Source organism: Camelina sativa, chromosome 9 (genome assembly GCF_030686135.1).
Source record: "Camelina sativa cultivar CO46 ecotype springtype chromosome 9, ASM3068613v1".
NCBI classification, from domain to species: Eukaryota; Viridiplantae; Streptophyta; class Magnoliopsida; order Brassicales; family Brassicaceae; genus Camelina; species Camelina sativa.
Window position 1 is genome coordinate 20,887,630 of NC_141888.1, and position 58,831 is coordinate 20,946,460.

The 58,831-nt window shown below is 38.9% G+C and overlaps 4 protein-coding genes, 1 long non-coding RNA gene and 2 pseudogenes across 6 annotated transcripts in view; 3 read left to right on the top strand and 4 right to left on the bottom strand.

Annotated features, from left to right (window-relative positions):
* Positions 1 to 11,156: 11,156 nt before the first annotated feature.
* Positions 11,157 to 13,425, bottom strand: LOC147938406 (uncharacterized). The gene is made up of 3 exons (XM_087465621.1): positions 12,904 to 13,425; positions 12,464 to 12,674; positions 11,157 to 11,860 (listed from the first exon to the last, which is right to left on the bottom strand). Exons 1-3 carry the CDS (start codon positions 13,423 to 13,425, stop codon positions 11,157 to 11,159), a joined length of 1,437 nt encoding a protein of 478 aa, XP_087321747.1.
* Positions 13,426 to 16,624: 3,199 nt separating this feature from the next.
* Positions 16,625 to 17,528, top strand: LOC147938407 (uncharacterized). The gene is made up of 3 exons (XM_087465622.1): positions 16,625 to 16,793; positions 16,860 to 16,999; positions 17,097 to 17,528. The coding sequence occupies exons 1-3, from the start codon at positions 16,625 to 16,627 to the stop codon at positions 17,526 to 17,528; spliced, it is 741 nt and encodes a 246-aa protein (XP_087321748.1).
* Positions 17,529 to 17,929: 401 nt separating this feature from the next.
* On the top strand, positions 17,930 to 19,012 carry LOC147938408 (uncharacterized). The gene is made up of 2 exons (XR_015567224.1): positions 17,930 to 18,156; positions 18,658 to 19,012. It is a non-coding gene; the product is annotated as an uncharacterized LOC147938408 (long non-coding RNA).
* A 2,906-nt stretch (positions 19,013 to 21,918) lies between these two features.
* LOC147938409 (uncharacterized) lies at positions 21,919 to 24,611 on the top strand (annotated as a pseudogene).
* Positions 24,612 to 40,807: 16,196 nt separating this feature from the next.
* On the bottom strand, positions 40,808 to 42,457 carry LOC104711119 (UDP-glycosyltransferase 76E6-like; annotated as a pseudogene). The gene is made up of 2 exons (XR_015565707.1): positions 41,896 to 42,457; positions 40,808 to 41,818 (listed from the first exon to the last, which is right to left on the bottom strand). The product of XR_015565707.1 is annotated as a UDP-glycosyltransferase 76E6-like (transcript).
* A 7,189-nt stretch (positions 42,458 to 49,646) lies between these two features.
* On the bottom strand, positions 49,647 to 51,320 carry LOC104711121 (flavonol 3-O-glucosyltransferase UGT76E12-like). The gene is made up of 2 exons (XM_010427804.3): positions 50,746 to 51,320; positions 49,647 to 50,667 (listed from the first exon to the last, which is right to left on the bottom strand). Exons 1-2 carry the CDS (start codon positions 51,203 to 51,205, stop codon positions 49,781 to 49,783), a joined length of 1,347 nt encoding a protein of 448 aa, XP_010426106.1. The 5' UTR covers positions 51,206 to 51,320; the 3' UTR covers positions 49,647 to 49,780.
* Positions 51,321 to 57,440: 6,120 nt separating this feature from the next.
* Positions 57,441 to 58,831, bottom strand: part of LOC104715338 (UDP-glycosyltransferase 76E6-like) — an 8,171-nt gene continuing 6,780 nt past the window's right edge. Inside the window, exons 4-5 of the mRNA XM_087465623.1 lie at positions 58,512 to 58,828; positions 57,441 to 58,440 (exon numbers count right to left, since the gene is read on the bottom strand). Coding sequence (XP_087321749.1) covers positions 57,581 to 58,440; positions 58,512 to 58,828 — 1,177 coding nt within the window. The 3' untranslated portion in view covers positions 57,441 to 57,580. The remainder of the gene's footprint in view (positions 58,441 to 58,511; positions 58,829 to 58,831) is intronic.

The following is a 58,831-nucleotide window of genomic DNA, read 5'->3' on the forward strand; positions in this document are numbered from 1 at the left end:
GAATCTAGTGTTTTCTCCTTCAAAAGAAGGTACAAGATCTAAGAAAATAAAAGTGCAAAAGGAATAATTCCCATGTAACACCCGCAAACCAATTTTTGGGTATTTTTGGTAGGGGTGTCGATCGACACCTTCTCGTGAGGCATCGATCGACACCAGTTGTGGCCGGTTTGGTCGGTTCAATTTTAATTGTCCGGTTTGCGTGGTTGGTTTAGGGAATCCCTAAATCGAGTGTAAAAGAGGGAAAACGACCCAAGGTCGTGTTTTTGTCAGTATTCGCCGTTTTTGAGAGAAAAACAAAAGAGAGAGTGTTCTTGAGCTTTTGAGAGAGATTGGTGAGATTCCTTGCTGTTCTTGGGAGATCTAAGGCTGGAAAGGAGCAAGAAGCTTGCTAGGAGTGAGGGAATTCGTTCTTGTTGGTCAGAATCTTCTTGTAAGAGGTGAGTGCATGACCATGTCTTATCTAAGCTAAGATCTCTAGATTTCATGTGATTTGGTGCTTATGTGGTTGTTTCTTTGAGTTCTCTATGGTATTTCGTCGCTGTTTTGGCTGGATTTGGCTTCTGGGAATGCATGGAGCGGATTGGAGAAGATTGGAGGCGAGATTCTGAGTTTTTGATCGAAGGAAATCGCTGCTCGGCATTGGTGTCGGTCGACACCAGTTGGGGTGTCGGTCGATACCAACGCGAGGACGGCTCGAGACTTTGGCGAGTGTCGATCGATGTCATGTGGAGGTGTCGGTCGACACAAACTAGGGTTTTCGGGAGTGTCGGGCAGGGTGTCGATCGACACCAGTATGGTGTCGGTCGACACTAGATTGTCAGTGTCGATCGACACCATCTGGTGTCGGTCGACACCCTTCTTTCAGCTACGACGGATTGTTGAGTGCTTTGTATAATGCCTGGTTTGTTCTATTGATTGTTGTTTGTGGCTTGTAGAGATCTTATTGCTTGTGTGTATAGCCCAGTAGATGGGAGGATTGCCTCACTAAGTATTTGTGATAATACTTACGCATCTCAATTGTTGTTTGCGGTGTGCAGGTAAAGGCAAAGTGTGATCATGGAATCAGAGGCAATGAAGAGGAGGATGTTCTAGGGACTCGATTGGATGTTGTCTGGAATTACTAGGTTGCTAGAGTTGAGTCATTATAAATATTGCTAGGTTGCTGGTTCCTTGTTTCTTGTTGTTTGGTATTTGATTATTGTTGATGTTATGGTTATTGGATTTTATTGGAGTATTATTGGATATTTAATTGGTGTTGTTATTTCCGCTGATGATGTGATTGTGGTTAGGTGGCTAGTGGATATGGGACCACTAGTTGTAGTTTTATTTATTATATTATATTTATTATTTATTATTAAAAAAAAAAGGTCGGTCGTTTCATTTTGGTATCAGAGCCCTTACGGTTCTAGGTTTGGGTTCACTAGGTTTCTGTTGTAGATGTTTGGGATTTGCATGCTTGATTGATTATGTGAGTTAGTCAATTGTGTGTGGCATGGAGTCCTAGAACATCCTCTTCGAGCCGAGTGTGTGACTCCACGGTGAGTTTATGTTTCTGTGCTATAATAGAAATTGTTTGCTTAGCCTTCTGTTCATGGTAGTGCAGATGGTTAGAGAGGATGCTGTGGCTGGTCGAGGTCGTGGACGCGTACGTGGTCGCGGACGTGGTCGTGGTAGGGGCAGAGCCCCAGTGGTTAGTGAGACCGAGGACCAGAGTGTGACAGCTGAGGGTGTTGGCGAGTCGCAGGGTGTTCCGGGGGATTCCGTGAGTGTGGCAGGAGGGGGCGGTGTTGATGCTCCAGTGGCCGGTGATGCTAGGGTCCCGGGTGTGGGAGTCCCAGCGGGTGGAGTCCCTGGTACTGGCTTTGCGGCTCTGCTAGCAGAGGTGTTGGCGCGGTTACCACCAGTGGTACCGGCTCAGGCTCAGGTAGTGCCACCAGTGGTGGCGGAGGAGCGGCAGCCAGTGGCTGTGGATGTGGGGGTCCATGCTCGTTATCTCAGCATGTTGACAGAGATGGGTTGGTTGCGTACTGAGCAGTTTTCAGGAGGTGTAGATCCTACTGCTGCGGATGCGTGGAGGACGAGAGTGGAACGTAACTTCCATACTCTGAGATGTCCTGAGGAGTTTTGGGTGGACATAGGGGTCTACTTTTTGAGTGGTGATGCTGAGTTGTGGTGGAGATCTGTGGCTGCTAGGAGGGTGCAGCGGGAGATGACTTGGGCTGACTTCGTTTTGGAGTTCAACCGCAAGTATTTTCCTAGAGAGGCATTGGATCGTTTGGAGGTGCAGTTCCTTCAGTTGTCTCAGGGGACACGGTCAGTGCGGGAGCTGGACTTGGAGTTCAGTCGACTTCTTTGTTATGGAGGTCGGGCTATGGAGCCTGAGGAGGCTCAGATCAGGAGGTTCTTGAGGGCTCTACGTGATGACTTGAGAGTTCACTGTAGAGGGAGGAGTTATGCTACGCGTGCAGAGCTGGTTGAGACTGCAGCAGAGATTGAGGAGGATATCCGGGCACAGTCAGTGGCGGTAGCTCCAGCAGTTCAGCCTGGTAAGGCTCAGCAGCAGGGTGGTTCTAGCAGGGGCGGTAGGCATGCTCAGGGAAGCAAGAGGAAGTGGGAGGCTACGCAGAAGCCGAGTGGTGCGGGTTGCTTTGGTTGTGGGAGCAGGGATCACAGGATTGCTAGTTGTCCCAAGAGGAGTGTTCCGACGGCAGGACCTCGGGTATGTTATCACTGTAGGGAGACAGGGCACATCAGGCCTTTTTGTCCCAAGTTGCAGCCGGCAGCAGTGGCAGCGTTGCAGCAGGTGCAGCCTGGAGGTCAGCAGGTGGCATGGATTGAGCAGGCGCCACGAGTTTACACGACAGCTGAGACTGGTGGAACCAGTGCCGGGGCGATCACAAGTATATTTTCTGGTACTTTAACTTTGTGAATTTTTAGTAGGTTCAGATTGTATATGTTTCCTGTGATTAAGTGTTAGGTTCTCAACACATGAGGTTTGTGTAGGGACCTTGTTGGTGGGCGGGTTTAAGTCCCACGTTATGTTTGATTCTGGAGCTTCGCATAGCTTCATTACTCCGGAGTGTGCAGAGTGTGCGGGGATCAGCGGGGATCCTGGAGAGCGTGCAGGAGTTGTCAGGGTTGCGGGAGGTGAGTTCCTGAGAGTGATTGGACGGGCTAGAGGAATTGATATTCAGATCGCAGGAGAGTCATGGCCAGCGGATTTGCTTATCAGTCCAGTGGAGCTGTATGATGTTATTCTCGGGATGGATTGGATGCATCGGCATATGGTGCATTTGGATTGCTATCAGGGTAGAGTGGAGTTTGAGCGTTCAGGAGGGAAGTTGGTATTCCAGGGTATTAGACCAACTTCAGGGAGTCTCGTGATCTCAGCCATTCAGGCTGGGAAGATGATCGAGAAGGGCCGTGAGGCTTATTTGGTTACTATATCTATGCCAGAGTCAGTGGGGAAGTCTACGGTTAGCGGTATTCCGGTAGTGGAGGAGTTTGAGGATCTGTTTCAGTCTTTGCAGGGATTACCACCATCTCGGTCGGATCCTTTTACCATTGAACTGGAACCGAGGACGACACCGTTATCCAAGGCTCCTTACAGAATGGCTCCAGCAGAGATGGCAGAGCTGAAGAAGCAGCTAGAGGATTTGAGTAAGGGATTCATCCGTCCTAGTGTATCACCGTGGGGAGCGCCGGTGTTGTTTGTGAAGAAGAAGGATAGAAGTTTCAGGTTGTGTATTGATTATCGGGGTTTGAACCGGGTCACTATAAAGAACAAGTATCCTCTTCCTAGGATCGATGAGTTGTTGGATCAGTTGAGGGGTGCTACTTGGTTTTCCAAGGTAGATCTAGCATCGGGTTATCATCAGATACCGATAGATGAGGCAGATGTGAGGAAGACTGCTTTCAGGAGTGAGATATGGGCACTATGAGTTTGTGGTGATGCCTTTTGGATTGACTAACGCGCCAGCAGCGTTTATGAGATTGATGAACAGTGTGTTTCAGGAGTTTCTGGATGTATCTGTCATCATTTTCATCGACAATATCCTGGTTTATTCTAAGAGTCCTGAGGAGCATAGAGTGCATTTGAGAGCAGATATGGAGAAGCTGCAGGAGCAGAAGTTGTTTGCCAAGTTGAGCAAGTGTAGCTTTTGGCAGCGTGAGATGGGTTTTCTGGGTCACATTGTTTCTGCAGAGGGGGTTTCTGTAGATCCAGAGAAGATTCAGGCTATTAGGGATTGGCCTAGACTGCAGAATGCCACAGAGATCAGGAGTTTCCTTGGATTGGCAGGTTACTACAGGAGATTTGTGCAGGGGTTTGCAAGCAGAGCACGTCCTATGACTAAGTTGACAGGCAAGGATGTTCCTTTTGTCTGGTCAGAAGAGTGTGAGGAAGGCTTTGCAAGCCTGAAGGAGATGTTGACTACTGCGCCAGTGTTGGCTTTGCCTGAGCAGGGAGAACCCTATGTGGTTTATACAGATGCATCTAGAGTTGGTTTGGGGTGTGTTCTGATGCATCATGGGAAGGTGATTGCCTATGCTTCGCGGTAGTTGCGGGTGCATGAAGGCAACTATCTTACTCATGATTTGGAGATGGGTGCTGTAGTTTTTGCCCTGAAGATTTGGAGATCTTATCTTTATGGTGCAAAGGTACAGGTGTTCACAGATCATAAGAGCCTGAAGTATATATTCACTCAGCCTGAGTTATATTTGAGACAGAGGCGGTGGATGGAGCTTGTGGCGGATTATGATTTGGAGATAGCCTATCATCCTGGTAAGGCTAACACGGTTGCAGATGCTCTGAGTGGGAAGAGGGTAGCTTCGGCTCAGGAGCAGGAGATGGAGTCTCTGGTAGGGGAGATCAGTGCTTTGAGCTTGTGTGCTGTTTCACAGGAACCGTTGGGTTTTGAAGCAGTAGATAGAGCAGATCTTCTGAGTAGGGTGCGGTTGGCTCAGGAGAAGGATTTGGGGTTGGGGAATGCCTCTAAGGATATGGATTCAGAGTATCAGGTCTCAGATAATGGTACTATCTTGGTGCACGGTCGGGTTTGTGTGCCCAAGGATGAGGAGTTGAGACAGGAGATTCTGAGAGAGGCTCATGTGAGCAAGTTATCCATTCATCCATGAGCGACTAAGATGTACCGTGATCTCAAGGGGTACTATCATTGGGTCGGGATGAAGAAGGATGTAGCGAGTTGGGTTTCGAGGTGTGATGTGTGTCAGCTAGTGAAGGCTGAGCATCAGGTTCCTGGCGGGTTACTGAAGAGTTTACCCATTCCTGAGTGGAAGTGGGATATGATCACCATGGATTTTGTGGTAGGATTGCCAGTGTCACGGACTTTTGATGCTATTTGGGTCATTGTGGACCGGTTGACTAAGTCAGCATATTTTCTGGCCATTAAGAAGACTGATGGAGCAGCGGTCTTGGCTAAGAAGTATGTGAGGGAGATAGTCAGATTGCATGGGGTGCCAGCGAGCATTGTGTCTGACAGAGATTCTAAGTTCACTTCGGTATTCTGGAAGGCATTTCAGGCAGAGATGGGCACTAAGGTGCATATGAGTACAGCTTATCATCCCCAGACAGATGGACAGTCTGAGAGGACGATCCAGACGCTGGAGGATTTGCTGAGGATGTGTGTGTTGGATTGGGGTGGCCATTGGGCAGATCACCTGAACCTGCTAGAGTTTGCTTACAACAACAGTTATCAGGGAAGTATTAAGATGGCTCCTTATGAGGCTTTGTATGGGAGGCCATGTCGTACACCATTATGCTGGACTCAGGTGGGGGAGAGGAGCATGTTTGGTGCTAGTTTTGTTCAGGAGACCTCAGAGAAGATTCGGGTTCTCAAGCTGAACATGAAGGAGGCTCAGGATAGGCAGAGGAGTTATGCTGATAAGAGGAGGAGAGATCTTGAGTTTCAGGTAGGAGACAGAGTGTACCTCAAGATGGCCATGTTGCGGGGTCCGAACAGGTCATTGTCAAAGACTAAGTTGAGTCCGAGGTATATGGGTCCATTCAGAGTGATTGAGCGGGTTGGACCAGTGGCATATAGATTGGAGTTACCTGAGGTTATGCGTGCATTCCATAAGGTTTTCCATGTGTCTATGTTGCGGAAGTGTCTCCGTGAGGGTGAGCAGGTGTTGGCTAAGATTCCTGAGGATCTTCAGCCTAACATGACTGTGGAGACGAGACCAGTGAGGGTTCTCGAGAGGAGGATCAAGGAACTCTGGAAGAAGAAGATTCCTTTGATGAGAGTCCTGTGGGACTGTGATGGTGTTGAGGAGCAGACTTGGGAGCCTGAGGCAAAGATGAAGGCAAGGTTCAAGAAGTGGTATGAGAAGCAAGCCGCGACTTGAGCTTGTTTAGCCTGGTCCCATCTATAATCCGTGGCTGGAGCGGGAATGGAGTATTCCAGTCCATCTCTCTTGTTACTCGGTCGCTTGGGGTGGTTGGTTGTGCGACTCAGTAACAAGATGAGGTGGTGTTTGGGGTACAAAGTTTTCCGTGAGGCAGGGTTGTGAAGGGAAGTTTCCAAAAGTGGGAAGTTTCCAAAAATGGAAAGTGCTAAATATGGAAAGTTTTATGGGAGTTAGAATTTGTCCATTTTAGCGGTGGAGAGCCTTAAAGGGGGCTTGTGTGTGGCCTTAGTGGCGGACTTTTGAGTCAGTGTCCCGTGTGTGGCGATCTTTTTAGACAATGTGTGGTCTTTGTGACGGGCTTTTTAGCCAGAGTGTCTTTGTGACGGTCCTTTTTTGGACATTTGTTTGGCCTTTGTGGCGGGCTGTTTAGCCAGAGTGTCTTTGTAACGGTCCTTCGGGACAGATGGCCTTTGTGGCGGGCTGTTTAGCCAGAGTGTCTTTGTGACGGTCCTTCGGGACAGATGGTCTTTGTGATGGTCCTTCGGGACAGATGGCCTTTGTGGCGGACTGTTTAGCCAGAGTGCCTTGGTGGCGGTCCTCTTTAAGACATTTGGTTGGCCTTGGTGGCAGTCCTCTTTAGGACATTTGTTTGGTCTTGGTGGCGGTCCTCTTTAGGACATTTTGTTTGGCCTTTGTGGCGGCCCTTGTGGCGTGTATATGATCCTTGTGTGGTCATGAGGTATTCCAGTGAGGGAATATGTGGTTGGTAGGACATTGAGATGTTTTTACGCGAACCACGGGAAGGAAACCTGGATATGGATAGGACTCAGACATGTTCAGAATCGTTTGCTCGCGACTCTTGGGGGACTTACGTTCTCCTAGTACTGCCATATTCAGAGACTTTGTGGCTCAGGAGTATGGTTGGTATATCGACTTCGGATGACGATCCGGAGGCGCGCTATAGGGTGGCAACCCGAGAGACGAGTTTGGACTTTTCCTTATATATTATGGCATGCGGGCTTCAGCCTGATGAGGAGCCAACATTTGGCATGCAGACTTAGGTCTGATGAGGAGCCAATAAAAACTCAAGGTTTAGGCCTATGAGTAAAGGAAAGTCCAAAAAGTCAAGAGCAAATGACACCTGGAGCGTGAATCTATCGCCTAGTGGTGACCTTCTGTAGATCGGTCGGAGGAGTGCGGGCCATGGAGACGGTTGCACGGGAGTCCTTGGCTAATGGTTGTTCGAGATTCGAGGACGAATCTAGATTGGTGGGGGAGAATTGTAACACCGCAAACCAATTTTTGGGTATTTTTGGTAAGGGTGTCGATCGACACCTTCTCGTGAGGCATCGATCGACACCAGTTGTGGCCGGTTTGGTCGGTTCAATTTTAATTGTCTGGTTTGCGTGGTTGGTTTAGGGAATCCCTAAATCGAGTGTAAAAGAGGGAAAACGACCCAAGGTCGTGTTTTTGTCAGTATTCGCTGTTTTTGAGAGAAAAACAAAAGAGAGAGTGTTCTTGAGCTTTTGAGAGAGATTGGTGAGATTCCTTGCTGTTCTTGGGAGATCTAAGGCTGGGAAGGAGCTAGAAGCTTGCTAGGAGTGAGGGAATTCGTTCTTGTTGGTTAGAATCTTCTTTTAAGAGGTGAGTGCATGACCATGGCTTATCTAAGCTAAGATCTCTAGATTTTATGTGATTTGGTGCTTATGTGGTTGTTTCTTTGAGTTCTCTATGGTATTTCGTCGCTGTTTTGGCTGGGTTTGGCTTCTGGGAATGCATGGAGCGGATTGGAGAAGATTGGAGGCGAGAATCGGAGTTTTTGATCGAAGGAAATCGCTGCTTGGCATTGGTGTCGGTCGATACCAACGCGAGGACGGCTCGAGACTTTGGCGAGTGTCGATCGATGCCATGTGGAGGTGTCGGTCGACACAAACTAGGGTTTTTGGGAGTGTCGGGCAGGGTGTCGATCGACACCAGTATGGTGTCGGTCGACACCAGATTGTCAGTGTCGATCGACACCCTTCTTTCAGCTACGACGGATTGTTGAGTGCTTTGTATAATGCCTGGTTTGTTCTATTGATTGTTGTTTATGGCTTGTAGAGATCTTATTGCTTGTGTGTATAGCCCAGTAGATGGGAGGATTGCCTCAGTAAGTATTTGTGATAATACTTACGCATCTCAATTGTTGTTTGCGGTGTGCAGGTAAAGGCAAAGTGTGATCGTGGAATCAGAGGCAATGAAGAGGAGGATGTTCTAGGGACTCAATTGGATGTTGTCTGGCATTGCTAGGTTGCTAGAGTTGAGTCATTAGAAACATTGCTAGGTTGCTGGTTCCTTGTTTCTTGTTGTTTGGTATTTGATTATTGTTGATGTTATGGTTATTGGATTTTATTGGAGTATTATTGGATATTTAATTGGTGTTGTTATTTCCGCTGATGAATGTGATTGTGGTTAGGTGGCTAGTGGGTATGGGATCACTAGTTGTAGTTTTATTTATGATATTATATTTATTATTTATTATTAAAAATAAAAAAAGGTCGGTCGTTTCATCCAAAAAGGGTAAAAACTAGGTTTTTGACTATCTAAAAAACTGGACTCTTTGGTGGCTGCAGGGTACAAGCCCTTATATAGAAAAAGTAGTGGAAACCCTAAAAATGCTAAAAGACAAAATAGCTAGGCGGCTCGGCCAACTCGACCTGGTGCTCGGTCGAGTGACCGGTCGAGTTGGCTCCTCTTGTGCTCCTTCCACTCGGTCGAGTCCCTCTCTGCACACGGTCGAGTGTCTTAGAATAGCATTCATCGATTGTTTGTTACAAGGACATATATAGGGAGACTATGAACTAGCCATTAGGCATACAAAGGGAAGGAAAGAAGATATTCTCATGGGATTAGTCTCAATCTTCCTTAATGGTGATAGCGACCTTTCCTTATTTGGTTGACTCGATTTCACTCGTCCCCAAGGTAAACATGTGATCTTTCCTTGAGATATTTGGCTCTTCTCTTTCTTCTAGATCCTTCTCTTCTTATGGGCTTCTTATTGCTAAGGCCTCTCCTTCTTATACCACTCAACCTCGGCCTCATTGCTCCCTTGTACGGACAACCTTCTTATAGTTGTACCAACAGCCTTGATATCAAGTCTCCTAGATCAATACTCCCCCTAAAGCTTAACTAGGTGAAACGGTTAAGCTTGGAATCCCGTAAGCCATCACCTCATTAAAAACCTCAAAATAGAAAACCATATGGGACAAAACTACCTTGAGGGAAAAAGAGTGTGATGGTCACGGGTAGAAGACTTGATCAAGGGTGTGTCAAGTCCACCAGTCCAAGCTTGGGATGAATGTGATCACAAACTTTACGACAGGCGGCCTTGGTGAGAATGTCAGCGAGTTGATCCACGCTTGGTGTATGATATGGGAGTGTGACTCCTTCTACAATCTTCTCTCTAACTTTGTGGCAGTCCAACTCGATGTGTTTGGTTCTTTCATGGAACACCGAGTTTGTGGCTATTTGGATTGCGGCTTCATTGTCACAATGCATAGGGATTGGTGTTGATGGTTTGATGCCTAGCTCTTCTAACAATGCCTTGAGTCATGTGAGCTCGGTGGTCAGCTTCCGCATTGCTCTATACTCAGATTCGGCACTTGACATCGAGACCACCTTTTGCTTCTTGGTCTTCCACGTGACTAGGTTGCCTCCTATGAAGGTGCAGTAGCCTGTGACAGATCTTCGATTCGTCCTATCGCCACCCCAATCCGCATCACAATATCTTACAAGCTCGGTATTGTCATTCTTGCCCATCCATATGCCTTGGCCGGGGATCTTCTTGAGATAGTGAAGAATTCTTTGCAAGAGACTCCAGTGATATGTTGTTGGAGCTTTCATGTACTGGCTAACCTGATTCACAGCATAGCAAATGTCAGGTCGTGTAAGTGTTAAGTAGATAAGCTTACCCACTAGCCGGCGATAGCGTGAGGGATCTTCGTATGGTGGGTCATTCCTCTCCCCCTTGCGTTCAACTTGGTAGCCATCAGGGAGCGGAGTGTCAACCGGTTTAGCTCCTAACATTCCTGTTTCACAAAGTAAATCAAGGGTGTACTTTCGTTGGGAAAGAAATAGGCCTTCCGGAGAACAACACACTTCAATCCCAAGGAAGTACTTAAGTTCACCAAGGTCTTTTATATCAAACACAGAATTTAAATGAGCTTTGATATCCTTTATACCTTCTTGGTTGTCCCTAGAGATGATAAGATCATCTACATAAACAAGGACAACCATTATACCTTTATCGCTTTGATGAGTGAAGAGAGAGTTGTCCGAGTGTGTTCTCTTGAAGCCATAACCAATAAGTGTGCTGCTCAACTTGTGGTACCAGGCTCGTGGTGATTGCTTTAAACCATATATAGCTTTCCATAGTCTCAATACCTTTCCCGGAGCGATCATGTCTTCAAGACCCGGTGGTGGTGTCATGTAAACTTCTTCCTTTAATTCTCCTTGTAGGAAGGCGTTTTTGACATCCATCTGCCATAACTCCCAAGATAGATTCGTAGCTAAGGATAAGACTACTCTCACCGTATGAAGCTTAGCCACCGGTGCGAACGTGTCTTTGTAGTCCTGACCATATGTTTGAGTGAACCCTCGCGCCACTAGCCGAGCTTTGTATCTTTCGATGTCTCCATTGCTTAGATGCTTGATTGTGAACACCCACTTTGAGCTTACTGCCTTTTTACCTGGTGGAAGATCAGCTTCATCCCATGTGTGATTTCATATCATAGCCTCCACCTCATCATCTACCGCTCCAAGCCATTCTTTGCTTTCTTGTGCTTCCTATAGGTGTTTGGTATTGGTTGTTCGTCTAGCTTCCCAAGGAACACTTGATAATCTGGAGGTAGATGTGCAAGAGAACAAACAGCTTGAATAGGATGTGCTATAGTTTGGTTGTTGTAGTAGACGCGTTTGTCCTTCCAAGTAGACGGATGTGATCGAATGCGTGTGCTTCGGCGCAACTGTGGAGCTGGTTGTGGTGCAGGAGGTGGTTGTGGTGCAGGAGCTGGCTCGGTCAATGTTGGTTCTCCAGATGTCTCGGGCTCCTCCGCAGGTTCCTCGAGCCTCTGCCTACTACTATTCTCCCCCTCCGGCTCCAAAGGCACAACATTCGGCGGGGTGTCGGACTGATCGGGCAACGATGAGCCGGTATGCGAGCCAGGTGAAGAATCCTGGGACAATCGAGAGGGCTGAGCTGGGGAGATGCCAAGATGGTCAAGGAGGAATCTGAGACCCGTTGACTGATCTGTAGGTGTCGCCAAATCTTTCAAGCCAGCCCAATCTTTCTTGTCAAAGTAGCCTTGGTCTTCAAGAAACTTGACATCGCGAGAGACAAAGGTGCGGTTGTTGACCGGGTCAAAACATTTGTAGCCCTTTTGAGTGATGGAATAGCCTAGAAACACGCACTTGGTGCTCTTGGCTTCAAGCTTATTCCTTAGTTCACCTGGTACTAAGACAAAACAAACACATCCAAACACTTTTAGGTGATTAAGTGATGGTTTCAATTGATTTAGTACCTCAAATGGTGATTGATCTTCCAAGATCTTAGTTGGAGTTCGGTTGATTAAATAACAGGCTGTCATCACCGCATCTCCCCAATATCTTCTTGGTACATTGGTGTGAAACATTATTGATCTTGCTACTTCCATCAAGTGTCAGTTCTTTCTTTCTGCTACCCCGTTTTGTTGGGGAGTGTAGGGGCAACTTGTTTGATGTGCAATGCCATGCTTTGCTTGGTGTTCTTTGAATCCGTTGCTTGTATACTCGCCTCCATTGTCTGTTCTAAACACTTTAATCTTAGCATTAAACTGATTAGTGACATAGTTTTGAAAATTTATGAATGCATCAATCACACGGTCCTTCGAGGGAAGTAATGTAACCCAAGTATATTTTGATTTTTCATCTATAAATGTCACAAAATACTTGTTACTATCCCTAGAAACACATGGAGAGGTCCAAACATCTGAATGAACTAAGTCAAAACATTTTTCATAAAAAGTAGTAGACTTAGAGAAAACAGTTTTACAATGTTTGCCAAGTATACAAGCCTCACAACTAGAGTGATCAAAAGAAACATCAGGAATCATTAACTCAAGAGCTCTAGAGTGAGGATGACCTAATCTAGCATGCCACATTGCATTCAACGAAATTCCAAGACAAGAACTAAACGAAACAGTTTTTGATGAGTTTGGTGAGCTATCTTCAAGAATGTAAAGATCATCTTTGGTTCCACCCTCACCAATCAGTTTTCCAGTCTCAATATCCTGAAAGTAAACATCATTAGGCCCAAATATAGCATAGCAATTTAGATCATTAGTAGCTCTCTTAACCGACAAAAGATTTGAAGTAAACTTAGGCATATAAAACGCTTTAGACTCTTTGTTGAACAGTTTTAAATTGCCTATGCCTTGAATTGGTATTTTATCCCCATTAGCAATAACTACATCTCCCTTAGTCGGTTCTCATATGGTGAGAAGCACCCGAATCTACTACTAAGGAGTTGTTAAGCTTGAGGGTAGAAAATGTTTTACCACTTGACTCTTTAAGAGCCAAGGACTTGAAGAAGGCCTCCAGGTCAGATTTCCTCACATAGTCACCGGAAGCTGCCTCTTCACCATGCTTCAAGGAACCGCCAGTTTGGACTTGTTCATCCCTTGTGTAGGTCGCATTGGCTCTCGGATCTTTGTGATGGGAACTTGGGCGTAGGTGAGGATGAAGGAACCAACATTTCTCCTTAGTATGATTCTTCCTCTTGCAGTGCTCACATCCTCCCTTTGGCTTCCGATCCTCTTGCTTGAAGACACCTTTGTTGGCTGTGACTAGCTCCCCCTTACCACTAAACAAGCCGAGAGAACCTTGTTCTTTTTGAATCTGTGCACATACATCGTCGAGGCTAGGGAGCTTGTCTGACCTTAGGATGTGCTTTATGAGGTCGTTGAAGGTTGGGTTGAGGGTAAGAAGCAAGGCGAAGACCTTGTCTTGTTCCCTTTGCTCGTTGAGTACAGCCGGATCCATGGTGTTTGGCCGGAGCATCTCGAATTCAGCCCAAAGTGACCTGAATTTCCCAAAGTGTTTGTTAAACTCCATATCCTCTTGACTCAGGTCGTTGATAGACTTCTTGACTTCAAAGACTTGGGTGAGGTTGGAGATATTGCCGAAGACATTTTTGAGTGTTTCCCATAGTTCGCTGGCCGTTTCACAATAAGAGTAGGCTTCAAGTATGGGAGCCTCAAGGGAGTTTTGAAGTATGGAGAGGACAGTTTGGTCTTCTTGAAACCACTTAGCTTCTTCTTGACGCTTAGCCTCTTCTTCATCTTCTTTGATGGTTTCTTTTCCATCTTCTTTGGTGACTTGCCTTGGAACTTTCCCACCTTCGATGTGGTTCCAAAGTCCGCGGCCACACAACGCTGTTTTGGTGGTTCTTGACCACAGAAGGTAGTTTCCTCCTTTGAGGACAGTTGGTAGAACAAGCGGCTTGGTGTTCTCCATGGTAGAATGCTATTGACCGCCGGATAAAGCTTTTGACTGGTGGGTAAAAGAGAGAAAACGAACGAGAGTAGAAAGTGAACAACAACAAGAATGAAGAATCGGATTTAGAATAAAAGAGAATGAAGCTAGTTTCGTCAAGAACAGAAACATAGCTCTGATACCATGTTAGAATTGCGGAATTTACTAAGGTAGAATCAAGAGAATACTTAGAATTGATTAGAATAGCATTCATCGATTGTTTGTTAAAAGGACATATATAGGGAGACTATGAACTAGCCGTTAGGCATACAAAGGGAAGGAAAGAATATATTCTCATGGGATTAGTCTCAATCTTCCTTAATGGTGATAGCGACCTTTCCTTATTTGGTTGACTCGACTTCACTCGTCCCCAAGGTAAACATGTGATCTTTCCTTGAGATATTTGGCTCTTCTCTTTCTTCAAGATCCTTCTCTTCTTATGGGCTTCTTATTGCTAAGGCCTCTCCTTCTTATACCACTCAACCTCGGCCTCATTGCTCCCTTGTACGGACAACCTTCTTATAGTTGTACCAACAGCCTTGATATCAAGTCTCCTAGATCAATAAGCATTGGGAGATAAAAACTCCGGATACTTTCATGCTATCACTAGGGGTCGTAAGGTAATAAACAAATTCTCAGTTATTGAAGATGAGAATGGAAACTCGGTATACAGAGAAGATCAAATAAGTAAGGTTATTACCGAGTATTTCTCAAAGTTGTTCTCGTCGTCTGAGGGGGAAAGGGCTACGGTGGTCAATGTTGTTGTTGAACCTTGCATCACGCTGGAAATGAATCATAAACTCATTGCCATACCGTCCCCAGAGGAAATCAAATCTGCGAGCTTCTCAATCCATGCAGACAAAGCCCCTGGACTTGATGACTTCTCGGCAAGCTTCTTCCAATCAAACTGGGAGACAGTAGGACCATACATCATTATAGAAGTTTAGAATTTCTTTTTATTAGGAGTGTTGCCAAGAAACTCAAACCAAACGCATGTGAGACTCATACCTAAAATCCAAAGCCCACAGAAGATGGCAGACTATAGACCGATAGCGCTATGCTCAGTGTTCTACAAGATCATATCAAAAGTTCTGACAAAGTGCCTCCAGCCATACCTGCAAAACATCATCTCAGAGAATCAGTCGGCGTTTGTACCAAAAAGAGCGATCTCATACAATGTACTAATTACTCATGAGGTTTTACATTACCTTAAGACATCGGGAGCTAAGATGCAATGCTATATGGTTGTCAAAACCGACATGAGTAAAGCATATGACTGCATCGGATGGGACTTTATATGGTTGGTGATGACAAAGATGGGTTTTCACTAAACCTGGATCAACTGGATAATGGAGTGTATCACTTTTGTATCTTACTCTTACCTGCTAAATGTAGCTGTCCACGGGGAAGTCAACCCACAGAGAGGAATCCGCCAAGGTGATCCTCTCTCACCATATATCTTCATACTCTGAGGTGAGGTTCTATCAGGACTCTGTAAAAAAGCACAAAGGGAAAATAAACTACTGGGAGTACGAGTCTCAAAACCAATCCCTCGAGTCAACCACTTGCTCTTCGCGGATGACACAATGTTCTTCTGCAGATCTGATCGCCAAAGTTGTGAAGAGCTAATGCGAATCTTAAAGAGGTACAAAAATGCATCAGGACAAATGATAAACAAAAGCAAATCAGCTGTTACTTTCTCAGCTAAAACAGGAGAAGATGCAAGAAACCTGGCTAAACAGATCCTCAGAATTCAACAAGTGGGAGGTTTAGGTAAATACCTTGGATTACCTGAGTCCTTTGGGAGGAAAAAGAAAGACATGTTTAACGGCATCATCGACAAAATCAAGGAGCGAGCTCAGAGCTGGTCCTCGAGGTTCCTTTCCACTGCTGGAAAAACCACCATGCTCAAGTCAGTGCTTTCTGCCAGGCCAACTCACACGATGTCCTGCTTCAAGTTATCTGGATCTTTATGCAAAAGAATTCAGTCGGCTCTGACTAGATTTTGGTGGGATTCATCACCTGAAAAGAGGAAAATGTGTTGGATATCTTGGGAAGAAATGAAAAAACCAAAAAAAGAAGGAGGTTTGGGCTTCAGAGAGGTAGCTACCTTTAACGATGCAGTCCTATCTAAAATTAGCTGGCGAATCCTCACCAACCCATCCTGTCTACTAGCAAGAGTCCTACTAGGGAAGTATTGCCAGCACCAATCTCTTCTGGAGTGCATACCGCCGAATTCAGCCTCCCATGGCTGGAGGGGTATCTGTATAGGACGAGACCTCCTGAAAACACAACTAGGAAGAGCTATAGGATCAGGGACACTTTCCTTGGTGTGGAAAACCCGTGGATTTCACTAAAAGAAGCAATTGTACCAATGGGACCAATCCCTGCGGAGTGTCAGGATATGAGAGTTGCTGAACTGTTACGGCCCCAATCAGTGCAATAGGATGAACAGAAAATTAGAGATATACTCCCTTCATATGAGGATCAGATTCTTCTCCTAAAACCCAGCAGATTGGGAGCAGAGGACCGATACATATGGCTACCAACTCCTTCTGGGGAATACTCTGCAAAATCTGGGTATGAAACTGCCATGTCAAGCTTAGGGTCGAAATAAGATCCCACAAATCATGAGGATTTCAAATGGGAGAAGGAAATCTGGAATGTTAAGTGCTTAACGAAGTTAAAATTCTTCCTCTGGAAAGTTATGAAAAATGCCCTCCCCCTTGGAAAAGTGTTGAAAGAACGCGGTATTAACCAGGAGGCTAGTTGCCCTTTTTACAGACAAGAGGAATCGGCGGAGCATCTGTTCTTCCACTGGAACTTCGCCCAACAAGTGTGGGCTCAGACACCATTCAAGAGACAGTTAGATTCAAGTATGATAACAAATCTTCGAATGGGGATTGAATTGTTAAGTAAACTACAGTGCTTACCTCCAACAGGTACTGTTGATGGCTCACTGGGTATCTGGATCATCTGGAAACAGAGGAATAAACTCCTCTTCGAAAAGACGACCACCCCTGCCAACGAGATTGTCTCCCAAGCAACTTCCCACGCTAGAGAATGGAACGCAGCCCAGGATGTAATTCACAGAAACACCAACAATCCATCCGGGAAACCTCATAGGATGACTAGTGCGAATACGATTCAATGCTTCACTAATGCTGCTTGGAACGAAGCTTCTAAGGTGGCGGGTCTCGGATCCGTGCACCGGATCAGTAGTATCTGGTCAAGATACAGTAACCCACGTTGATTCCCCTCTTATAGCCGAAGCACTAGCCATAGACCGAGCTATCCAACAGGCTTCCGATCTAGGTTACCAGATAATTTCTTTTGCTTCAGATTTGCAAATGCTAATCAAAGCAACCAACTCGGAGATCTGTCACAAGGAAATCCACGGGATTATACACGATATCCTAGCCATGGCACATAGGTTCGAGAGAATCTGCTTCAAGTACATCCCACGAGACGAGAAACGAAGAGTAGATGAAATTGCAAAAAACACTTTAGCTTCTATTTCTCTCAGTTTATCTATTTGTACCCCCTTTTCTATTTCACCTGCTTTGATTGTAGAAGTTGAACCAGTACCAACCATACCGGTTGAAATTTAATGAAAGCATTTGGTTTGACAAACAAAAAAAATAAAAAATGGACAAGTTACTGATTACTAATTAAATACTTCAAATTTAATTAGTTATAAAAAGTATATCAAATAGATATATAGATAAAATTTTAATTTATTAGCATGCATTCTACCTCAACAAAATTTAAATGTAACTTGAATTTTATTAAGCTACGAACATTAAAATGATATAGATTATATATTTCATATTTTGCATACTATATAGAACATTAGTTATGATGAATATACACTGAAATTATGGTTTATTTTAAGGGCAATTGACAAAATAGCACAAAAATATGTTTTATTTCAAAGTTTAGCACAAAAATATGTTTTATTTCCAAGTTTCCAAGTTCCACAAATAGTTCCTTTAAAATTTAATTAATTCATATAATTTAATCACCATCTCTTGTCTTTCTTCTCTAAAACAGAAAAACACAATCGTTTTGCATTCTTCCTCATTCTTTCAGAAACAAAAACGATATTGTTCTGTCGGATTCTCTTCGCCTCGCCAGATTCACGTCGCCAATGTCTCATCTCCGGTATATCGGTGTCTCGCTGAAGAAGAAAGAGAGATTTGAGAGCACACATCTTCGATCTCAATTCTAAAGCTCAAGGTAAGCTACTCTCTGATGCTCACGATTGTGGTTTCTGGGGCATTTGATTTGTCTGATTGAAACTTAGGGTGTGACTGATTTGTGGTAAAATTCTCACAGTGTGTCCTCTGCAAAATTAGGGATTCAATATCTAAAAAATTGAGTGTTAATGTTGGGTGATTTCTAGATTCTTTTGATAGTTGTTGGATTGTGATTTTGGAGATCTAGGATCACAATTTTGGCTAATATTATGCACTGTAATCGACATCTTACAGTGTGATGCTCTGATTTTTTCTGACTCGAGTTTTGTTTCTTTTCTCGCTTTTAAGAGCATGAGATCATTGTTGTGGTAATCAAATCATAGAAAATCACAATCGTGTACACCATGTTTAGTCATTCGAAAATTAGGTTGCTTTAGTTTGGCCATTCTCTCTGATTATGGTATCGTAGACTTGTTAATTTGTTTATAGTTTCTGTTTGACATTTCTCTAGTTTTATTTGTATTACTATTCATTTTTTCAGGAAATTTGTTGGAGAGGTTGTGAAATCTTGAGTGTAAACATACAGAGAAGCTTGGTGTAACCATTCTTTGTGGTCGGTTTGTTTTTGCTGTTAGAAAAAAAAGAATGGAGATTGCCGCAAAGAAGCGTTCCAAACATATTCATGTTGGTGGAATAGTCACAAATAAATGTATATATATATATATATATATATAACACATTTTTGGACAAAACTAGTATAAGAGTAATTTGTGATAGATTTGAGGTAAAACATTAAAAAGAGATTGTAAAAATATTTATGTAAAATTAGGAAGGATTTCTGAACATATTTAGTGATTTCAATTTTTATCATAGGACATGAGAGATTTTTCCAACAATTATCCCATTGCCTAAGCTTCAGCTCAAGATAAGGAAGAGCTTAAATCAAATATTCATTGGCTTTTATTTAAGAAGAATGCTCCATCAAGAAGAATAATCTTTTTGTTTTCATATTTAGATGCTAGGGTTTTGTGTTAAAATAATTGTCGGATGGTGCGTGTGGAGTAATTTGAATTTGATGTTCATAAAATCATATGGTCTTTTTTCTTCCTATTTGTGTCCCGCTATGATATGCACATGTTTATTTTTTAGAAACACACATTTATTTTAGAAATGATTCAATAATATTCAAAAAATATTCCTTAAAATTTAGGATGACATTCATAAAATGTTTGGGTTTTTTTTTGAAATGATAAAAACAAAAACATGAGATACTCGCCTTACAAGATTTGAACATGCCTTTTTGATAATGTATTAGATCATGTAAGTAATAAGCCAAGCTTTTCATTTGACAATAACATAACAATAAATATATAAAGTTATATAACACAAGACATGATATTGGTAAAGATTGGGATGCCTACAAAAATGAAATCATTATACCTCTCTAATATAGAGTAATCTTTGACATATTAAAGCAAAACAATAGAAAAATAGTTATTTAATTTTAGGAAGGATATGATATTTAGGAAGAACGCTTTAGAATTCAGGATAGCCTTCATTAATATTTAGGAAGATATAAAATCAAAGAGTTAGTCCTAATATATATACAGAAAATATCAGGATGTGTACCAAATAAACATCAAATATTCATTACTAAATGGAGTAATATGTGATACATTAAGGTAAAACATAAATTAAAAGATTCAAATCACATTTTCAAAAATTTAAGAAGGAATTGATAATATTTAGGAAAATATCGTTAAATGTTAGGAATGGTTTCTTAAATATTTAAAAATCTCAAAACGGTGATGACCAAAACCATAAGGTGAGAACCGGTTGCACCTGTGAATACCCACCCCAAAAGAACTCAATTACTAAGACCTCAATTATTCTGTTCATATTTGTGTTGCGTTAAAAAACTGAAAAAGCTAAGATGAGTTCAGGTTTTAATGACACTTGTTTTTGTTTATTTTTACCAGTATAAATAATTTATCAAGTTAATTTTAATTGTCATAATTAATCATATCATCACTAGGATTTAACCCGCGGTACACCGCAGGACAATATTTTTAATTTTAAAATTTTAAATTTATATTGTATTTATTTGTTATTTTATTATTGTTTTATTAATTTTAAAAGTATAAAATTTTACAGGTATTTGATATAAGTATTCAAAATATAAGATTTTTGTAGTGTTTTCAAGGTTTTAACCCGTGTGGTATATGTATAGTCTAGTAATACATTTATTTCCTGGTACATATTTAAAAGTGTTTTTAAAAAAAAAAACAATTCCACTTAACTCCCTATATGGGATTAATGCCAACCCATAATCAAAATAAGTTTTTTTTTATCAAGTTTAATTTTATTAATTGTTTTACCAAATTAGCATTTTTATAGTTTATAATTTTTCCATGTCAATATATGTATATAGTTTATGATAAATAATAGAATTTTTTTATTGGTAATTCTTAAAAAAATAAAAAAGAAACCAAATTATATGGGGGTTTTCAACATATTTAATGTGAAATTTTATAATTGGATTTTCGGTTTAGGAAATTTATTAATGTTAATATAATTATGAAGATTGTAAACTTTTGTTATAGAAAATCTGTTGGATATTATTTAAATTTGAGAGATTCTAGCATCCATAAAAATAGTTTTGGAGATTTAATGGGTTAAAACTTTAATGGGTAGAGTTGTTTTTGGAAAAATCAGAATATATAGATGTTGTTAAGATTTTATGGCAATAAATGTAACAAATGTTGGTCAATTTAAGAAAGTTTATTATTTAAGTTTCTCTGCAATATTATTTATGAAATTGTTATAGGAGTTAATGTTGTAAAAAAAAAATAAGTAAAACTTAACGGACATAAACCAAAATGTACTTCAAAAATGTTAATATAAATGTGCATAAATCCCTATGCATATGTGGGTTATTGCCTAGTTTTACATAATGACTAGTCCTCCTGAAGTGTACAACTAATCTTGCTAGTTGTGCGAAAAACCTCCATTTATAACGGAGCCTCTCAGTTTCTCTTTCAAACTGACAACTCTCTTCCTTATCTCTTCTCCTTCTTCGTCTGCCATTAACATGGTCCCATAGGTTACAATATTAATAGATATCTATCTACATATTCCCAAAATTTTTTTCTTGAATATGCCAATAAAAAAGACCCAATATATATATTTTTACCCCAAAATGTTTTGGGAAAATGACACCAAAACCCCACTTTGGAGATGAGTTCTTCCACTAAAACCCACTTTCCATTCATGCTATACTTTCTCAAGTTTTTACCTTATGTGGCCATATTTCTATTACATTTTTGCCCTTAGTAACAACTTACCTCTCTTTCTCAAGTTAAAACTTACCTTACTTACCTCTCTTTATTTTCCACCGTTGGATGTGTGCTCCTTATTAGATTTGAAGATTGTTTGTGGATAAGAGACATAAGTTGAATGTAGGGTTTGTGTCCCCGTGAACGAAACATGGCTGCGCAGGTAGGATTTATGTTGTGTGGATAGGCTCGTATAAATGCAACTCTGTTTGTCGTTCGTGGATGGGTGTGATATTTTCCTTTGATTTGTAATGCAGGGTGAAGATCCGAGTTTCTGTGTGGTAATATCCGGTACCTGGAGCTGTTATGACGACGACGTTTGGGGATTCAAAGTTGACAATAAATTTCTCTCACGTGTTGTTCCACTGTCTTCGACCACAACGTTAGGAGAGTAAGAAGTTTCTGTTGTTGGTGAATTCGGTTTGGTGGAAAAGAAGGCTAATCTGAGTTACTGCATCCCAACGTTTATGGATTTGATGACGGGGGTGAGGACGCCTCCGGTGGTTGTGACAACGAATTTAGGACTTGAGTATTATATTCAGATGATTAGTAAGAACCGTGGGTTGAATTTGTTTGTAACATTTGAGGAGGTTAAGAAGAGAGGAATGGGTAACGACGCTGAGAATTCTGATTGCAGAGAGGAAAGTCAGAAGAAACGTAGTTCGGGTTCTTCGTTTGGCCTTAGTAACAGAAGTAGTGAAGAAGAGTTTTTAGGGAAAGCATCAACAGCGGGTTCGAAGCCGTTTGTTTTTGAAACAAGCCAAGTTGATGAAGAATATATGGCTGAGTTGGCAGAAATTGAGGGGAAGATGAAGGGCAGTAAGGGTGTAGAAGTTGGAATTGGTCGTGGGATGACAAGTACACAATTAGTTTGTGTTGAAAAAATTGACGGATTTGAAGATAGTTTTGAAGATGTAGACGAGGAAGAAGAATCTTTAGTAACCGATGTAGCTGTGAGCCCAAGGAGCTATGATAAAGAGTTTTGGGGGAATTTCATTGGCGATCAGTTTGGTCGGGTGAACGTGGTGGAGGTTATGTGTAACACAAACTCCTGTTCTGATCACACTGTGTTAGTTAACGGAGCTGTTCCTTTAAAAGAGGAGAATAAAGTGAGGACAACTGGTGGTTTGGAATAGGTTGGAGTAGTTGATGGCGAATATGTTGATGTAACCACGTGGTCAGGTGGTCGTGGTCAGAGAGTTGGAACTACAGTGGATGGTCGTAGGTTAGAAGATATAGATGACGAGGAGTTTGATATTCCTCCTCTGTTTGACAACACAGAGAATGTCAGGGATGAAATACCGGATCTGGATTATGAGGATGATGGGAAAGGTATCTATAAGGGTAAGGTGTTTGCAAACAAAGAGGATTGCCAGATAGCTTTAGCTATATACGCCATCAAGAACAGGTTTCACTTCATGCAGACGACGACCAAGAAAGAGTCGTTTGTAGTTAGTTGTTCTGGGGAGAGGTGTTACTGGATGGTACTAGCTTGTGAAATCAAAGAATCCGGGTACTATGTGATCAGGAAAGCTAATCCAGAACACACATGCCCAATAGAGACTAGGACCAATTACCTAAAGAAAGCGACCTCAAAGGTGATTGCAGCAGTGTACAGATCGAAGTTCAGTGATCCTACTAAAGGACCGGCTCCTTTGGATCTCCAACAGATGGTATTAGAAGAATTGAGGGTCAATGCATCCTACCGCAAATGTTGGAGGGCGAAGGGGAAGGCTTTGGAAGGAATATTTGGTTCTGATGATGAGTCTTACGAGGATCTTTCCTGTTATCTCCATCTTTTAAAAGAAGCGAATCCTGGTACTATAACCGATATTAAAACTGAAGTGCTTGAAGATGGCAGAGAAAGGTTTCTGTATATGTTTTTGGCTTTTGGGGCTTCCATAGAAGGTTTTAAGAAGCTTAGGCGTGTTATTGTTGTGGATGAAATTCATTTGACTGGGAAGTATAATGGAGTTCTTTTGACCGCAAGTGGACAGGATGCTAACTTCCAGGTGTTTCCGCTTGCTTTTGCTGTTGTGGACAGTGAGAACGAGGACTCATGGACTTGGTTTTTTGAGAAATTAGAACGAATCGTTGCTGATAGTAAGAGCCTGACCATAATTTCAGATAGATGCAGCTCAATATACACAGCGAAGAAGAGGGTGTTTCCTTTTTCACATCATGGAGCTTGCATAGTACATCTAGCCCGGAATGTTAATGCGAAATTTCATAGTAAAGGGCTTGCAAAACTTGTGACGAATGCAGCGTTTGCCTATAAGGTAACTGGTTACCTCGAAATCTATAGACAAACAAAGCTAAAACGCCAAATGTGCTGCTTTTCTGGATAAATTGGAGCTGCTCATTGGAGTAGGGCTTATTTCCAAGGGTACCGTTACAATTTGATGACCTCCAACATTGCAGAGTCTTTGAACAATGTGTTAGGAAAGGGTAGATCCTGTCATATTATTGAACTACTTAAGTACATTCGTGCGATGTTAAGTAGGTGGTTTAGTGCGAGGCGCAAGAAAGCTGAGAAGCATAGAGGGTTGACTACGCCGGAGGTTGATAAACAGATGCAGAAGAACGTGGTTGGTGTTTGTGGTAGCAAAGTAGGCAGTCTATCTAGTTGGAGTTATGAAGTGGTTGGTTTACTTAACGGAAAGCACCATGTTTTGCTTGATATGAAGCAGTGTTCTTGTAAGCAGTACGATAGGCTGAAAATACCATGCGGGCATGCATTGATAGCAGCTGATACGCAAGGCATCCCTTATGGGACTTTGGTGGGTGACTGTTACAAGACAGAAACATGGAGAAGGACTTACGAAGGGATAATTAATCCTGAGATCTGTGATGCTGAAGTTCCTGTTGAAATAAAGAACCGTGTTACCCTCCTAAGGCGCGACGTCCAACTGGCCGTCCAAAAGAGAGTAGGATTCCTTCTGTTGGTGAATTTCGTGTAAGTGGGCTCAATATGTGAGAAATCCTTTTTTTAATGTTTGGTGTTGGTATCCACATAAACATTTGTGTAACGTGTCCGTTTTGTTTGGATATGTTTTGTTGTTTGCAGAATAATGGACTCGTGAAAACAAAAGTTAATCGTTGTGGTAGGTGCAAAGAGACGGGACACAATCGAACAAGTTGTTCAAACTCGTTGCCATGAGGATGAAGGTAGACAGTTGGGTGGTAGTGTGGGAGAGCACTGATTTTTAGGTTATTCTTGGGGTGAAGCTAACCGGATTAGGAGCGGATAGTATTCAATTGGATGTGTCCTGATTTGCTGTTTTTTGTGGATGTAATTGGGAACACTATTGGTTACATTGATATCTTAGAAAATACATTAGGTATCCATTCCATCTTGTTCTATGGATATGGTTTTTTTTTGGGAAGACATGAACGAATTTTTGTGGTGAACTCTATTGGAATGTAATCGAGATGAAAGGTTAGTAACCAAGGTTTGAATGCTGTTTACTCCAAGGAATGTCTTTCAACCGTGCGACTCGGCAAGTCCGAAGATCCCGTGTGGTGGTCAAATTTACACTCGAAATACTATTTCTTCTTTTCCAAATGTCTTGAAAATGGCAATCCGTATGCAATGTGGGAGAATAATAACAAGGGACTTGTTTACGGAGATTTTGTCCGTGCTTGTTATAGTGCTCAAAACTGCTCTCTCTCATATGTGGATGGGGGATCAAGTGATGTACCTTCAGTAATGGTGGATCATAAATTAGCACCACCGAAGACGAAGTGTAAAATGGGTCGTCCTAGATGTCCCCGTTGTGCAGGAGCGAAGACTCCTAAGTATCATTTGTCAGATGCACGAGAATGTTCTCATCATTTCCACCTCTAGGTGACCGAAACAGCTTCTTATATGATATAACGTCTAGGGTTGTTTAATTTGTATTGGGTTACTCCTTTTAAACTCAACTAAACATTATGTTTTACGTTAAGGTTGTAATATGGTTGGTGGCTGTGGACTGGTAGGAGATGTTATTGGATTCTGTGTTTATTTGTTGTATGATCGTCTCGACAAGTTATTTCTTAAATGTTGACCATATGATGAGTGAAGTTTAGGGTAATGGAGGTTAATTGTACGTGTCCACATGGATATGTATGTAACAGTATCCAAATATATATATCCACATGGATGGTTGACATGTATGTGTATCCATTTTGGTGTTTGCTAAAAAGGGACTGTATAATTTCCGTGAAAATGGAGGAAAGGTGAATTAAAAACGGATATAAAGAGGACCTAAAGTCCAGGTTTGGGCTATGATATGGATACGGAGACAGTGACACCATTGAATCTACATTCTCGAATCAACAAAGTGGGGGAGCTGATCAGACTTGTTTTAAAAAAAAATCTATTTTCAGGTTATCCACAGCAACATGTAATTTTGGATACGGGCTGTTAATGAAAGGTAAACTATTGCATTGTAGATTAAGTTTGAGGCCTAGTGAAAACTGGTAACTAGTTAAGCAGCAAGAATATCCACAAATGTCTGACCACGTGGATATATGTCGATATATGATATGGTTATGGATATATGTTAAAAATATTAAGCCGCAAATCAATAGGGTACAGGAGCTGAGCAATCGTACTTGTCAATTATCACGGTATCCACAAAAACATGTACATTTGGAAACCGGGAATAACTGTGAGGGGCTACTGTAGGTAAACTTTGCTTTGTTGCTTTGCAGATAATATTTGAGGTCGTTAAATAGTAACGATATCCAAATGTAGATAAGCATACAAATAGAAAAGGTCAAGCATACAGGTCGCTAAAAGTACGACATGATACAAACATACAGATAGAAAACTAACAGAGGGAGCGAATAACTGTTTTAAACTAGTTGGAGTAGATGGGTGCGACATATTCCTTATAGATGTCCAACGCGTATTGTGCCCTGATATCATTCACGATTTTGTCGGTGATCTGAGACATGAGTTCTGGACCAAATCCAGTTGCGACGATCTCTAGCAACTTCATGGCAAGGGGACCACAATCATTACATCTCTCATTGACGTAAATGTCCTGGACCCTCGACCAAGTGAATGGAGTGCAGCCATGATTATAAGTTGAAGGCGGTGTGCAAAGTTTTGAAATAAGGTATGGCAGCTGCTCTGTGAACGGGGCTATATAGTAGGCAACCTTAGCATCGTCGTATAGACTGACATTAGGATCGACGATTTCTATGCTCCAATTGGAGAGGTTGATGACTAAGCCAACCCAGTGAGAATTGTCCCAAATCATCGGAATATATATCGTGTTCAAATCCACAAACTACTCTGAGGGAGAACCATAGGTTTTACGTTTTAGCTTATTGTCCCACCTGACTTTGGACTTATTTTTTGCTTGACAAAAGGAAGGATACTTCCCTTGTAAGTAGTTCCCAAGCCAGGGTGAGAGGAAGATAGAGCGTTCAATAGCTAGGACATCTTTAAGTTTTTTTTGTAGAAAATCCACTAAAACCTCCATATGCTGAGAAAAGAGGGTGAAAATAATGTGTAAGTATAGATTAACTAAAATCGAGTTCAGAGTTTGGTATATGGGAAATACTTACCAATGTACTAACCCAATTCTTAGGCTTCGCTAGCTGTTTAAAAAACAAGTTGTCAATTGGGTATCCACATTTGGTTATGTGTATCCTGGAGGTTTTGAAAATGGTATCCACAGTTAGCTCATTGATCCGATATTGTTAGAATAAAATACGGTATAGGAGGTGTAGAAAGTTACGTGTTTGGGTATGATTTCAGAAATTTTTTCATGAGGGTTGCTAAATCTTTGTCGACAATGAGTAGAAGGTCAGGCAGATGGGACGGTGAAGGTGTAGGAATCCGCAAAACAGCCAAGAGAAGGGTCTCTTCTGGTCCCGAGAGAACACCCTTTTGTGTAGGTCTGGGTGGCGAAGAATCACTGACATCAACAGGGTCTGTGGGCGTAGCATTGCTCTGTGAGGTGAAATAAATATCATTTTCAGCAAACTATTAGGCAGCCAAAAACTAGGCAGGGATTCAATGAAAAGTAGAGAAGGATGCAATACCTCTGTGGCTTGGCTGTCGGATTTGTTAGGTTGTATGGGGGACTCACGGCCATCATCCTAATGAAGCAAGTTGGGGATATTAGTTAACTATGAGGTAAAATTGTGAACAAATTTTTTTTTGAAGTAATATTTGTCTGCGGTACCTCATCGGCACAAGCTCTGTCAATGTCAACATTGGTGTCCTGCACGAAAAAGGTAACGAATTGATGATGCATATCCATGTGGATAGGATAAAAAATGACATGTCCATGTGGATTGGATAAAAAACTGTCCAACACGATAGGAGATAAACGACTAGCCAAACTGACATGTACATGTGGATGGGATATAAAATGATAGGAGATAAACGGAATTGCTTACCTCAATTAACGTTAGGGGAGTGGCTTCCAACTCATTATCAGCGTCAATTTTCTGCGTCAAGGTTAGCAAGTGTTTGAGTAGTGAGATATAGTTAAGGATAGATACTTACTCGGGAAGTATATTAATTTGGTGAATAAATACCTCAATATTGTCGGAAGGTGTACCGTCAAGGACAGGACTAGGAGCAGGCAATTGAGGATTGTGATACTAGGATTTTTTTGTGTCTTATCCTAGCAGGTTCAATTAACCTTATGTGTTGTAGTACTTAAGGTCTCAATCCAAATGAGATGTTGCTAACAATCAAGATGCAATCAAGCAATCACAAGTCAAGCCAATTCAAGAAGAGTGTTTGTCTAACAATCCTAGAATGGTCAAAATGCAAAACGAAAATGAGTTACAGAACTAGAAACGAGATTGCATGACAAGAAGCGGAAATGAATAGAAACTTAAACGAGTCTAAGCAAGAACTACAAGAAAACGAGGAACGAAATAGTCTCGGGAATGTAATAAAAATCAGAAAGATAAAAGTCCTAAGGATGGGAGTAATTGATGTCGGTGGAGTATCCTAGTCTACAGACTGTTTAAGATGCCACAAGCAATCTATCCCTAAACAATGAACATCACAACTTAGCTAATCCAATCTCTTGGTAAAAGCTACTCAAACTCAACCACTTCCATACCTAGCTCTCGCTAGAGAAACGTGGTCGAGCAGGCATGACAAACAAGTTCATTCATGTCAACAAACATCCTAGACAACTAATCTCTTAGGCTAGGAACCAAGTCTCTGGCACTAGTTGGTCAGACATTTCATCGAACACCTTTTGGGTGTGGAAATGTCTCGAACCTAGTTCCAATTGATCAGAGAGAAACTAGTAATTCTAACTCTAGTCCAGAAGGGAATCATACAAATCAAGCATAAACACCCTACATCCTAAGATCCTCCCCCTAATCTATCCCATCCTCAATAACTAACGCACTACTCAGATCCAGAAATCATCATCAACAATACAAACTCAGAAAACATTGAAACAAGCATTCTTAGATAGGTAAAAATGAGATAAACAAGTTTGTAGAAGAAATCAAATGCAAATACTCAATGTATCAAAAGATATCTGAATACAAAGTCTGGGAACGGTTCTTGGTGGCTAGGGAAACCTTACAAAATAAAAAACGAGATAAAAACTAAGATGATGTCGCAAAGACTTAACAAAGCGTATTTATAGTAAAGATATAAAATCCCTAAAACTTAAAACGACAAAATCAAGCGTCGGATTGGGAATCTCCTGAGGCGTGTAGGATGGAACGTCTCCCTGACATGTGCGAACGAGTAATGGCTCGAGTGAGTGATGGCGTTGGCTCGAGTGGAGTGATGGCGTTGGCTCGACATGACAGCGCGACTCGAACGGCACGAAAGCGCGACTCGAACGGCACGAAAGCGCGACTCGAACGGCACGAAAGCGCAACTCGAACGGCACGACAGCACGACTCGATCTGGATGTATACGCCTCCACCAAAACGATGATAACTTTCGAACCAAACCTCCGATTGACTTGAAATAAACGGCATTGGAAAGATGACTCAATTCTCTACAACTTTGATGAAGACGTCGAAAGCTGAATCCCACGACAGCGCGACTCGATCGGCACGACAGCGCGACTCGATCGGCATGACAGCGCGACTCGATCGGATGTGTGACGATGGAATGATGGCGCGACCCGAGCGGATGTGTGATGACGGAGTGATGGCGCGACTCGAGACAGCCTGTCTCCAAAGTCTCCTAAATACCTGAAATACTCCAAAATGCACGATGTATGCGAAGATAATGCAAGAACTACCTAAATATGAAAAGTGTACAAAAGAGAGTAGAAATTCATGCAAAACAATTAGTTATCCTAACTAGATGCGTGACAAAAACATGCTTAGCAGAGACAAAATATAGACATATCAACTCCCCCAAACTTATTCTTTGCTTGCCCTCAAGCAAACGATCAAGAACAAGGTATGGAGAAGAGGTGTGAAGATGGGGGTCTCAGAACCTAAAACATGCTGAATAGAATAGTTAGAATCAAGGTCCTTGTTTTTAGTTCTATAATGCATGGTGAAGGAACTCTATTTAAAAATTTTAGACAAGCTCATCACAACCTGAAACGATTCCGAACCTTAGTCTACACATGCCATCATTTCTATCATTCACTTTAACATTCATTAACAAAGAACTATGGATCAAGCTATGCAATGTCATCAAACTCATTTGGCTGGGGTGAAGCGGTAGAGACAAATATTGGTCTTCTTTGCAAGTGGTTTTAACAATATAGAACAGGGATCTCTTGCGAAATTGAGTTGAGCTTAAGAGAAGGCTAAAGGTTGAAACCAACTGATACATACAAGAGCAGTGCCCCGTCTACCCAAAGGCCCCAAGGAAACTTAGCTCTAACTTTCTAACCCAGAAGTTGGTCCTATCTCTACCCTTCATCGACATCTCTTTTTAAACTCATTCTATCATTCTTTTCAGTTAGCCTTAGGAGAAGGTTACTTCATTTCAATCTAGCGGATGGTAAACTTTTTTATCACTATGGTTCTCTTTCTTTTCTTTTTCGAATTCTAGACTTCTTAAGCGTTTTGCTTTCTTTTCCTTGTCTAAACTTTTCTTTTTATGCCCAGAACCAATAACTCTTTTACACTGCACAACCAACATCCTTTACTAGACTTGTAAACCTTGAAAACACATTCCCCCTCCTAAAGGCTCTTTACCCATTTTTTTTCTTTTCAGAACAAATCCAATCCCAAAACCCAAAATCGAGTTCTCACCTAGTCTTACTAGTCCGGATAGCGCGAACAAGAACTACACAGGATCCTACTCTTGTCGGCTAGAACCTAACACTTTCTAACAAGCTCAACTCGGAAAAGGCCTCACACTCAAAAATACAATTGGCTTGAAAGAAGGATTGGTTAAGGGTGCGGGAAACTGTTCCAAGGATGGGAATCAGCTACTTGGATTAACAAGGGTGATAAAACGGAGAAAGATAATCCAAGTATGTATGTGGTATCCATGAGTTCAACTTCAATGCATAACATGATAATTGCAAGTTAGGATTAGGTTCAGGTAGATATGGAATGATGTCAATTCAAAACAAGCTTCAATCAAGACTAGAATGCAATTTCGATAATTCAAAACCTGGTTCAGTCTTACATTTCAAGTTCAATCAACATGCATCAAAGAACTAATAACAAGGGCCTTGATCCTATCCTATTGAGCATGTTAACAAAGTTACAATCATCATCAACCCCTATACTAAATGCAACATTCCTAAATGAACAACACTAGACTCAATCCTATTATGCAAATGCAAACTACATGAACATTCTGTTTTTGTGGAAATTTTTAAATTTTTCAAATTTTTATGGCTTTTCTATGCAAATAGATGAATGCAGACTCAAACATGATATGATGCAAAAATTTGAAATAAGAATCACAGAAAACACTATCAGATACATCATCTCCAACCCTCCCCCAAACTTAAATTACACAGTCTCCTGTGTAAGAAAAATTTGCAGGAGAGTTTAAGAATCACAACAGAAACAATGCACAAATGAAATGGTATATACAAAGGAAGGTAGGAGTACCTCAGTAGTAGAAGAAGGAGTCTGAGCTCACCCAAGGAGTTGGTGCGTGGTACTGGCTCTGTCCTTCACCATGTTCGGGATCCGCAGTAGTGGTCTCAGCTGGCTGGTCGACTTGTTGCTCAACCGCTTGCGTGTTCTGATAAGTGGTCGGCTGCTCGTCGGATTGCATGTCGTCGACTCTAGACTCACCATGGTCCGAGACTAACACTACCACATCCGTAGGCTGATAATTACCTTGTTGTTCGAGTTGTTGCTCACCCCCGGGCATGCCCTGATGATCACCCTGAGCTTCGACTCGCTGCTCAACCTCAACCTCATCTCGTGTATAAGCTCAGTACTTTTTCTGTTTCTCGCAAAGATAAGTACGGATCACGTCGGTGAATCAAACAAGCTGGATCGAGTGGAACGTACATAGTCTACGGCTCGATCGAGAGGGTCGAGTCGGCATGGGTCGAGTTGTGTCGTTGGCTTGACTCGAACAGAGACGGTGACTTTGGTGGATCGAGTGGAACGAGCGGTGACGACGGAACGAGAAAACCGATCGAGTGAGGTAGTGATGGCGCGACTCGAGGGAGAGTTCGACGGCGACTCGAGCGGATGTGAGTCGAGCTGTGATAAGCGACTTGATCGAGACGGTCTGGTGAGGGTCGAGTGGAGGCAGAACTGAGCGGCGACGATGAGATGTTGCTAACAATCAAGATGCAATCAAGCAATCAAATGAGTGTTTGTCTAACAATCCTAGAATGGTCAAAATGCAAAACGAAAATGAGTTACAGAACTAGAAACGAGATTGCATGACAAGAAGTGGAAATGAATAGAAACTTAAACGAGTCTAAGCAAGAACTACAAGAAAACGAGGAACGAAATAATCTCGGGAATATAATAAAAATCAGAAAGATAAAAGTCCTAAGGATGGGAGTAATTGATGTCGGTGGAGTATCCTAGTCTACAGACTGTTTAAGATGCCACAAGCAATCTATCCCTAAACAATGAACATCACAACTTAGCTAATCCAATCTCTTGGTAAAAGCTACTCAAACTCAACCACTTCCATACCTAGCTCTCGCTAGAGAAACGTGGTCGAGCAGGCATGACAAACAAGTTTATTCATGTCAACAAACATCCTAGACAACTAATCTCTTAGGCTAGGAACGTAAGTCTCTGGCACTAGTTGGTCAGACATTTCATCGAACACCTTTTGGGTGTGGAAATGTCTCGAACCTAGTTCCAATTGATCAGAGAGAAACTAGTAATTCTAACTCTAGTCCAGAAGGGAATCATACAAATCAAGCTTAAACACCCTACATCCTAAGATCCTCCCCCTAATCTATCCCATCCTCAATAACTAACGCACTACTCAGATCCAGAAATCATCATCAACAATACAAACTCAGAAAACATTGAAACAAGCATTCTTAGATAGGTAAAAATGATATAAACAAGTTTGTAGAAGAAATCAAATGCAAATACTCAATGTATCAAAAGATATCTGAATACAAAGTCTGGGAACGGTTCTTGGTGGCTAGGGAAACCTTACAAAATAAAAAACGAGATAAAAACTAAGATGATGTCGCAAAGACTTAACAAAACGTATTTATAGTAAAGACATAAAATCCCTAAAACTTAAAACGACAAGATCAAGCGTCGGTTTGGGAATCTCCTGAAGCGTGTAGGATGGAACGTCTCCCTGACATGTGCGAACGAGTAATGGCTCGAGTGAGAGATGGCTTTGGCTCGAGTGGAGTGATGGCGTTGGCTCGACACGACAGCGCGACTCGAACGGCACGAAAGCGCGACTCGAACGGCACGAAAGCGCAACTCGAACGGCACGACAGCGCGACTCGATCTGGATGTATACGCCTCCACCAAAACGATGATAACTTTCGAACCACACCTCCGATTGGCTTGAAATAAACGGCATTGGAAAGATGACTTAATTCTCTACAACTTTGATGAATACGTCGAAAGCTGAATCCCACGACAGCGCGACTCGATCGGCACGACAGCGCGACTCGATCGGCATGACAGCGCGACTTGATCGGATGTGTGACGATGGAATGATGGCGCGACCCGAGCGAATGTGTGATGACGGAGTGATGGCGCGACTCGAGACAGCCTGGCTCCAAAGTCTCCTAAATACCTGAAATACTCCAAAATGCACGATGTATGCGAAGATAATGCAAGAACTACCTAAATATGAAAAGTGTACAAAATAGAGTAGAAATTCATGCAAAACAATTAGTTATCCTAACTAGATGCGTGACAAAAACATGCTTAGCAGAGACAAAATATAGACATATCAGATTGACATTAGAGTTCCCTATAAATCCCTGTAACAAGCTGGTGTAAGGTTGTAGGAGTTGTGGAGATGCATTACCAGCGAAGTTAACTTGGTTTTGATCAATATGTGTCGCAGCCTGTATATTGAAAATGTATCCACATGGACAGTGTAAGTTTTGCAAACTGGGGTAAATGTTGAAGAAGGAAAGATATGGGATATGTACCGATTGGTCATCCAAGGGAACAGGTTTGGTGACGGTGTCATATACCAGGGATTGCTGTTTTTCATAAAATAGTTTAGGTAACAAAAAGGAAGCTACTCGAAGTTTGATATAAAAGGTACAAGTGTGTCTAACCTTAGTCTCGGTGTCATAAATGGGACTGAGGCAAGAGTCCGGACATCCTGAATCATCCTGAATCACATCTTTCATAGGGGACGAGCAGTTTTCAACAGAATGTTCCTGTATAATTTGACTAATATGAATACCAATGCAGACAAACTAGCTCCAGGATGATGGAAAACAACTACATACCATTGTCCCAAACGGGTGGACATATTGTTCCCAGTCGTGTTGGTTAAGAAGGATATCATCAGGAGACGTTACTGCTTTGGTTGGAGATTGTTGAGGAGTTGGGGGTGGCGTCCCAACCGTCACCTTTTCTGCTGCGTTCTCTGGACAGGTAAACTCATCAACTGCGACAGGGGGAGGTGGTGATTCCTTGACAATAGAGGGAGAAACGGATGCTGGCCTCCTAATGGTGCGCCTTATTGGTAGTCTTAACCGCCTACGGAATCGAAGGGTGTTAATCTGAGCCTGTAGTTTCCTGTTCTCAGATTCTAGCTTTTTAAACTTACTATCTGCCGCATCCCTAATAGAATTAAGTTCTTTCTCTACAGCAGCTTTGAAATCAGCGAAACCGTTATCCTCAGTATTGGAGAAGATAACACGGGGCCTCTTAGAACTCGAGCATTTGGACTTGGGAGAAGGTTGATTGACACGAAGTTTGGGAGAAATCTCTTTCCGCCTAGGAATAATGTGCTTCCTGTGAAGCCCTTTGCCCTTCTTATCTGGTAAAGTTATTGAAGGCAAAGAACAATCACCCCCTGGCCATTCCTTTTTGGTGAAGATATGTCTTGCCTGAATGAGACTTTCCATATAAGCAATCCTTTTGTCTTTAATCTCATCGCCCCACTCTCCCCAACCAGATTCAACAATCCTTTCATGTTGGACAGCTTCCAAAAACGGAGAAACTAATAGCTGCGTTTGTGATATACAAAATGTCATAATGTGTGTATCCACGTGGATAATGTACTCCAAAGATTAATAATGTGTACATAAGACAACTTACATCTGGATAATGCTCAACACTTATGACGTCTGTCAGAGGTAAATTATTCTTTGGTAGGCCAACTGAAGACCATTCCAGGAAAGTGCGGCTGTCACCAGCACCTTGTACCTTGTCTCGTAATCCAGAAATGTTACGATATGCGAGCAGTTGAAGCGCAAGAAGGAAGCCATGCAAACGGAAGGAATTCTGTTGTAACTTCTCTGTGAAACTCTTCAAGGGTTCTGTTGGTTGAACCTTGGCCTGCCGTTTAAGTCTTTTAGCCACTGGTATGGATTGCGGTTTGAGATTAGGTCTCATAGTGGAAATAGTCTTCAAGAAGGATTCTCTACCCCAAGGAAATGCTAGGAAAGAGTCGATGTCTTCAAGCATCTCAACATACTTCCAAGTTGGTCGGCTCGTTTGGCTGGAGGCAATGAGCACACCATCGACTATGAGGAGCAACGCTAGCCGAAGCTTCCGATCCAAATCCTTGATAGTAGGGTCTTCAAAAATAGTGGACACATCACCTAGGGTCGCCTTGCGATCTTCCCCAATCAACTTGTCCCAGTAACATTCATCATGAGAGTCGGGAGCAGGGTCGTCTTCGGGGTCATAATCTTCCGGAAACTCGTCACATTGAAGGCCAGTTACAACACCAAATTCAACTAAAGAAAACATCATAGGGTATCCACCGAATACAGTCCACAGCTCGTACTTTTTTTTGGACAGAACCTGCCTACATAGCAGAGCGTGGAGTAATTTGCAGGAGATAGGAGACTCACCAATACGAAGCCGGAATAGAGAACCCAGACTTGAGCTAAGAATCGTATCGAATTGGGGAGTGCCTTTGAGAACATTGTCGACTGTCGTCAGGATATCAGATCGTGAGTAAACATTCAACCTAGCGTCGGGGCAACGGTCAGTTGCAAACAGACGGCGAGGGAGCCGATCATCCCACTCTGCAGATTTTTCTCCAGAAGTATCACCAACAGTTGTAGATGACGGTTCATCGGCCGAACATTTGGAGATGCGACGACGGGTCTCTGCCATGTCCGAAGGCGGTTACCGGCGGCAAGTTAAAGGGAAAACGGAACAAATGGAGGTAATGGGACAAACGGGAGGAGTGGTAGGAATCAAGGGATTCGAAATTGGTGAAATGCAAAATTAGGGTTGATGAGAATTGGGGATCTAGGGTTTTGGGGGATTTGGGATTTTGTCTTTTTTACGGTTGTTAAAAATAAATGTACTGATTAGATAAAAAATTGAGATCGGTAATAAAGGGATAAGTTGAAAAATGAGATCGGTAAGAAAGTGAGATCGCTAAATTAAAAATAAATGTACTGAAGAGAGTTTTGAGGAGTAGGATGTAATTTTACAGTTAGAAAGTATAGAGAGAGTGGAAAGTGGGTTTTGGTTGTATTTGTTTGTGAGAAAGTGGATGTGGGTGGAAAATTCCCAAATTATTTTTGGTTTTGGGTCTACATTGCTGGACGGTCAATTACAAGGGACATCCTAGTCATCATCTGGTAACAAAACACTAACCTCGTTCATGTAGAAAATTCAAAATTTAGTTAGGTTTATATAGTGTTAAGCACACCTAAAAGTTATGATACGATTAATCAAGGTAATAAGCCGTTTTTCCAGTAAAGTACACGAACTCATCCTAATGAAAAATATTTTCTTTTGTCCCAAATAGGAAAATTGTCTTTACTTGTGACGCAAAAAAAAAAAAAAAAAAAAAAAAACACGTAACTAATTTTGCAAGATCAAGCTTGATCAATACACTTTTCTCTAATAATACATGAAGTTCAACATTTTCACATGGTTTTCAAGTATTTGACAAGCTCATCCAAAGCGTTGTATGAGGTACCCCCACTTTTCACAGAGGCTTTTAGCTTCTCATTTTAAACAAGGGCTCTCTCCTGCATCTTGGCACCTTCTTCATCCACGATCAACCTCTTCACAGCCCTCTCAACTTCTCCTCTATCCACTTTACTACCTTCCAACTGAAAAATCTATTCTCCAAACACTTTCAATATACAATGCTTTGAAGTTCTGCTCCCCATGAAAGGGCATGCATATCATTGGAACTCCTTCAATGCTTTCAAGCGTTGAGTTCCATCCACAGTGGCTCCAGAAGATCCTACTGCAGGATGTCTAAGTACTTCTATCTGCCGTGCCCATTTTACAATGTATCCTCCTCTTTCTGAGACCATCGTACTGACTCCATCTGGCAATGACTCAGAGCTATCTCAGATGACCCATAATAAAGGTTGGTTACTATCACACAACCCCCAAGCCATCTCCGAAACTGCCTTAGTTCCCATGTCAAATATGCTTCCCAAGCTTCTGTATATCACTGACCTCGGTTTCTGCTTGTTTAGCCATTCGATGCAGCTCCTGTCCTCGTCAAGTAAATTAGAAGGTGGGGAAGCTGTCATGTGAGGAGGACCTATAGGGTACATCGCAAGTCCAATGTTTTGTTCCAGCCATGACATAGACGAGCTCTCTCAACCAAGTCGCCTTGGTCCAATGGTAAATGGAGAAAAGTCCCGCAACCTGGGTTCAAGTAGCATTGGCCACGGGGGTTCGAAATTTAACATAGTTTCTCCAGGCCCCATGAGATTAGTCTTTGGGCCTAGGAAGCCTTTAGGATCACTCCTGAGTTATCAAAAAAAAAAAGACGAACTCTCTAGACAGCTCACGGTGTTGATGAAAGCAGCGGAAGCTGTTCTTTTGTTTGCTACTTCCCTACAGAACTCAAATAATCAATCTATAGGCCCAAATCCTGTTCTTGCATTTTATGATCTACAAAGTTAAAAAAAAAATACTTGTTTAATAAATCCTCAAAACAACCTTAAACCATTTCGGGATGGGTTGTTAAGCTGGGTTTGCAGTACCTTCCATGTCGACCAAGAACTTGTCGGCATTGAGTTTGCTTCGTACACAACGTGAAACGTAATTTGTAGCACTAGTAGTGGTAAAGATGATACTTGGAAGGTTGAACTCCTTAGCTGCAGCTCCACAGAAATACATGAACTCGTCGTAGATGATACAAGCAATATCACTGGCTTGTTGCAGAAGCAACTGAGCGATACAGTCCTTGAAGCTTGTCTTACTGGTTTTGTTGAGGTTTATCATAAACTCGATTCCTCCGAGTCTTTGGAATTCAGACTCTGGTAAGCTTTCTTTTATAGTGACAAACTGAATGCCAAGAAAGTGTTGAGAAGAAGAGCTTACTTGATTGAAGTGACCCGTGTAGAAGTACTATCACAAATACTTAGTGAGGCAATCTTCCCATCTACTAGGCTATACACACAAGCAACTGAGAAACTGAAGGTTAACAAATAATAACTAAACACAAACAAACCAGGAAAAACAAGCATCAGCCGCTTGTAGAAGTACTATCACAAATTTTTAGTGAGGCAATCTTCCCATCTACTAGGCTATACACACAAGCAACTGAGAAACCAAAGTTTAACAAATAACAACTAAACACAAACAAACCAGAAAAAACAAGCATCAGCCGCTGCTGACAAAAATTGTTGTCGACCGACACTCCTCTGGTGTCGACCGACACAGACTCCGCAAATCGTTCTGCTTGAAGCCGAAAGTCGCAGAACCATTTCCCATCTCCTCCAAATCGTCCGAAACTCACCCAAAAGTCCTGGAAACACATGGGAACCACATCCCAACCACAAACATACAAGAAAACACCACAAACAACAACAAATCAAGCACAACAAAGGATTCTCATGCTTAGATCAGCTATGGTCATGCACTCACCTCTTTTGCAGGAAGATTCTGACTCAACAAAGACGAATCCAACCCTTAGAAGCCTTCTCCTCTGTTCTTAGCACAAGATCTTCACTCCACAGCAATAGATCTCTCAATCTAAGCCAAGAATCTCCCAAATAGCCTCCAAACTCTCAAGAACACTTTTCTCCCTCTAACTCTCTCTAAACGGCGACAAAACACTTCCCCCAAAACCCTTTTCGTCGACTTTCTTTTTAAATAAATCGGTTAGGAGCTTTAATTCAAATCAATCCGGTCGAACCAAAATTGATGGTGTCGATCGACACTCATCTTGGTGTCGGTCGACACCCACTCCCAAAATCCCCAATTTGGTTCGCGGATGCTACAATTCTAGAGTATATTTGTTAAGAATTACTTATATCTTTATATATAGAAACTAGGTTAATTAGCTTCTCATTTTATTCCCTATGTAAGCATATGTAATTCATTGTAATTATTAGGAGAGTCAATATACTATTTCCTAAATACTAAGGTGTTCTTTTCTCATCAACCTATCATCCCTCAACAACTGTAATTGAGAAGCCCTTCAAGCTTAGTGCTTTCCAAAGTTGCAGCATTGGAGTAACATGACCTTGAGCAGGAATTGGAACTAGCACTATCCTTCTCTTGGCTTCCCTTTTCTCCATTGCTTAACCTCTTTCTCTTTTTATTTTTTTTGTTGCAGTGCGGAACATATCTCTATATAATTGATCCAAATGATTATAAGAAAAATTAATTGCATTAGCGTTGAGTAGAAAGGAAGAAAGTGACATTTATTCCAGGAAAAAAGTGGTTCTTTTTTTCTTTTTGGTTTGCTTTGTTCTGTACATACAGTAAGTCAGTAAGAGTTGGTGGTTATTGCCAGCTAAGGTAGGTTCTGTTTTGGGATTAAAGTTCTCCAAATATAACAAAATATCATCAATAGTGGTTCTCCAATCTTGGTGCAATTATTGCATCAAAGTCCAAAGAGTTGTGTATACGTATATCATTGGTGCAATGGATTACGGTAGGTACGATTGAAGGGCGCTGTGGACATGAGAGCAACATCTTCTTACGACCGCTAGAAATCACTACCATTGTTTGCTTACTCTCTCCCTATCTTATTTTATATGTTATTACAATATACGTTACGCTATGACTTTCGAAGCATAGCTTGAAATCTAGTAATATGACGGCAATTTGCCGTGGTTAACATCTTATTAGTTAGTTTTCATATCTACTAAGAGTTCATCTTCATATAATTATTTTATTTGTCATCACAACAGGTACTTACTTATGATGATGTCTTGTGCTATCATATTACTTAAATTTGATGTTTTCTTATAATGTGTAAAGATAAATATATTTTGTTTCCATAGTGAACAAGTATCTTAAGAAGATGGAATCATGGACTTAAAGTAGAGATGACCGTCTTCACAGACTTCTCATGAAGTGTACAAACTCCTCTAGCGAGTTGTGTGAAGAACCTCCACTTTTGACACAGGCTCTCAGTTTACCCTTTGTTTTGTTCAACCATTTCATTAAGCTCTTGTTTCTCTTCAGGGACTTGTAGGTGCCTATAGGATACACATGAATTTCTAGCTGTTGCTGCAAAAAATACAGAGATGAAGCTCTCTAGACAGCTTGCTGTATTGATTATCACAGTGGAAGCTGTCCGTTTGTCAACTGTATTCGATTGTCCTTTAATAAAAATACAAATCGTGAAACCGGAAATGCTTTGTATCTTAGGGGATGAAACTCGGGAACAAGCTCATCCTGTTGTCCTTTTTGTTCTGAGAAAATGTTAAAACATAGTGATACAACATTAAAGATATAGCCATGACATTGTTTGCATAGATTTTAGACTACCTTTCAACGTAGCCGTGACATTGTTTGCATAGATTTTGTCGAATACAGAGTGAAATGCAAAAACCGTGACACTTATTAGTCGCATTTGATACTCGTATTGATTTTTTTTTTCCATAAAAAAATATAAAGCACGCACTTTGTAAATGTTGCAAGATCAAGCTTGATCAATACAATTTAATTATCTCAAATAATACATGAAGTTGAACAGTTTCACATTGTCTTCAAGGACTTGACAAGCTCATCCAAAGCATTGTATGAGGTACCCCCACTTTTCACAGAGGCTTTGAGCTTCTCTTTTAGAACAAGGGCTCTCTCCTCCATCCCAGCTCCTTCTTCCTCCACCATCAACCTCTTCACAGCTCTCTCAACCTCTCCTCTATCCACTTTACTACCTTCCACCTGAAACCCTATTCTCCAAACACTTTCTATGCACATAGCGTTCAACTTCTGCTCGCCATGAAAAGGCCTACAAATCATTGGAACTCCTTCTGCTATGCTCTCGAGAATTGAGTTCCATCCACAGTGGCTCCAGAAGCCTCCCACCGCAGGATGTTCAAGTACTTCTATTTGCGGTGCCCGCTTCACAATGTATCCTCTATCTGAGACCATCTTACTGACTTCTTGTGGAAATGACTTTATCCCACTGAAGCCAGGGATCGAACCTGGTCGGATGACCCATAAAAAAGGATGGTTGCTATTACACAAACCCCCAAGCCATCTCCAGCACTTCCTTGGTTTCCATTTGAGCTACCGTTCCCACGCTTACGTATATCACTGACTTTGGTTTCTGCTTGTTCAACCATTCAATGCAGCTCCTGTCCTGTTCAAGCAAACTAGAAGGTGGAGAAGCTGTCATGTGAAGAGGACCTATAGGGTACATCGGAATTTCAATTTCTTGGTCTAGCCATGAAAGAGATGAGCTCTCTAGACAGCTCACGGTGTTGATGATAGCAGCGAAAGCTGTTCTTTTGTTGGATACTTCCCTACAGAGCTCAAAAAGGTCTTCTAGTGGCCCCAATCCTGAAGTCGGTAGGTCTTTGTATCGTAATGGATAAAGATCTTCTACCACTTGTTCTTGCATTTCAGGATCTACAAAGTAAAAAAAAATACTAAGTTTAACTAAAACGAATAGTTTTCGGATGTGTTATTAATATTGTTTTGAGCACCTTCCATGTCGACCAAGAACTTGTCGGCATTGAGTTTACTTAGTACATAGCGTGAAACGTAATTTGTAGCAATTTCAGTGCTGAAGATGACACTGGGAAGGTTAAACTCCTTAGCTGCAGCTCCACAGAAATACATGAACTCGTCGTAGATGATACAAGCAATATCATTGCCTTGTTGCAGAAGCAACTGAGCGATACAGTCCTTGAAGCTTGCCTCACTGGTTTTGTTGAGGTTTATCATAAACTCGATTCCTCCGAGTCTTTGAAGTTCAGACTCAGATAAGCTTTCTTTAATGGTTACAAACTGAAAGTCAGGGAAGTGTTGAGAATAAGACCTTACTTGATTGAAGTGTCCCTCAACGACTGTAATTGAGAAGCCCTTTGACTGAAGGGCTTTTCCAAGTTGCAGCATTGGAGTTACATGACCTTGTGCTGGAATTGGAACTAACACTATCCTTCTCTTGGCTTCTCTTTTCTCCATTGCTTATTTGCTTATTACCCCTCTTTCTCTCTTGTCATATCTCAATTCGAAACATATCTAAATAACTGATCCAAATTATTATTAAATTCCCATTTGCACTGAAAAGTTGTTGCAATCTTCCAAGTATGCCATATTAATATACTAGGAGTTGCCCCGTGCTACGCACGGACTTATCTTAGTATTTGTTCGATTGGCAATTTTTTTAACTGTTAGATTTTTATATTTCTGTATTTTGCTTTTTTAATTGGATTTTTTTTAATTGATAAAAATTATATAAATTTTAGGAAGAAGAGTATGTATCTTAAGTAATTAAACTACACCCTCATGTATAATGGATTTTATTAATCATGTTTACTTTTTTAAATAACAAAATGTTTAAAAGCTTAGACTGATTCTCTTTTAGAACATGTTGTTTTGCGATGTAACCATTTTGCAATACACTTAAGGCAAATTTTGTGATTATTGAAAATTATAGACTCATATAGTCATATTAATACATGTCACTTTCAAACTACGACAATAACTTGTTTGGACGTTGTTTCCGCTGTGGCTTTATAGAAATAACCGAGATCTACCATCATTGTTGAGTTTTGAATTTATCCCATGAGTAATCTTTTATTAAATATGGTGAAGTTTAGAGATATAAAATAAATATTATATTCCTTAATATTGCACATTTTTCATCCTCAGATTCAGATAATGTGTAATTTATTTCTCTTTTAACTGTTAGTAACCCCTAACATCAAAAGCACATTTTTTGTCCTGTCAACACAAGATGTAAAATGATACGAATCCTTCAAACTTCAAAGCCTATTCAGTGGCTTTAAACCAAAAATAAAATAAAATAAAGATCACCTTTTGGTGATTTTATTCACTTCGTCATTGATTAAGGCAAATCCTCATCATCTTTATTTTGTTGTTACGTGAAGACATAAGTGAAAATTGAAATTGAAGTCCCATATCATAAGTTAACTGAAATCAATTACAAATCACTTCGTCTAACGTTGTTTCTTCTAATGTCTTCCTTCGATATATATATAATAGAGATCTGATCATCTATTTTAAGCTTTAGGTCTCCCTATCTGTAGTAATCTTAACAAATATCCAAGTTAGAATAATATATAAATAAAAGAATGTATAATGAAATTTTAAACTCAAAAAATCATTTTCTAACACAATTATACCGTTGTGTGATATATATCTTAGGCTAAGCTGCATTGTTTTAACTTTATGAATATGTCGTAGTGTACATGCACGTAGGCTCATGGTGTCTCCATAACTTAATAGAAAACTTTACTCAATATGGCAATAGAAAAAAAGCTTAAAGGAGAAAATAAGAGTAACTAAATTTTTTATTTGATTGTTTGGTCATTCCGTAAAGGTTTTCTCCTCCACCTAACCACCAGTCCAGACTACTACCTTACATGCTTGCATAAAGTTTAGTTCCTTGTCTGAGATCTTAAATCCTCCATTTTCCTTTAAAAATGAATAGTGCAATGAGCAAATCATTTACATGATCTAAAGGAAAAATGCTTCAGAGACATTAGAATTTTTCTCGAATCATAGCAATAATTTGAGTATTAAGTAGAATATATCACATGAAATATACATATTAAGAAACCAGCCAGTCAACCATTATAGTAGCAGAATTTGGCCGTTTAAAATTAGGACAATATAGAATTTTAGTCAAAGAGAAATAAGAGATTGGAATGTATAAATTTATGACTAAACATTGAATTTGATTTTTGGATATAAATGTAAGCTAATTTATTGAGATTTTAAAGGTGATAATGGGGTTTAAAAATTATATGTGCAATGAGCAAATCATTTACGTGATCTAAAGGAAAAATGTTTCAAAGTCATTAGAACTTTCCTCGAATCATAACAATAATCTGAGTACAAAATAGAATACAATCACATGAAATATACATATTAAGGAACCAACCAGTCAGACATTATAGTAGCAGAATTTGGCCGTTTAAAATTAATGGGACAATATAGAATTTTAGATAAAGAGAAATAATAGATTGGAATATAAATTTATGACTAAACATTGAAATTGATTTTTTAAATATAAATGTAAGCTAATTTATTGGGATTTTAAAGGTGATAATGGGATTTAAAAATGAACTATGCAATGAGCAAGTCATTTACGTGATCTTAAGGAAAAATGCTTCAGAGACATTAGAACTTTCCTCGAATCATAACAATAATTTAAGTACGAAATAGAATACAATCACATGAAATATACATTTTAAGGGACCAGCCAGCATCCATTATAGTAGCAGAATTTGGCCGTTTAAAATTAATGGGACAATATAGAACTCTAGATGAAGAGAAATAAGAGATTGCAATATAAATTTATGACTAAACATTGAAACTGATTTTTTGATATAAATGTAAACCAATTCATTGGGATTTAAAGGTGATAATGGGACGTTACTAAAACAATATTTAGCTTTCCACGGTTTATTGAATTGAAGATGAAGAACATCAAATCTTAAACAGAATTAACCATGCACTAATTTTGAAATTGTCAACCCATGCTCTAATTTTGAAATTGTCAAGAATACATATGGCCCATTGTTAGCATTATATTCATTCATAGGCTCATATACATTGGTCTTAAGTTTTAGAACACTAACGTTGAACCAATTAATATTTAATAGAAAGTAGAACGTTAAAAACAAAACACTTACGCCTAACTTTTTGTGGGTTTACATGGGTTGCAATGACAACAACTGTTTCATCTTTTAGGGTTAAAAGTTTAGCATGGACATCGACCGCAAGTTCTCTCCAAAGAGATATGTATACGTTGTCACCACTACAACAAACACCATAAATGTTACACAGTTACAGACTTACAAAATGTAGAACGAATCTGAAAAAAAAAAAAACCCCAATACCTTTCTAAAATGCAAGTCAGTATTAAACTGAAAGTTGTCTTTGAAGGGTGGTTCTAATCTTTGTTTTCAAATGTTCGAGACGAGGATATTTGGCCAACAACATCTGGTGAATGGGTAAATGTAGATATAAATCATATACTGAAGAACAAAGTGGAAGCTAAGAGACCAGAAATACGAACAATGCAAAAAAGGTTGTTACCTGGAAGCTCCTCACCCTTGTTTACCATATCAAGCAAGTCTGAAAAAGTAGAGAACCTAAAATAATCAAAACCAATAGAGCATTGTCATTTTTTAACAGTCTCCAAAGACGTTTTCTCCGTGAAAACAATTCTCCACTTGTGCTTGGTGCGACGATAACGGTTGGAGGATGCAACAACATCGAAATCATTGATGCTGTACAACTGGCCTTTAACCAATTGATCTTGAAACTTAGACACACAATTAGGAACAACTGAAGCTTGTATAGCACAATCCTGAAACAAAGGCTAAATGAATGTGTTAAAATGGAGGTAAATCAGGGGTCAAGAGGAACAATCATAGAGATAATATACATTTTCATCAGTAAGGAGACATTTTCATTAGGAACAATAAGTAACATATTTTTTCTTCAAAAGTCTCGAACTTCCCAAATATGGATGACCCAAACAACAATCCTATTGATACCAGTGTTGTGTATTTCGTTGGAGGTTGAATCAAGGGTAGAGTAGGGTGCTATTGTTTTAGTTTATCCCATGGTGTGTGAGAGAGAAGATGAGTGTCGTCAAAGGTTGTTATTTAAAAAAAAACTTAATGCAATGGATGAGGGAGAGTAATCAGGGATTGGAATGAAATGTTAATGACCATGAAATCATAGGTGTTTGGTATTATTTTCATTACGTTATAATTGGGTGGTAAACGTAAAGATGAAAATGAAGGATATACTTCAATGGAATTTTTTAATTACCTTAAAGATTGTAATAAGTAATACAAATAACGTCATAATAATGGTTTATATGATTCTAATTGGTAGTGAAGATCTAAACCCCTTTCTTAATATTTCTAAATTTGATACCAAGCAATTTAAAAACGATTTTGGACAGGATTAATGTTACATACAATTCAGAACTTCAAATAGGTATTCGGGATCTTGACACAGACATTAAACCATAAATGATTTAGAATTTGGTGGTGGAGTAGGAAAATTAAACCAAAGAAACCCAAGGATTAGGAGATTTTTGTGAAGGTACATCGGAGGTGGTAGCTGCTGGGAACGATGATTGTGAGAAAGTGAGTATAGGTGAATTTGACATCGTTTGGTTCATATCCTCCTGATGGGTGTAAAGGCTGTCAATTATATTTGCTGGACTTGTAACTGGTTTTATTTTGTTATGCCCAATTTGAAAATGTAAAAACAATGGCCTTTAAGAATAAGAGAGGACATGTGTCAGTTATATAATAAGCCAGATGTCATGTTCTAATCAGAAGTTGAGAAAAACCTTCTCTTATTATATAAGACTAGGTTAGACCCGCGCGATGCCGCGGGATGTTTTCTATACATTTTAAAATATATTTTATGTTAAAAATATAACTTTTAATTTTTTGAAATTATGTTAATCATGAAAATTATGGTTTATAAAATGCTAAGATATAGAAATGGACTGAAAAAAATCTACAATAGTTTGTAACTTTGTAGTATTTGTTATTACAATCATTTACATTTAAACCGGGTAAATTTAAACCGTTATATATTGTTTACGACATGAAAGCAGCCACAATAAGTGACGTTTATAGCCTGTAAAAATAGACTTCCAAATTTGTAATATGCTGATGTGAATAACAATTCTTAAAAAGAAAGAACCTGAAAAGTCAGTACTTCATCTATGAGAATTTTTTTTTTTCATGATCCCATTTTCTTGCTAATTTCAAAGCGGTTTCCACACCTTCAGCACATCACCATATCATAACAAAACATATTTGTGAGATATCAAGTTTTCTGATTTCATGATGTAATATATATGTTTTTTGATATCAAGTTTCATAATTTTTTGATAGTTCAATGGTTATTTGTATTTTTAGTATTATTTCTATTTTCATATGATACTTGAGTTTTTAATTTTATAAATTTAGTTTTTACATATATTTTAGATTTTATTATTAAGAAAGAAGTTTTTGTTTCTTTTACTTGAAAATTACATTCTTCTCTTACTAAAACAATACTGAATATATTGGATGTTAATATAGTTAATCCAAAACGTTCAGTTTTCATTAAACCAAAAAATTAGATGTATATTTGAAAAATTAAAATATCTTCCAATGAAATTAAAATTGCATTTTTAATTAATTTAGATTTTTTCTGTTTGTTGTTGTTAATATATGTTTTTCTTGTTGCTCATTTTTGTTGATGCATTTTTTTGTTATTATTTTTATGAAATCATATATTAAAGTAATATTTACGTTTTTTTGTCTTGTCACTTAAATCTTACACTAAACAAACCCATTTACACATATGGGCTTTTACTACAACAATGGTCCAATGGTCTTTTTCTTTTAGTGACCATGTTTCTTCTCCTTTACCAGACAGTTTTTTAATTGGTCTATAAATCTTAGCTGTATTAATTCAAATGTTTTTATTGGCTATCCATTTTAAATGATGTGTCAATCTCTGCTTCAATACAGAAGCTGATGTGTCATAATAGGAAAGCAACACATTGTACTTTTATTGTATTGATTATATTAGTTAAGTCTTCCTCGTGTGGCAACTACTCTTTCTAAACCTTTCTAGTTTCTACATATTTAGAGTTGGTGGTTTTTAGCCAAATTAGGTACTGTTTTGGAGTTTTAAATAATAATTAAAGATTTCATGAGGCTTTACTTTATAGTAGTATCCATTTATAGCAAAATTTCTTCAGAAGTGGTTCTCCTAATTTGGTGCAATTATTTCATCACAGTCCAAAGAGTTGGTATACTCAATTACAATATATTTCCTTTTTAAGTAGTAACACGTATGGTTCTCGAATTTCCAACACGTATACAGGTATACTAATTTAAGTATTCCGTCTGGTAAAAAAACAACTTCTTGGTAACTCACGAGATTTGACATAAATTATGATGTAATTAATTAAAGTTTAATTATGCGGTTAGCATCACTAACATTAAATTATGCGGTTAGCTAAGATCGACTCTCTTAATATAAGTGGTGAGTTCGATGGCCAAGCAAGGTAGGACAAAAAAATTCTCAAGATCCTAACTTGTATCCAAAACTAGTTAGAAACTCTTTGTAATTTCATTGAGTTTGCTTGAGATTAATAAAGAAAATTGTTTATTTTTTAATTCTTCCCTTGTTCATCATACTTTTTCGGTTTAGAATTGTGCGAATCACAACCACGTTCACACAAAAAATATTTTTACATAACGATAAACCAATAATAAATCCAATGAATTCATTTCTTTTTTACAGATATTTTCTTAAAGTTTACGATTTCTCAACACTAATTAACAAAAATTATATCAAAAGATTTTTTAAAACAAAGTAAAATCTCTATAATATAAAAAAAAAATAACATAAAGCATCAATCTATAGGGAAATGATAGTATACTTTTGTATACAGTTTGAGAATAGGGAGTTATTGTAGATCTTATTCCTAAGGGTTATTCTCTTTTAGCGAGCAATAACTTTAGTTGTATACAAAATTGGTTTCTTGGAATTGGGACTTGGTGATGATTGCATATAACATGTAAAAATCTATGGATTGGTGGTTAGTTGTTATGTTGATGTATTGAAGAGCCGAAGCGCCTTCCTGCTCTGTGTTTTAAGTTTTAACTTAGTCTAAGCATACTCAATTTGAGTTCCATTACCTGACGAGCTGTGATTTGCATATAGCTATATTGGTCAATCTGCATTGTAGCTGTGTTATTCTCGTTTACATGTTGTCATCTTTTAGAACTCACGTAGGTTGTGGTCAGTATTAATCTTTTATACTTTATTATTCTTCTACAGGTTAGTTTGTCAGATATGTTCATATGACCAACCAGTAGATGCAACCTCTATTTTCTTACTTGTTAACCATGGAATCTATACGTTATGACATTATGTGATTGAGAGATAGTGACTTCCGTCACAATATTCTACAGTGAGTTAGCAGACAGTGTCCTGGAAAATAGTAATTTGGGGAAGATGGTGGGTTTGGCAACAGACTGCAAAGCTTATAAAAGAAGTGAGTTGACTTGATCCATTTCTTTTGTTCCTTTATGTTCATGAATCTTAATAGTTTTCTAGAGTTAGGCAAGAGTTTATGGTCGTTCTTTTATTCTGGTAATGAGGTTTATAGTGATTCTATTCATCCATGTTAGTTAAAACTAGAGTGATTTGTGAAACCTCTAGTCTCTAGAGAAACGAAATGTGTTTTGTTTATTCATGGCCTCCATGACTTTTCAGTCAGTTATCATCTAAAAACAAACTTGGAATTATTGAAAAAGGGAATCTTGATGCTTTGGGTATTGTAGTAGAGAAACACAATCTTCACAGAGTCCTCATGAAGTGTACAAACTCCTCTAGCGAGTTATGTGAAGAACCTTCACTTTTAACTGAGGCTCTAATCTGCTCTTTCAAACTGACAGCTCTCTTCCTCATCTCCTCTCCTTCTTCTTCCACCATTAACCTCTTCACAGCTCTCTCGACCAGTCCTTTGTCCAGTTCACCCTCCACTTGAATCCCAATTTTCCAAACACACTCCAAGTACCTCGCGTTTGCCTTTTGATCACCCGAAAATGGCCTGCAGATCATGGGAACTCCTTCGCCGAGGCTTTCTAGTGTTGAGTTCCATCCACAATGGCTCCAAAATCCTCCTATTGCGGGATGAGCCAATACTTTCATCTGTGGTGCCCATTTCAGAATGTAACCTCTATCTGAGACCATCTTACTAAACTCTTGAGGCAAAGACTCTGTCCATTCTGAACCACGTATCGACCCTGGTCGAATCACCCATAAGAATTGTTGGTTGCTAGCAGCCAATCCTGAAGCCGTTTCCATCACCTCATTGATTTCCATCAAAGCTAAGCTTCCCATGCTTATGTATATCACTGAGTTTACCTTGTGTTTGTTCAACCACTCGATACAGGTATTGTTCTCTTCAAGCAGACTTGTAGGAACTGAGGCCACCATGTGAAGAGGGCCTATAGGATACAATGGAATTTTTAGCTGTTGTTGTTGTTGTTGCAGAAAAGATAGAGATGAGCTCTCTAGACAGCTCGCCGTGTTGATTATCACAGAGGAAGCTGTCCGTTGGTCAACTGTATTCCTATAAAACTCCATTATACTTTCGAGTGATGCAGATCGTGAAACCGGAAAGTCTTTGTATCTTAGGGGATAAAACTCTGGAACTAGCTCTTCTTGTAGTTCTTTTGGTCCTGCGTATAGGTTATAGCCACTTTTAGAAACTCTGAAACAGAAAATTATAGATTACGTACCGTTCAAGGGAGCCAGACCATTGTTTGCATAGAGTTTCTCAAATACAGAGCGACATTTAAAAGCCGCGGCACTTGTTGTGCTAAAAATGACGTGTGGAAGATTAAACTCTGTGGCTGCAGCTTCAGCAAAGTACATGAACTCATCGTAGATGACACATGAGATCTCATCACTCTTTGGCAGCAGCAACTGACCCAAACAGTCCTTGAAGCTCACCTGACACTCTTTGTTGAGCTTAAGCAGAAATCCTGTTGGTCCGAGATGATTGAAATCAGACTCCGGCAAGCTTTCTGGAATGGTGACAAACTGGAAATCAGTGAAGTCATCCGAAGGGATAAAGTGATTGAACTTGGTTTGAACAACTGTGATTGAGAAACCCTTCAAGTGAAGGGTCTTCGCAAGTTGCATCATTGGAGATATATGTCCTTGAGCTGGAACTGGAACCAGGACTAGTCTTCTCTTCTCCTGCTTTTCCTCCATTTCGGAAACCTGCAAGAACAACTAAGAAAACAGTTCTCTGAGCTCCGTGCTTTGCGCGAGTTTGGGTTACTCCGGTCCTCAGCTTCTATGAGATTTATTAAAGAAGTGTATTCTCAGACTTGTGGACGTTAATTCATCCATATCATACCTTCTGCTGGCTCTATTCCCCACATGTGAAGTTTGTGGTAGATGGTGTATGCTACTTTAATAATCTTGTTAGAGAGTAATCAAAGACGAAAGAAACGTTCTTCTGTCTTCTTGGTCCTCCTCTTGAATCATTTAATACAGTTCAGTTATCCTATCTTTAAGTATACATGAAAATCAACATCGTTATTTTCTAAGTACTTAGCAAAGCTCCTTCAATGCGTCGTATGAGGAGCCTCCACTATTGATAGAGGCTTAAATAAGCTTTGTCTTTTAAACCAAACTAGATTTTATACTAAAACTATTATTATTATTATGCCGTACATATAACTTTTATTATTATTTAAATTTTATGTTTATATTAATTTTTTTATTATTTATATTTTATGTTGTATTTGTTGGTTGAATATTGAATGTTTAGTAAATAGAGGAATAACTAAAAAATTTTGGCCATTTGTGCGGCTAAAAGTTTATACTAAATTTTTAACCCGCAATACATTTCATGACCATTTGTTTGTAATATTTAGTTTGTTTTGTTTAATGTTTGAGATTTTATTTCGATTTTTAATTATTATAACAAAAAATAAAGGATCTAAATACATAATAAGTAAATTATACGTTGTGATTAAGTCATATTTTTTTTCTAATAATTTAATTATTTTACACAATCTTAGTTAAATCAAATTGTTTTTATATGTCAACTACTCTAATATTAGTAGTGGACAAATAATAAAATAATAATTTAATCCGTGTTATCACAAATTTAATTGTATTTTATTAATTCCAACATGTCCTCTTTATAACTCATCTATTATATAACCATATTATATTGTGTTTAAAATAATTAATTTCACATATTCGTAATATTTTAAAATTTTATTATTATATATTTAGTTATAATATTTAAATAAATGTGAATCGAAGTTCTTCTTACGTTAACAATCAGATCTCACAGGTTTTGAAAAACAAAATGAGAATCAAATTGTTGTTTTCTTTGTTTGCAAAGGATTCAGAGATAAAATATCTTCAAAATCTATACTATTAAAAGGGAAGCATTATTTACAAGGCAAAATGAATCCTGAAATATATGACATAAAATGACCCTGAATAAATTAAAAAGCATACAATACAAGAGGGACATTAAAGTAAATTTTGATAATAAAAATGCACGGATCCTATATGCCCTAGATTAATTCTGTTCGGATCATGTATTAACTGTTCAGAGCTGTTTTTCATACTCCCGTATCCAAACAGAATCGAAACAAGCATCTGCAGTAAAATTTAAAAAAGGTAAGTAGTTTTGCGTAAACAATTTAAGGAAACAATAATTTTGATATTTATTTATATGTTTAATTTAGGCAATTAATTTTGAAATTGTATATATGTAAACTTATTTAATTTGATTTTATATTTTGAGTATATCCGGAAACAAGAAATTATGATGTTACCTAATATACAAAATCATCTAAATGTTTATAGAAATAATTTAAATCGGTATCTATTAAAATCGAGCAATTAAATACAAAATTGTATATATGTATAAAAATATAATTTGGTTATATATTGTGAGATATCTGTAAACAATATTTATGATTTTATATTATGATTTCAAACATATGTATTACATATATACAGTATGTTTAAATCTTGGATACTGAATTAAGATATACATACGTTTGAAACTACTTATAACTTATCATTTTATCAATGCATAAATGTGTGGATCCGAAAACATGTTACAACTAAAGTAAAACAACAGTATTTTAAATATGTTTTGTTTTTCTTCAGCTTATCTAGCATAAGCATGTACAAAACAAAAGATAAAAGAATGTTAACTGACACGGCATGTATGTGTGATTCTATTAACTGAATGTTTCAAAGAAATTATTTTTCTTCATCAAATACTTTATTTTGTTTTGAATCAAACTATTACGTGTTTGTGTGCTAAATATGTAGGAACATGATTTTGAGGAAATGAAAAAAGAATAATGGGACGGAAACGGGATGGAAGGAGGAATAAGATGAGATTAAAAAATTTCAAAAATCAAAATCCAGGATCATGTTAGAATTAAAATAAATTAATGCTTCCAATATATTATGTAACATATTTTTCAATTTATCTAACACAAAAATGTCAAAAAAAATATTCAAAAGAAAAAGAAAAAAACATTAAACTATGTTCTATAATAGATAAAAAAAAATCAACCATAGTTATGAGACATATACAGGACATGATGGATTTTATGTCCTAAATTAGACATACCATCTTTCTGTTACTATTTTTTAATATAATTGTTTTTACTGATAACAAAAACAAATTTGATCATTTTTTTGTCTAAACCGAATTAAAAATAAATCAAATACTAAACTGATACAAAAAAAGTTTGGATTATGAATGTTAATAACATTTATTAAAAATATGTTTAGAAACATAATCCGCATGTACGTAATAAATTATAAATGTGTTAGTAAATTTAGTTTTTAAAATCAACCCCGCACGTATGTGCGGGTCCGAATCTAGTACAATATAATGTATGGTTAAATATATCATAGTTTTTGTTTCCATATTGATTGCTATAATTTTTTTAAGTTGAAATGGAATCAAAATGTAGTTCAAAAATATATATATAGATGCTCTCTCCCTCATGCCCTTGTCTTCATCAACCACAATTTAACCTCTTAATTAACAGCTCTCTCAACCACTCCGCTTTTAACTTCACCTTCAAGCTGATATATTAAAAATGCTCACTTCAACAAAAAAAAGTAATAACATAAATTGTGTTAAAAGAGCTCTCATAGCCAATGTGAACTTCCAACTGAATGAAGAAACTAAAATTTTTCAATACACTGATGCCAGACACTAGCGCTGGGAAGTAAAACCGAACCGAACCAAAGTTTGGGTAAGTAAGGTCCACAGTGGATAACCAATGAACAAATCTGCTACAATACACAGATTTTTATTGCTAAAAATAACTCACAAACCACTATTAAATAAAGGTTAATATTAATAACTACCACTTGACTCAAAAAGAATTGAGCAAATAGCATTGAGTCATAAAATTTTGGAAACTACAATTTTTCAGTGATGCGAAAAATTAAAACTGTCCTCAAGACAAAAGATGTAGCAGCGTACTCTATTCTATGAAAATACGTCATTTAATAAAAATAGCATATCATAGTCAAAGAATAAAGATATTATTTAGAGAAATCATATGTTTTTGACACAAAAATCATGTCTTTCGAAAAACTTAGGTGTGATCTTAAAAAATAACGTGTAATACAAAAAAGATGCATGTTACAAAAGTAAATGAAGATGGAGATTCCAAAAAATTTTGAGATTCAGTGAAATAAAAATGGAATCTTTGGCTGTTGAAGGGAGATCGCACACATAAATATGCAGAGAGTTATGATGATATTACTGTTGATGGCATTAGAGAGGTAAAGAAGGTGGAGAATCAAGAGCAGTTGGAAAATGGGGAGAAAGGAAGTGATGGTGGTGTTGGTCTTGATGACTATAGTTCATGGTTAATTAAAGTCTTTGAACTAATTGTGAGAATGAGAGAAGGAAAAAGGTAAGGGATTAAGATGGACAGGAATGAGAGTTTGTATCTTTGAACTCAAAAAGAAAAAAAAAAGTATTTTGGAGAAGATGAAGGCAAATGTATTGTATAGTTTGTGTACTATTTGGTCAAACGGTAGTTCCTTAATTTCTTTCTAAAATTGTGGTATCTAATACATATACACATTATAACAAGCTTGTTATATATTATGAAAGTTTGTGTTCTCGTCATCAAGAAGTCTGTCAAAAAAAAAAATATGTCACAAATTAGAAATTTATTGTAGTTATCTTCAAATAAGTATGTCGACCAAAATAATTTTGCCGAATAAAATCTTTTATAGACAAATAAATATATCACAACTAGACTTTTTTACTTTTCAAAATGACGTTTCGTTTTTGGAAATTTTTGGCCACGCTAGAAAAATAGGTATTAACGACATTTTTATATTTTTTTTCCTAACAAAGCAAAAAATATCTATACTAATATTTTTCCACCTTTTTCACAAATAAATCCTCATTTTGGAAACATTTACCATTGAATGCAAATGAATTTAAATTAGTTTCCAAAATTACAAAATCAATTGTAGGTATAATTTTTAAAAATAAGGGAATCTTGCTACCTAATTCAAGCATATATATAAATATATATATGCTTCGCTTTATTTGAATTTATATTTAAATTATTATATAATACATTTAGTTAATAAAATTTGTGATTTTTTCTGCATATGAGGTAATTCAAATTTCTTAAACGGGCATATATTATTCAATCGATGATTAGAAAAATATGGGTACTATATCTCACTCCCTCATCGCTTAAAAAATTGAGCAATGATTCAGAGTTATACTATAAAAGAGACCAAAATGATTCAGAATATGAATGAATAAAAAGCTTGATTTATCAGACATTTAAATTTTATTTTATTTTGTTTATTCTGGTTCTTTATAAAACCATTAAAATATATTTAAACTTTGACCAAGTTTCAGATATGATAAATATTTAAGCTTTATAAGAATCCTAAGTATTTTAAATATTGAAAATTTATAAATATTTAAAATTTATAAGAAGCGCCAATCTTATAAAATATAAGTGGTTACAATCTGCGGTAAAAAAAAAAGGTTACAATCTTTATAAATATCATACTAACTCAATCTAATATTTGTAATATAAAACAATAAATATTAAAAATTAAGATGATATACTGCAAGTTAAAATATCTTGAGACATAGTTATATGGCAGGACGAGTATTGTCATATTGATATAAATTAAAAGTATCATTAATTTGGTGCTACACGACTAAAACATCATTTCATTATTTTGGTAACAATATAAACATATCTAATTAAGCTGATTAAATTCATATTATGTAAAAAAAAGTTGTTGCACGGTATTATGTGGGTTAAACCATAAAATTAACAATTATTATACAATTATAAAAATAAACTAAATTTAATAAACAAATACAACTTAGAATTTTATTTTTTTTGTATAAATAACTTGTCCCGCGGTGTATTGCGGATCCTAATCTAGTATTTTAGATATGAAAATAACTCAATTAACCTTTACATTTTATGAGTTAGTTTAGTAATTAAACCCTTAATTTGTGCAAATCTAGTTTTCCCCCTATTATTAAATGGAAATGCTTTCTAAGAAAAAATGTCATAATATATCATTCTTTTTTTGAGAGAACTGCATAGTTAAAGAATACTTGCATTTGATGTGAATTGTTTTTCATTTTCCTAAAGAAAATACTCCGTAAATTTTTCAAGATCAAGCTTTGTTAGATGAAGTTCATCAGCTTTACGCTGTCTTTACATGAAGTTATTACGTCTTTAAGTTTCTTCCAGGCATACCTGTGACTTTGGCGTCTGGGCGTTGATATCATGTAGTGTGCTCATATAGTTCCTTGAAAAAAATGGTTTGCGGAGTAGACTAATTAAAATACTGCTCAATTTTTTTTTGTGAAATGTTCAGTGATGGTCTCTGTACTTTTGTGGACCTCTCTTCGTTCTGACCTCCAGACCAAAAATTTCTTGATACTTTTCATATCTACTAGGAGTTTTTATTTTATTTTTTGGTTTTAAATCTACTAGGAGTTCATCTTCATATATAATTATTTTCTTTGTCATCACAACGGGTACTACTAATGATATCGTCTGCTATCATATTACTTATATCTGAGAATGTAAAAATGTAAAAATGTAAGATAAAGATTATATTGTTTCCGTAGTAAACAAGTATCTTAAGAAGATGGAATCGTGGACTTAAAGTAGAGAAAACCGCCTTCACATAATATGAATTTAATCAACTTAAGTAGATATAATATGAACACATGTGTATGCTTCATCTTCTTGGTGCGCCTCTTGCTTCAACACTTCAATTATTTTGTTAGAGAGTAATCAAAGACAAAAGAAAAGATGCTTTTGTCCTCTTGTTCCATTTAACTGGCTCTTTTGTGTGGGCCTACTTTTGTGATGCAACAATTATATATTGCGCAAACTGCCAAGATAGATACTTGTGTGTTTGATACTTTGATGCAACAATTATTTCTTGCTTTTTATTCGCATAAAAAAAACCACAGACTTTTAAATTTTGCAAGATCAAACTTGATCTACACTGTACAAATAACAAAATTCAACCATCTCTGATAATACATGTCGTTCAACATCTTTACATTGTCTTCAAGTACTTGACAAGCTCATTCAAAGCGGTGTATGAGGTACCCCCACTTTTCACAGAGGCTTTGAGCTTCTCTTTTAGAACGAGGGCTCTCTCCTGCATCTCGGCTCCTTCATCGTCCACCATCAAACTCTTCACAGCTCTCTCAACCTCTCCTCTATCCACTTTACTACCTTCCACCTGAAACCCTATTCTCCAAACACTTTCTATATACAGTGCGCTCAACTTCTGCTCGCCATGAAAGGGCCTACAAATCATTGGAACTCCTTCTGCTATGCTCTCAAGTATTGAGTTCCATCCACAGTGGCTCCAGAAGCCTCCCACCGCAGGATGTCCAAGTGCTTTAATCTGCGGGGCCCATTTCACAATGTATCCTCCTCTTTCTGAGACCATCGTACTGACTTCCTCTGGCAATGACTCGGAGCCATGTCGGATGACCCATAAAAAAGGTTGGTTACTATCACACAACCCCCAAGCCATCTCCAAAAGTTCCTTGGTGACCACGTCAAATATGCTTCCCAAGCTTATGTATATCACTGACCTCGGTTTCTGCTTGTTCAGCCATTCAATGCAGCTTCTGTCCTCTTCAAGTAAGCTAGAAGGTGGGGAAGCTGCCATGTGAAGAGGGCCTATATGGTACATCGGAATTCCAATTTCTTGTTCTAGCCATGATAGAGATGAGCTCTCTAGACAGCTCACCGTGTTGATGATAACAGCAAAAGCTGTTCTTTTGTTCATTACTTCCCTACAGACCTCAAGAAATTGTTCTAGTGGCCCCATTCCTGAAACCGGTAGGTCTTTGTATCGTAATGGATACAAACTTTCCACCACCTGGTCTTGCATTTCAGGATCTACAAAAAAAAAAACAAGGTTAGGTGAAACAAATGGTTTCGGGATGGGTTATGAAGCTGGTTTTAAGCACCTTCAATGTCGTCCAAGAACTTCTCGGCATTGAGTTCGCTTAGTACACATCGGGAAGCGTAATTTGTAGCACTATTAGCGCTGAAGATGACACTGGGAAGGTTGAACTCCTTAGCTGCTGCTGCACAGAAGTACATGAACTCGTCGTAGATGATACATGCAATATCATTGCCTTGTTGCAGCAACAACTGAGCTATGAAGTCCTTGAAGCTTGCCTCACTGGTTTTGTTGAGCTTTTTCCCAAACTCGATTGGTCCAAGTTTCTCGTATTCAGACTCCGGTAAGCTTTCTTTGATGGTCCAAGTTGGCTCTCTCTCTCTC

Bases quoted from the DNA above. Each gene is read 5' to 3' on its own strand.
- LOC147938406 (XM_087465621.1), bottom strand. From the start codon at position 13,425: ATGGATCCGGCTGTACTCAACGAGCAAAGGGAACAAGACAAGGTCTTC. The intron at 12,675-12,903 runs GTAGTAGATTCG...GTTTACTTTCAG, and splicing joins TCAAGCTTAACAACTCCTTA to GATATTGAGACTGGAAAACT. The intron at 11,861-12,463 runs GTGAGGCTTGTA...GTTTTGTCTTAG, and splicing joins TTCTTTTGATCACTCTAGTT to TACCAGGTGAACTAAGGAAT.
- LOC147938407 (XM_087465622.1), top strand. From the start codon at position 16,625: ATGAAAAATGCCCTCCCCCTTGGAAAAGTGTTGAAAGAACGCGGTATT. The intron at 16,794-16,859 runs GTATGATAACAA...TACCTCCAACAG, and splicing joins CAAGAGACAGTTAGATTCAA to GTACTGTTGATGGCTCACTG. The intron at 17,000-17,096 runs GTAATTCACAGA...CTTGGAACGAAG, and splicing joins AATGGAACGCAGCCCAGGAT to CTTCTAAGGTGGCGGGTCTC.
- LOC104711121 (XM_010427804.3), bottom strand. From the start codon at position 51,205: ATGGAGGAAAAGCAGGAGAAGAGAAGACTAGTCCTGGTTCCAGTTCCA. The intron at 50,668-50,745 runs GTCTGGCTCCCT...ACCTATACGCAG, and splicing joins GAAACTCTATGCAAACAATG to GACCAAAAGAACTACAAGAA.